Source organism: Malus sylvestris, chromosome 6 (assembly GCF_916048215.2).
Source record: "Malus sylvestris chromosome 6, drMalSylv7.2, whole genome shotgun sequence".
NCBI classification, from domain to species: domain Eukaryota; kingdom Viridiplantae; phylum Streptophyta; class Magnoliopsida; order Rosales; family Rosaceae; genus Malus; species Malus sylvestris.
Window position 1 is genome coordinate 17,291,302 of NC_062265.1, and position 72,089 is coordinate 17,363,390.

Here is a 72,089-nt window from a genome sequence, read left to right on the forward strand (position 1 = left end):
TAAGAATGAATAGTGCCAGACCATTTTCGTTAAAACTCCCTAAAATTAATGGAAAACACGAATACACCACACCATTAGTTGGTTGTATGAAAATCTTAGTCCTATTACATTTATAGTACAAGTGAAATGAAATTACATTCTTAGCATTATTACTTTCCCACAGAACCTTTGAAATCTCAAGGCCGGTCCTAGAGACACACGAATTTCCTGATCAAAAACCTCTCATTTAGACTCATCCATGCGTATCGGGCCTTGATTACCTTATGCAAAGTCTGTAAACACCTAAACTAGGAGAAAAACTTGTGTGGGGCTTGGCTTGCCACTGGACAATGTTGAGTGGCACTACCATCCACTCAAAACATGCCCCTTAATAAGCATTATCTACAATATTTGTTATAATTTTATATTTAATTTTTTTCTTTATAGAATTTTCTACTAAATTATTACACCTCTCATTTTTTTTCCTCAATTCCTCCTCTCATTTTTCTTGTCAGATTTTCTTCTCAGCCATATATTGTCTTTTCTCTTCCCCTTGCTTCTCTTTGCAAAAATCTGAAAAAATAAGAATCCACCTTCTCTAACATTTCATATCATGAAATTAGAAAGCAACTGATTTTGTCCTTTTTTTTTCAATTCAGTAACTGATTTTATCCTATGAGCTTGACTTGATTAACACACAAATCTCTAATCTGTCATAGCCCATCCCGAATTATTACTATCAACGATGTAAAATGACGGTTTTATCCTTGGACGTTGAAATTCTTGCATGTGTGTGTTATGCTTTGGGACTTAGATGTTATTTTCTTTGGTTGGTTGGTGACCCATATGGATCACACACACACACACAAACTTTCTCTCTCTCTCTCTCTCTCTCTCTCATGCCTTCTCTCTCTCTTCTTCCTCACGGATTTTTCAGAAAATCCGTACAAACGTACGAACGAACGCCAAACTCACATTTCAAACACATATCAACGTCAAGAAGGTAAGATTCGAACTCCTTGCAAGTCCCTGAGTTCATATATGCCATTTTTAGGACCTGAAAACCTCAAAAACCTCGAAAAACCATAACCTCTGATTTGATGTATTATTCATGCAAACGTAAAATCGTGTGTTTTTGGGGATTTCAAGCTTATAGGTAGCTTAAGGAGGTCCTCACGAGGCTAGGACTGGTTCGTTGTAAGATTTTGGATGAAAATTGAGTGTGATATGAAGGTTTTCGTATTTTCCCAGTTTTTGGTGAACGGCAACGGTGAACGGAGACAGCGAGGCTAGCCGAAGAAGAAGATAGAATATTCCGTCAAAGTTGACGGAATATTTTGACGCCGTCAGGTAAAACTAACGGATTCAGTTACTATTTAACGAAATATTCCACAAAATATTCCTAACAGCAGTTAGGGTTCCCTGCGAGTGGCCGCGCGTGTTGCCGTGCCTTGGCTGGCACGTGGGTGGTCAGAAAATTATTCTAAAAATATGGGGACGTTCATGGAGTTGTGTAGATCACATTGGTATATTCAAACACCCCATTTGAGCATTGTATGAGAAGTTATTAGCTAGTTTTGATTTTGTGCTTTAAATTAACGTTTATTCAGTTAATTCGAATATAGGTGAGACTTATCCCGAGGACGAGTGCAGTCAAGGGCGACTCGGGGGTTACGACCCTTCGACATACCACTGAGTGGGCTTTTGACTTTCAATATATATGTATATACTTGATATTTTCCCAGAAATATGCTTTTAAATGAAAGTAGCCATGCATATAAATTTATATTTTATATACGAGTTGAATTGTTTGCATATATACATATTTGTGGTGCTGTGGACGCTCAGGTAAGTGCCAGGTGAGTTATGTTTTGTTATGAGAATTAATGATTAATGGCATATGATTGAATAACGATGAGCTCATAAAACTGCACTTAGGGTGATTGTGATTTAGCAAAAAATATGGCACAGGCCTGTTTATAATGTCACCTCCCGCACCATCTGCTCACATTGGATCCAATTTAGGTGCACAGTCTTGTCGTACAGACCATCATAGGTGGTTCCGACTCGTAGGTGATTAGCGATTTATCGCCCAACTATTATGAGAGCGTAATATTAAGCATAATTATATTACACCCAGTCTTGTCATACAAACCTTTTTAGTGGTTCCAACTTATGTGCAGTATAGTGCCGTATAGGTCATGGTAGTGACTCCGGCTAGATTGACTAATGAACTATGAATTCAGCCGTACAGACTTATGCAGAGGTTCAGGCTAATACGTTATCTCGCATGAATTTATTCTCACCTGAATTACTTATTCTGTTTATATCTTGGCATGGCATACTTATGAATATGATTATGTGAAGCATGATTCGAGTTAAGATAATTATATATATATATATATATATATATATACATTTATGCATATGTTTATATTCTATTTCTGGGAAAAATTATACATGTTTTATGGCGAGGGGTTAGAATTGTTGAGAAATGAAATGGTTTTATAAAACATTTGTTTTTGCCCACTCACGTTTTCTGTTTTGTGCCCCTCCAGGTTTTAGGTAGACTGCTGTTGGTGGCGTACGAGGATTCCGGCGGTTCTGACATATATATAATAAGTGTAGGACATCTTATGGTATTTATAATTAGTACTTGTCCTACTGGACTGTACCTAGACTTTCTACACTCTAATTAGGTGTATTTACACTTGTATTTCACTTTTAGCATTTCTGGCTTATTAGTGCACTTTAAGTAGCTTTCAATTTTATTTATTAGTATAACTCTTATCTTTATCGTTTCCGCACTGTGCACATGGCTACGTCACCCTCACGTGACGACCAGCATGCCCCGATCCTGGTCGGGGTGTTTCAGTTTTGTATCAGAGCCAAAGTTTAGCAGTCATGTGTGGTTCATGAATATTCTAAACTCTGTGATGTCTTCTGTCAGAACTATGCCGCCTCGTAGAGAGCCCCGTCACTCAGCTAAGCCTAGTTTTCCCGATATTGCTCAATTAGGGGAAGCTATAGTTAATGCCATTTAGTCTTCGTTCCGTCCTCCTCAAAGGACACCTCTTGAGACTGTGTATAACCTGAAGCTGACTCATTTCATGGGAAATGAAGTACATGAGGGAGCAGAGAAGTGGCTTAATCACGTGGATAAGATTTTCCTTGTGATGCAGAGTCAGGGATCTTCCTCCTGATAGGTGGGTCGAGATGACTACCTGGTTTTTGGGTCCGAAGCCTGCATCCTGGTGGAGACAGGAGTCATATCAGATGACACCAGAGGTTGTAGCGGATTGGGAAGTGTTTAAACAGTTGTTTCAGAAAAGGTTCATCCTTCCTGAATACATTGACCGCAAGAAACAAGAGTTTACCCATTTGAAGCAAGGAAAGATGTCAGCAAATGAGTATTACAGGAAGTTCATTGATTTATCTCGATATGATCCGGAGGTTACTGCTAATCCAGTTAAGATGCTCCGTCGCTTCAGGTTGGGTACTAAGAAGAAATGGCGTTCTATAGCGACATTGACTCTCTGTGTCACTTACGAGGAGTTTTATGAGGTTTTACTGAGGTTTTACTGAGGATTGATGACTCAGAGAACATGCCAAGTGAAAGTGAAGATGAAGAAGAAGAGAATAGGAACCAGAGGCGAGATGATAAAGTTAAAGGTCAATCATCTCAGGGACCTCGTAAGACCTAGAATTTTAAGAGAAGCGGTGGTAGTTCCAACTCTTCTAGTGGAGGTTTGTGCTCTAATCTGCAGAGGAGAGGTGGTAGATTTTCTAGAGGCCAGAGATTTCAGAGGCAAAGGGATTTTGGTGGTTCAGGTGGATCAAGTGCTCATTTATGCCGCATGTGTAATAATAGGCATTATGGGGAGTGTAGGAGAGGCAGTAGTGCATGCTATACTTGTGGACAGATGGGGCATAGGGCTACTCATTGCCCTCAGAATCAGCAGAGGCCCCAACAACCTTCCTTACCACCATATGCGCTAACCCAGCAAGCTTCAGGATCTAGTGGTTATGCCCAGACTGGACAAGGATGTGCTTATCATTATCAGGGAGACGTCGCTCCTTATACTTCAGGACAGTATCAGTACTCTCAGGATCCTCATCATCAGGGTGGTTACCCTCAGTATCAGGGAGGTTCTATGCCTTATCAGCCACATTCAGCCGGTAGATCTCAATGGTATCAAGGGGGACAGCCCCAACAGGTAGAGATTGCTGCTAGCAGTGTAAGATCTTCGAGGCAGTCTGGTCAACCAAGGCAAGGACGTGGTTTCATGCTAACATAGGTCGTGGTGGACGATAGCAGAATCAGGGACATATCCATAAGATGACACTGCAAGATGCTCAGAACAATCCTGATTTAATCATGGGTACGTTAAATATTCTTGGTCATTTTGCTAGAGTATTGATTGATTGTAGTGCTACACATTCCGTTATCTCTCATACATTTGCTCAAATGACGCAACCTCATCCTACACCTCTAGGATTTGATTTAGAGTTTTCTATGCCTAGAGGGGATAGATGTTTTGTGGTTCGAGTATATCCAGGATGTCCAGTGATGGTGGAAGATGTTGTTATGCAGGCTAATCTTATGTCGTTGGATATTATGGATTTTGATGTGATTTTGGGCATTGATTGGTTGCACTATAATCGTGCCAAGATAGATTATTATGGAAAGACAGTCACTTTTCATCGTCCTGGATTACCTGAAGTTACATTTGTAAGAGAACCTAGTGGAGTGAGGCATGGTGTTATTTCTGCCATGAAAGCCAAAAGATTGTTGTCGAAAGGTTGTCAAGGATATTGGCTCATGTGGTGTTGAATGATGATGCTCCCAGTAGTGTGGAGGATGTACGTTAGGTATTTTCCGGATGTATTCCCTGAGGATTTGCCTGGATTGCCACCAGATAGAGATGTGGAGTTCGTTATTGATTTGCTTTCAGGTACGAATCCTATATCTTTGCCTCCTTATAGAATGGCTCCTGCTGAATTAAGGGAATTGAAAGTTCAATTGCAAGAATTAGTGGATAAAGGTTTTATTCAGCCTAGTACTTCACCTTGGGGAGCTCCAGTTTTATTTGTGAGGAAGAAAGACGGAACCTTGAGGTTGTGCATTGATTACAGGCAATTGAATCGGGTAACCATTAAGAACCGTTATCCGTTACCCCGTATAGATGATTTGTTTGATCAACTCCAATGTGCCTGTGTATTCTCTAAGATTGACTTAAGGTCTGGTTACTACCAGATGAAGATTAGAAACGAAGATGTCCCTAAAACCGCATTCAGGATTCGATATGGTCATTATGAGTTTCTTGTGATGCCATACTGGTTAACTAATGCACCAGCAACTTTTATGGATTTGATGAATCGAGTTTTCCAGCCATATTTGGACAGGTTTGTTATTGTCTTTATTGACGATATTCTGGTATACTCTAAGTCTAAGGTTGAACATGTTAGACATCTTAAATTGGTGTTGAAAAGTTTAAGGGAACACTGGTTGTATGCTAAGTTTAGCAAATGTCAATTTTGGTTAGATCAAGTGGCATTTTTGGGACATGTCATTTCTGCTCAAGGCATTCAAGTGGATTCTCAAAAAATGGCAGCTGTGGAGAATTGGGAGCAACCTCAAACTGTCACCGAGGTGCGGAGTTTTCTTGGCCTAGCAGGTTATTATAGACCGTTCGTTAAGGATTTTTCAGTGATTGTTTTGCCATTGACGAGGTTGACCCGGAAGGATGTTAAGTTTGAGTGGGATGATAATTGTGAGCAAAGTTTTCAGCAATTGAAATATTATCTCACTCATGCACCTGTTTTAGCACTTCCAGATGATAACAGTAATTTTGAGATCCACAGTGATGCTTCTTTGAATGGTCTGGGTTGTGTATTGATGCAACATGGTAGGGTGATTGCTTATGCTTCGAGACAGTTGAAACCTCATGAGAAGAATTACCCTACCCATGATTTGGAGTTAGCATCTATCATCTTTACTTTGAAGATTTGGAGACATTATCTTTACGGTGAGAAATGTAAGATCTTCATGGATCATAAAAGTCTTTTTACTCAGAGAGATCTTAATCTTCGGCAGCGAAGGTGGATTGAGTAACTTAGTGATTATGATTGCACGATTGAATATCACCCTGGTCGTGCAAATGCAGTGGTAGGTGCACTTAGTAGGAAGACTCGAGCTAGACTTAATGCCATCTATGATTGTCATGTTCCTCTTCTTGTAGATTTGAGGTCCACTAGAGTGGAGTTAAGAGTGGAAGATCGAGAGAAAGCCTTGCTTGCTAATTTTCAAGTTAGGCCAATTTTAATTGATCGTGTGCTCGAGGCCCAGATGAATGATGAAGAGACCCAAAAAATAATTCAAGCAAGGAATCAAGGGAAGAAGAAAGATTTCAAGATTTGAGAAACTGATGGTATGCTTATGCAGGAAAGCAGAATGTATGTACCGAATAATGCAGAGTTAAAAAAAGAAATCTTTGATGAAGCACATATTTCGGCATATGAGATGCATCCAGGAGGTACCAAGATGTATCATACCATTCGATCATTTTATTATTGGCCGGTTATGAAAAGGGAAATTGTCGAATATGTGAGTAGATGTGCCATTTGCCAACAGGTTAAAGCTGAAAAGAAAAAGTCGTTTGGTTTGATGTAGCCGCTTCCCATTCCATAGTGGAAATGGGAAAATATTACCATGGATTTTGTGTACAAGCTTCCTCGTACACATAGTGGATATGACGGAATTTGGGTGGTAGTTGATCGGCTTACTAAGTAAGCACACTTTATTCTAGTGAGGGAGAAGTATTCATTAAGCCGATTAGCTAAATTATTATTATCACATATTGTGAAGTACCATGGCGTTCTGATTAATATTATCTCGGATCGGGATCCTAGATTTACTTCCAAGTTCTGGGTAGCATTTCAGAAAGCTCTTAGTACAAGATTACTTTATAGTACGGCATATCACCCTCAGACAGACAGACAATCTAATAGGACTATTCAGACATTAGAAGATATGCTAAGATCTTCAGTGCTTCAGTTTGGCGATAGTTAGCATGATTGTTTGGATTTGATGGAGTTCGCCTACAACAACAGTTACCATTCAAGTATTGGTATGGCACCCTTTGAGGCACTTTACGGGAAATCTTGTTGTACGCCTCTATGTTGGTCAAAGGTTGGTGAAAGAGTTTTAGTGGGCCCTGAGATTGTGGACGAGACTACTCAAAATGTCTAGGTAATTAAGTCTAACCTGAAAGCGGCCCAGGATCGACAAAAGAGCTTAACAAACAAGCATGCCATTGACTGGAAGTATAATGTAGGTGATTGGGTATTTCTGAAGCTATCACCTTGGAAAGGTGTTGTACGATTTGGAAAGAAAGGCAAGTTGAGTCCTAGGTACATTGGACCATATATGATCACCGAACGAGTCGGTGAGGTTGCTTACAGGCTTGAGTTGCCTTCTGAGTTGTCCAAGGTACATGATGTGTTTCATGTTTCAATGCTTCGTCATTATGTCTTAGATCCTTCACATGTGATTCCTCCTTAACCTTTGGAAATTAATCCGGATTTGACTTATGATGAGGAATCAGTGACTCTTTTGAATTGGAAAGATAAGGAACTAAGGAATAAGACCGTGCGTTTGATGAAAGTATTATGCAGAAATCATTCAGTGGAAGAAGCTACTTGGGAGATAGAGGATCGGATGAGAGAGATGTATCCACGCTTGTTTTACGATTATTAATGGATGTATTTGTTGTATGTAATTTCGAGGATGAAATTTTATAAGGTGGGTAAATTGTCACAACCCGTCCCGAATTATTACTATCGACGATGTAAAATGATGGTTTTATCCTTGGACGTTGAAATTGTAGTGTGTGTGTGTGTGTTATGCTTTGGGACTTAGATGTTATTTTCTTTGGTTGGTTGGTGACCCATGTGGATCACACACACACACACAAACTCTATTTCTCTCTCTCCTGTGCCTTCTCTCTTTCTTCTTCCTCAAGGATTTTTCAGAAAATCCGTACAAACGTACGGACGAACGCCAAACTCACATTTCAAGCATGGATCGACATCAAGAAGGTAAGATTCGAACTCCTTGCAAGTCCCTGAGTTCATATATGCCATTTTTAGGACATGAAAACCTCAAAAACCCGAGAAACCATAACCTCCGATTTGAGGTACTATTCATGCAAATGTAAAATCGTGTGTATTTTGGGATTTCAAGCTCATAGGTAGCTTAAGGAGGTCCTCACGAGGCTAGGAGTGGTTCGTTGGAAGATTTTTTACGTCGAGATTGTGAGTTTCAAGTTTGGCCGGTTTTCTCGAATTTCTCTGGCGAGATCCCATGATCTTTGCGGCTTTAAACAGGTAAAGAAATGTTCTAGAAGTTGAGAGCTTCAATATGGTACGGGTTTCTTGAAATTTGGATGAAAAATGAGTGAGATATGAAGGTTTTCATATTTTTCCAGTTTTCAGTGAACGGCGACAGCGAACGGAGACGGCGAGGCTAGCCGAAGAAAAAGATAGAATATTTCGTCAAAGTTGACAGAATATTCTGACGCCGTCAGGTAAAACTAACGGATTCTGTTACTATTTAATGGAATATTCCACAGAATATTCCTAACGGCAGTTAGGGTTTCTGTTAGGGTTTCCTGTCCGTGGCCGCACGGTTGACGTGCCTTGGCCGGCGCATGGATGGTCAGAAAATTATTCTAAAAATATGGAGATGTTCGTGGAGTTATGTAGATCACATTGGTATATTCAAACACTCCATTTGAGCATTGTATGAGAAGTTATTAGCTAGTTTTGATTTTGTGCTTTAAATTAACATTTATTCAGTTAATTTGCATATAGGTGAGACTTATTCCGAGGACGAGCACAGTCAAGGGCGACTCGGGGGTTACGACCCTTCGACATACCAGTTAGTGGGCTTTTGACTTTCAGTATATATGTATATACTTGATATTTTCCCAGAAATATGCGTTTAAATGAAAGTATGCCTTGAATGCCATGCATATAAATTTATATTTTATATACGAGTTGAATTGTTTGCATATATACATATTTGTGGTGCTATGGACACTCAGGTAAGTGCCAGGTGAGTTATGTTTTGTTATGAGAATTAATGATTAATGGCATATGATTGAATAACGTTAAGCTCATAAAACTGCACCTAGGGTGATTGTGATTTAGCCAAAGATATGGCATAACCCTGTTTATAATGTCACATCCCGCACCATATGCTCACATTGGATCCAATTTAGGTGCCCAGTCTTGTCGTACAGACTATCATAGGTGGTTCCAACTCGTAGGTGATTAGCGATTTATCGCCCAACTATTATGAGAGCGTAATATTGCGTATAATTATATTACACCCAGTCTTGTCGTACAAACCTTTTTAGTGGTTCCAACTTATGTGCAGTATAATGCCGTATAGGTCATGGTAGTGACTCCGGCTAGATTAACTAATGAACTATGAATTCAGCCGTACAGACTTATGCAGAGGTTTCGACTAATACGTTAACTTCCATGAATTTATTCTCACCTGAATTACTTATTATGTTTATATCTTGGCATGGCATACTTATGAATATGATTAATGGAAGCATGATTCGAGTTAAGATAATTATATATATACATTTATGCATATGTTTATATTTTATTTCTGGGAAAAATTATACATGTTTTACGGCGAGGGGTTAGAACTGTTGAGAAATGAAATGGTTTTGTATAACATTTGTTTTTGCCCACTCACGTTTTTTGTTTTGCGCCCCTCCAGGTTTTAGGTAGACTGCTGTTGTTGGCATACGAGGATTCCGACGGTTCTGACATATATATAATAAGTGTAGGACATCTTATGATACTGTATAATTAGTACTTGTCCTACTGAACTACACCTAGACTTTCTACGCTCTGATTAGGTGTATTTACACTTGTATTTCACTTTTAGCACTTCTGGCTTATTAGTGCATTTTAAGTAGCTTTCGGTTTTTATTTATTCGTATAACTCTTATCTTTATCGCTTTCGCATTGTGCACATGGCTACGTCACCTTTACGTGACGGCCAGCATGCCTCGATCTCGGTCGGGGTGTGTCATAATCTCTACTAATTAATAAAACAATCATTGTCAACCAAAATCCTATTAAATTACCAGTTTAACCCTCTAATTAAAACATAACATGAATAAGAAATAGGGGGCAAAAATGTAATTTCACACAATCAAATTTTGTTTTTTTTAAGCCTCACCTACATATTATCCTAACATATGTGTAAATTAAAAAAAATAAAAAATAAAAAATAAAAAAAAATCCCACTCCCACATTCTCTATCACTCTCTTCCTCTCTCCTTCTATTTCAAAAAATAAAAAATAAAAAAATTTCTCACACACTTTGTGTGTGCCTATATGCTAGTATCCAAGAAAGATGATACAAGTTGAATCTACCATTTTCCAATGAAAATTTTCTCATGGTTTGTTGTACAAAAATTCAAACCCCATAAGAAGAGATAAAGATGCTTCCATGATTTATTGATTCATTCAAAATGTATGTAGGCGATGATTTTATAGGGTGGTTTATTTTCTCAATCATAACAGGGTTGATGTTTTCTTTGGTTCTAAAGTGAATTCTTTTTCCTTTTTTTTCCTTCCTATTGTTGCATATATTTCTAAAGAAATGCAAGAAAAGGAGTGGGACAACCTGAGAACGAAAGGAGACATATAAAGAAAGGAACATTATAGAAGATTAGATGAATTAGAATATTAATCTTGAAGACTTTAAATACAAAAATATGGTAAATATTATATTTAAAACTTACCACGTGGAAAATTTTGAGTGGATGGTAGTGCCACACTGCGTCGTCCAGTGACAAGATAAGCCTCACACAAAATTTTCTCCTAAACTAGACTTGAACTATATTAAAAAAGCATAGCCACCCAATACAAACACTACATATTGCTTCTTCTTTAATTTTAGGGTTAATTACATTCTACCTCCTCAGGTTTAGGTGTACTTGCAATCTCATACAACATGTTTAAAACATTTCAGTCACATGCATTTACTTATTATTTTATTACAAATTTATATATCTATTAATCAAACCGTCAATTTGACTGTTAAGTGGTGACGTGACAAATATCAAGTCCACATTTTTTTATGACGTGGCAGATAAAAATATTAAAAATCGATAAAAAAAACACTAATTTTAAACAAAACCACCCAACTCAATTTCTCTCTCCCTCATTTCTCTCTCTGCAAATCTCCATTGAGCCCTAAACTCAGTGGCTGCTGCCACTGTTCATCGTCGTCTCCGACGATTTTCCCAACCCACCCTGACGACTCAGACGATGGCTTCACCGCCGTTCCCCGTCGATGTCAAACTACCACCATAACCCAGTGTTTCTCGTGGAACAAACCCAAGTCTCTGCTTGGTATTTTCGAACCCCAAGCCCCTCGAATCGAAGAGCCCCATCGAGGAGGAGGAAATCAAAACTCAAGTTTCTGCAGAAACACTCACCCTTATTCCAAATCTTCGCCGCCCCCCCCCCTCCCCCAATTTCATAACTCCATTTTTCAAAATCTTGGTGGGTTTTGTATCTCATGTCAAGTTTCAGTAAAATTTTTTGGAAATCAAATTTTTGCGTCGAATTCAAAATCTGATTTGGATCATTAATTAAGCTAGACAAGAATATAATTAAGAAATAAAAATTGGCATGGGTTGTTGTTTAAGTACAAGAAAAAAGGCATAGCTGCAGTTGTCATGAGCTTTGCTGGAGAAGAAGGGCATCAGAGGTGGAGAACGTCAGGGATGGGTCTCGTGGGGAGAGGAGTTAGGAACCCATCGCGCCTCGAGGTAGTTTTTGAAGTTGATGTAAGCGGCCTGCTGGATTTGGTCTTCAACAGTGGGCTCAGCGACAAGGTGGAAGACGGAATGGAAAATGGATGAAGGGTGGCGATGGTGAGGAAGAAATCGGGAAGAGGAAAGAGATGAACTTCCCATTTTTTTTCCTTTTCTATTTTTTTTTTTAAGTTTTTAATAATAAAAACATAATTTTTTTATACACATTATGCAAAGTTACCAGCCACATCAACATAAAGGCGAATTTCATACTTGTCACGTCATCACTTAACGGTTAACTTAACAAATTTTTTAACGAATGTATAATATTAAAATAAAATGATAATAAATATGTGAAATTGAAATGTTTTAAAAATATTGTATGAGGTTGTAATTGTATCAAAACCTGAGAATTGTGAAATGTAATTTATCCTTAATTTAATCACAGTATTCTTTCACCTGCTTCATTTCAAATTCAACGGTGCCCAATTCGTCATGCAATATACGTATTCTTTTTCGAAATCATTCATGAAATCAACGACGGGAGAAGCTTATATTTCTTAATATGGCACGTCTTGTCTTGGTCAGCTTATTCTTTTTTAAAAAGAAAACTGATAAAAATGGTTTGAAAACTTTGAGTTTTAATAAGAAGAACAAAATAAAGAGTTAAATGAATAGTACCAGGATTGATTTTTTAATTTAAAAATATGATTTTTCGTAAAAGTGAATAGTACCGAGAACTTTTCGTTAAAGTTTCCTTTTTTAAAAGCTAGTACGGAACAAGTAACAATTTGTCTTGGTCAGCTTCTTCTTAATATGGCACGTCGTGTCTTGGTCACCGACTTGCTCGTTATGGTTTGTCGCTTTCCTATGACTCTAAGGCCTTGTTTGGCAGCCCGTATAAGAAATCAGATAGGATAAGTTGTACAGAGACGAGTGTTTGGTGAAACTATGTACTAAATAGTACCCATATTACTTAAACTGGGCCCACATCTTTTATCCGGTGTTTGGGTTGATTCCCCACCGGTACTCATTTATGACTCACTAGTTGAGGAGACTCCCTAGCCATTATTGGCTCTCTTGTAACTTGCAATTTCTTGAAATACAACACTACTATCGTTTAAAACAAAAAAAAAAAAAAAAGTGTGTGATGTAAGAGTAGTATGAAAAAGAAATAAAGCGTATTAAGATAAATTTTAATTAAGAAAATAGATGTTAGGTGTATTCAATAATATGTGACATGTACTCATGTTAATAGAACAACACATAATGTATTTACCAAATTTGTAATGGGATTAAATACCATATACAAAACATAAGTTAGCAAACTTTGGACATATATTTGATGATAAGATGCACCGTGAATTCACAGTTGTCGAACAAGATTGGTCTGTGACCAAACTGACAAGCACCAACTAATAGGTATATATCTATTTACATTAATTAAACAAACTAAAGGAGAAAAATGTTTAGTTTGTATCTTGGGTTAGCCCGTGAAAGCTCTGGTGGGTCCCAACCCTAGTTTGATTTGCACCATGCAATCGAAGTCGCTGGTGGGAAGCAACAGTCGCAGTCCTCTTGGCACGGCTCTGGTAAGTCCAAGTTGCTTGGAGAAGTTGCCTCCTCCCCCTTGCCCTTGATTTCCTGGTGGTGGGCCCCGCCTGATGATTCACTAGAAGGTGCGGCGGCGGCGGCGGCGTCTATGAGTGTGCCCCAGCACTCCACCTTGTTGAATTCTGGAACGCTCGAGTGGAAGTGGACCCATACCAAAGCCTCCTGCAGTTCTGGGTAGCTGTTGAACAAGTTGCAGTCCCCATGAACAAAGGCCTTCAAAACCTACCAAGGGAAGGGAATATTGGTTTTAATGAGTATCATCAAGACAAATAAGTCAATCCGAGAAGTCAATTATCACTCGTAGCCACAATTATTAATTAATTACTGATTTACCACAGGTAATTCTTTGCAGAAGATGAAGTATCTGAGCCTTGCAAACAAATCCAAGAGAAAATGAGATCCACTTATGTGACAGTGAACATGGAGAGACATCTTGTTCTTGACTTTCTTCCACCGAGCCACAACTTCATCTCTTTGCAACTTGTTGTACCACCCTTGCAACTGCAGCATCAAATTTACCATTTTCCATTAAATTCTTTGTTACAATAATTAATCGAAAAATCTAAACTTGAATTCAAAATTCTTAAAACCTGAGCGTCGTCGATTGTTTGTGAAATTGCCAGAGTGAGTTTTGAGGTGACATCACTATGAGTGAGTGTGTAAGTTCTTGGAAGCTTTCCTGGGTGCTTCTTTTCGTCCACTCCTAAAAACAAAACCTTCAGCTTTGATGCTTCAAATATTGCTGGCCCAAATAGCCTTGCATTAACCTAATCAAATCATATCAAAATCAAACCCACAATTCTATTTCAATTCTCAGAAACAAAAAACTGAAAACCCAAAAGCAGAGTTGAGCGTAGTCAAGTTGGCGCTCCCGCTCTGCACCCAAGTTTGAATCCCTTGCCAACACAACATATGGGAGATTCGATTACAATATAGCTTGAATAAAAAAGTTCTGCGAATAAAATGATTAAAAGTAAAAGGAAACTTACAGGAAATATGGCCCTGTTTCTTTTCTTGGGTGTTCTTGTATAGTGAAACAAAGATCCTCTGTGATGAGAGAGAGAGAGCGAAGGCTTGAAATTTGAAGGAAGCACAGAAGCAGCAGCCAAAACGCCCATCTTTCTTTTACTCTCTCTCAGTAGGCAGCCAATTGAAGAAAACAATATGAAGCTTCTAATTCTGCTGCTTTTAGTCAATAATCAAGTAAAGAAAAAGGACAAGTTACTTCTGCTTTTGCTTTTGTTTTAAGAATAACTTGTGAGCTAAGCGTTTGATAAGCTGAAGATTTGAGCGTGGAGACGCGTCGGTCTGGCAATATTTGCCTGACATGATGAGATCACGGTTGCTTCAAGAAATCGACTTCTTTTTGGTGTTTATTGTTGGACCCACCTAATACTTCTTATCAAATAATCTGAATTCTTGAAATTTGAACTAACGGTTAAAGTTATTATAACTTTTAGAATGAATTCTTGTTTGTCACCTTTGAATCAAATTTCAAGAATCCAAATTATTTGATGAGTGACATTAGGTAGAAGTGATCCGGAGAGGATCCATTTTCGGACCGTGGACTATTATTGTGTAGTGATGGGTTGCCCTCCAAATTTCTCACGTGGATTTCCATCCAAAGTTTTGGTTTAGGTAGAAACTCTAACTATCTCATATCTCTACTAATTAATGAAACTTTTTTGTCAACTAAAAGAGACTGAAAAGACAATTTAGTCTTCTATCACACAAAAAAAATGATGAGCAATAATGTAATTTCACAAGTCTAAATTTTACTGTTTTTTATTAAAGCCTACCTACATGTGATATTAAAATATCTTTAATACTTAAAATTTAAAAATAAAATAAAATAACAAAAACTTCTCACTCTCCCCACGTTCTCTCTCTCTCTCTCTCTCTCTCTCTCTCTCTCTCTCTCTCTCTCTCTCTCATTTTCTAAAAAAAATGTGTTCATACACACAAACTATGTAGGTAAATGTTGGTTTTATTAATTTTTTTACAGAGATATTATAAACGGCCTAGATCACTGACCGAAAGTTTCGTAAACCAATCACCAACCGTTTTTAATAGGAATTCCTCATAACTTTGTACAGCCAAACATCTTTGTTAAAATATACTAAGGAATTGAAGTTTTCACAAATTATCAAGAGAGATCGAATTTAACCCAAAGTTAAACTGTCACAACCCATCCCGAATTATTACTATCGACGATGTAAAATGACGATTTTATCCTTGGACGTTGAAATTGTAGCATGTGTGTGTTATGCTTTGGGACTTAGATGTTATTTTCTTTGGTTGGTTGGTGACCCAAGTGGATCACACACACACAAACTCTCTCTCTCTCTCTCTCCCGTGCCTTCTCTCTCTCTTCTTCCCCACGGATTTTTCAGAAAATCCGTACAAACGCACGGACAAACGCCAAACTCACATTTCAAGCACGGATCGACATCAAGAAGGTAAGATTCAAACTCCTTACAAGTCCCTGAGTTCATATATGCCATTTTTAAGACCTGAAAACCTCAAAAACCCCGAGAAACCATAACCTCCGATTTGAGGAACTATTCATGCAAACGTAAAATCATGTGTTTTTTGGGATTTCAAGCTCATAGGTAGCTTAAGGAGGTCCTCACGAGGCTAGGAGTGGTTCGTTGGAAGATTTTGGACGTCGAGATCGTGAGTTTCAAGTTTGGCCAGTTTTTTCGAATTTCTCCGGCGAGATCCCGTGATCTTTGGGGCTTTAAACAGGTAAGGAAATGTTCTACAAGTTGAGAGCTTCAATTTGGTACAGGTTTCATGAAATTTGGATGAAAAATGAGTGAGATATGAAGGTTTTCATATTTTTCCAGCTTCCGGCGAACGGAGACGACGAGGCTAACTGAAGAAGAAGATAGAATATTTCGTCAAAGTTGACGGAATATTCTAACGCCGTTAGGTAAAACTAACGGATTTCGTTATTATTTAACGAAATATTCCACAGAATATTCCTAACGGTAGTTAGGGTTTCTATTAGGGTTCCCTGCGCGTGGTCGCACGTGTTGTCGTGCCTTGGCAGGCGCGTGGGTGGTCAGAAAATTATTCTAAAAATATAGGGATGTTCGTGGAGTTGTGTAGATCACATTGGTATATTCAAACACCCCATTTGAGCATTGTATGAGAAGTTATTAGCTAGTTTTGATTTTGTGCTTTAAATTAACATTTATTCAGTTAATCCGCATATAAGTGAGACTTATCCCGAGGACGAGCGCAATCAAGGGCGACTCGGGGGTTACGGGCCTTCAACATATCAGTGAGTGGGCTTTTGACTTTCAGTATATATGTATATACTTGATATTTTCCCAGAAATATGCGTTTAAATGAAAGTATGCCTTGAATGCCATGCATATAAATTTATATTTTATATATGAGTTGAATTGTTTGCATAGATACATATTTGTGGTGCTGTGGACGCTCAGGTAAGTGCTAGGTGAGTTATGTTTTGTTATGAGAATTAATGATTAATGGCATATGATTGAATAACGTTGAGCTCATAAAACTGCACCTAGGGTGATTGTGATTTAGCCAAAGATATGGCACATGCCTATTTATAATGTCACCTCCTGCACCATATGCTCACATTGGATCCAATTTAGGTGCACAGTCTTGTCGTATAGACCATCATAGGTGGTTCCGACTCGTAGGTGATTAGCGATTTATCGCCTAACTATTATGAGAGCGTAATTTTGAGCATAATTATATTACACCTAGTCTTGTCATACATACCTTTTTAGTGGTTCCGACTTATGTGCAGTATAGTGCCGTATAGGTCATGGTAGTGACTCTGGCTAGATTGACTAATGAACTATGAATTCAGCCGTACAGACTTATGCAGAGGTTTCGGCTAATACATTATCTTCCATATCTCACCTGAATTACTTATTCTGTTTATATCTTGGCATGACATACTTATGAATATGATTATATGAAGCATGATTCGAGTTAAGATAATTATATATATACATTTATGCATATGTTTATATTCTATTTCTGGGAAAAATTATACATGTTTTACGGCGAGGGGTTAGAGTTGTTGAGAAATGAAATGGTTTTGTAAAACATTTATTTTTTGCCCACTCACGTTTTCTGTTTTGTGCCCCTCTAGGTTTTAGGTAGACTTCTGTTGGTGGCGTACGAGGATTCCGGCGGTTCTGACATATATATAATAAGTGTAGGACATCTTATGGTACTGTATAATTAGTATTTGTCCTCCTGGACTACACCTAGACTTTCTACGCTCTGATTAGGTGTATTTACACTTGTATTTCACTTTTAGCACTTCTGGCTTGTTAGTGCACTTTAAGTAGCTTTCGGTTTTTATTTATTCGTATAACTCTTATCTTTATCGCTTCCGCACTGTGCACATGGTTACGTCACCCTCATGTGACGGCCAACATGCCTAGATCCCGGTCGGAGTGTGTCATAAACAGTAAATAAAATTATTACAATTGTTGATGCACAAAATCAGTGAGGACTTTGGTACAACATAAAGTGTTAAGTTTGTGACCTTCACCAGATGTACGTGGTTCACCCAGATTGGCAACGTCCACGGAGTAGAAGAGTTCTCATTAATTGTGAAGGGTTTACACAAGTACATAGGTTCAAGCTCTCTTTTAGTGAGTACTAGTGAATGATTTAGTACAAATGACATTAGGAAATATTGTGAGAGAATAATCTCTATTTATAGAAGAGAGTTTCTAGTTTCATTCTAACATTGACACGTGTCGTGTTGTGATTGGCTTTTGATGTTGACACGTGTTGCGTTATGATTGGCTTATGATGTTGACACGTATCGCGCTGTGATTGGCCTCCTGGTTGTAGGGAAACTCTTATGGGTCTTTGACGGTATAACGTTGACCGGTGCTCAGTAGTTTCGGGATTGGTCAAGTATAGTACAAACAACAATAAAACTACAAGAAATAATATTTAAATAACTGACTACCTAAAACAGTTTCTCAAGTGTCAAACACTGGCTAGCAAAGGCTATTTCCAAGTGAATGGCTATGTTTAGCCTTCGTCTATATTATAGTCCTGCAAGAAATTATTTTTTAATACCAAGTTATATTTATATACCATTTCCAACTGAATGGGGCGATTTTTTAGCCCCCTCAATAATTTATTATTTTAAGTTTGTTCTTTAATTTTATTAGTTAATTGAATTAAACTATCATATTAAAACAAGGTTTCCAAACATATTCTAAGTGTCATTTGTCGCAAAATCAATAAGCCTCCAGATATTAAAAAAGGGTTTGAGGTGAATAGAATATGAAGAATTGAAAAGAAAAAAAATGAGGTACAATAGTGTAGAAATGGTGTAGAAATAGTGTAGAAATGACTTAGGTATTTTATGGATTTTATGTTAAGAAGGGCCATGTTTTAACCTATAACTCTTTGACCGGCCCGGTTAAAGATGGCCTAAAGAAACAAAAGTATAGTTGGTGTTCTTGGAGATACTTCAACAAATCCAAGTAAGGACCAAGCATTTAGAAAGAGCACAAGGAGAGGAAGTGTAATATTTGAACAACATGAAATAGTACATTTCAAGCATTACACTTTTTTTAGGGGTGTGCTATCCACACACCCCATTTTACTTCTCACATAGCCCTTGATAATTTATGTCCGTTGATCTTCTTTAATTCATCCGATCCAACGGCCAAAAATTAAAAAAGGTGTGTGAAAAGTAAAATGGGGTGTGTGGATATCACACCCTTTTTTTTTTATACAATAATATCCTATTTTATAAGAGATTCAGGTTAAGCTACATGTTTGGCCAACTTAACAATTAAGTATCGAATTCGGTATATATGCGAGTGGAACCTAAAACTTTCTACTTATAATTGAAGAAGTCTACTATACTACATTATTCCACGTTAAAATTTCGTAGTTCTCTAAGTGAGTTTAACTTCATTTAATTTAATTTAGATTAATACAATAATTGGGTTGTAGGTGTTATGAATTGTATGGCTGTTTTTTTTGTTGCTAGTTTCCAAGCTTTTTGTTTTTTTTTTTTGGGTCAAGGAAACTATTATTAACTACAAAGAAACAGATCTACAAATGAAATGCCCAGAAACAGAAAAGCATAAACAACCAAAAAAAAAAGGGGCCAAACCAAACAAACCAACAAGAGCCCAACCAAACAATTGAGGCCCAAAAACAGAAAATCAAGAAATCGACTACTACCGCCTTAGCCAAAATAGTGCATCTTGACATGCACAAATCCATGCCCACCACATAACATTGCCTCACCAATCTCATCATCCAACCCCGATCTACTTTCCAAGCACAACCACAAAGTAAAGATAACTAGCAAGTGAAAGAAACAAGTTGGCTATCAAGAAAAAGAAGTCCATGCAAAACCATGAGCATCACTGCCAGGAACAGCAGACAATAGAGAGGAGGAGGACAAATGGAGATGAAGAGCAAGGGAAAAAAACAGCAAAATAGGACAAAATAGGAGACAAAAAAAAGAAAGGGGAAATTGGCAACCGATGCAATCGAAGCTAGAGTAGTCGACACCACCGCTTTTGAGCAGGTTTGAAGCCCTCACACAAAAAGAGGGGAAAACGCTCAAGCATAGAGAAGGTCTCTCACGAAATGAAATAAAGTAGTTTCCTGGCTTTTTGTGATGGAGGCAGATTGTCTGCCCTCATGTTTAGTGTCTTTCTCATCCCCTCCTATTTTGTGCGGTTACGGTTAAGCCACGTCAACATTTTATATATAATTTTTTGGGAGTTTTAACAAAAAACCCGCAGTACTGTTCATTTTAACGAAAAACCACATTTTTACACTAAAAAGTCAAACTTTGTACTATTCACTTTACCTTTTATTTTGTCCTTATCGTTAAAACTCGAAGTTTTCAAGCATTTTTCATTAGTTTTTCTTAATTTTTTTTATAGAGATAATAAGACAAAAAGCAATAAGAATATAAAATGTTGACGTGGCTTAACTGTGACCGCACAAATAGGAGGGGATGGGATGGGCACCCAAACAGGAGGGCAGACAATCTGCCTCTTTTGTGATAGGCTATTTGTAAGAAAACAAGTTTTGTCAATGTCTTTTTCAAAAAGTCAATCGTATTTTTAATTAACAAAATTTGCTCTTATTTTATTTCTAAAAGTTTTAATTGACACCAATGTATGTAAAATGTTGTAGGCCTATTTAATTGGAGAGTTATAGAGGACTGGTGAGGTGTGGTAAGCATAGAGAAAGAGGGTGTTGATGCACAAAACCGGAGGTCTTGGAACAACGTAAATCTGACCGTGAATCTGCAAGTAATGTAAATAACACAAGATGTATCGTGGTTCACCCCAAGGTTTGGGCTACGTCCACACTGATATTGTATTTCTGAGGGGGAGAGAGAGAGCCTTTGTAATGAATCCGAGAGGCTCTGAGAGTGAGAGCTTGAGGGGGGTGAGAGGGCCTGGGAATTGGCCTCCCCTAATTGTGAGGGTGAGGGGTCCTTTTATAAAATAAGGACTCCTCACTTATTATATATTTGCCCCTTCCTTTATCACATAATTACATTTAAGTCCCCCGAATATTTGTACGAGATCTAAATACGAGGCCCTAAATATGGTATAAACAGTAGTCCCCCAAGTCTTCAGTCAAGAGTCTTTTGGCGGGAGACTTTGAAATTCAGTCCATGTGTGGGCCGAAGTAACTAGATGTTGTTTTGAACTGATGTTCGATATGAGGCGGTGCTCAATCTAAAATGATGCTTAACTAGAAGTAGCACATGCTACTCGACTCGTGGCTTATGTTGCCTTGGTTATCTCGGCTTGTGGCGTTGAAGGTGAAGGAGTCCCTTTTATAGAATAATGGCTCGCTCCTTAATACATGAATGATGGGCTAGAGTTGATGCTCTCTAATGATGGTGAGGGAGTCCTTTTTATAAAATAAGGGTTCGCTCCTCAATACATAAATACGGGCTAGAATTGATGTTCTCTAATGGTGGTGAGGGAGTCCCTTTTATAGAATAAGGGCTCGCTCCTCAATACATGAATGATGGGCTAGAGTCCTCCAAATATTTTTTATGAGGCCCAGTTAAGGCCTAATATATGGTACATAATGTAGTCCCCTAAGTCTTCGGTCAATAGAGTCTGTTGGCTGGAGACTTCAAATTAAATCCATGTATGGGCCGAAGTGGCGGTTATTCGAAGGCGGTATTTGTATACCCTACACTGAAGCTTTGTAAGTGGAGCTTTGTAAGTGAAGCTTTGAAGCTGGAGCTTTGTAAATGAAGCTTTTGAAGCTAGAGTTTTTGTAAATAAAGCTTTTGAAGTTGTAGCTCTGTAAATGAAGTTTTTGAAGCTAGAGCTTTTATAAATGAAGCTTTTGAAGCTAGAGCTCTGTAAATGAAGTTTTTGAAGCTAGAGCTCTGTAAATGAAGCTTTTAAAGCTAATTAACATGAGTGATGCTCATGAATGTTTATGTTGATTGACATGAGTGATGCTCATGGATGTTGTCATGAGTGATGCTCATGAATGTTAACATGAGTGATGCTCATGAATGTTAACATGAGTGATGCTCATGAATGTTGTCATGAATGATGGTCATGAATGTTTATGTATGATTGTCATGAGTGATGCTCATGAATGTTTATGTATGAATGACATGAGTAATGCTCATGTATAATTTGGAGTATTGGACGTACTTTTGATCACCTGGTTAGTGGCATGAAGGAGAGTACGGGTTGTACATTTCATCACCTGGTTGGTGGCATGAATGGCTAGTTGCCAAATGATATTAGAGTACGGGTTGTACATTTCATCACCTGGTTAGTGGTAATAGAGGCGGGTTGCCAAATAATTTTGGAGTACTGGGCGTACTTTTGATGCACAAAACCGGAGGTCTTGGAACAACATAAATCCGACCGTGAATCTGCAAGTAATGTAAATAACACAAGATGTATCGTGGTTCACCCCAAGATTTGGGCTACGTCCACATTGATATTGTATTTCTAAGGGGGAGAGAGAGCCTCTGTAATGAATCTGAGAGGCTCTGAGAGTGAGAGCTTGAGGGGGGTGAGAAGGCCTAGGAATTGGCCTCCCCTAATTGTGAGAGTGAGGGGTCCTTTTATAGAATAAGGACTCCTCACTTATTACATATTTGCCCCTTCCTTTATCACATAATTACATTTAAGTTCCCCGAGTATTAGTACGAGATCTAAATATGAGGCCCTAAATATGGTATAAACAGAGGGAATTGAGTGAATTCTGAGATGTGATTTCTCACTGCATTGTGCCTTTATTTATAGTAGTAAGAAAGGTAAATTCCTTACCTTTTAGGTATTACAATACAATCAGGAAACTATCTAAAAACATGTAGATTCTCATACTAGGATTTACACAATTATATTCCTAAACTAATTAAGACCGGAACACTCCCTTTTAAGTGTGTAAATACTCAACTAAACGGTGCATCAGGTCTTAAGTGGCACAATAAGCATGCGAGTCTCAAATCAATGGAAGAATAACACAAAAAGGTAAAACTCACGAAACCTCACAAGGGTATATTATTATAATATTTTGAATGTATAAAAAATAATTTTTTTGCCACGTGGCACAAATTTGGCAGCCACGTCAACTCTTAACGGAGTAAAGGATGAAAAATGTAACGGATGTATTATATTGAAATAAAATAGTAAGTGAGGTATAAAAATGAAATTTTTTGAAAATGTTGTATGAGGTTGTAATAGACCTTAAACATGAGGCCTTTTTTTTTTTTTTTTTTTTTTTTTCAAAGATGCGGCTTTTGACCCCTTCCCATCGTGAGCTCAATAGTTGCATATGTCGTATATGACTAGGATTTCCATGTTTCTTTTTTTCTTTTTGCTACCAAATCCAAACATTTGCTCTTTTTTTTTTTTTTTTTTGTTGTTGATGCACATAAGCAATAAATCAAACAATTAATCCCCTTCTAGTTATCAACGAGCAAGTAAGTTTATAATCTAAGAACATTGGTATTTCTCCTTGGAATTTTTCCAATTATGAGACTTGCAGAAGTGTCTCTTTACTCATGATTTTTCCAGAGGAACTGGTTGTTTACTACTATTTGGCAAATTGATAAAATCCAAATTTCTCCAATGTGGATGAAGAGCCTCAAGTGGTATCGGCTTACCAACCCTTCTATATTTCTGCAATCTCATGTACACATGGCAATTGATGAGTTTGGCGAATGGGGCAAGTGTTAGTCGAGCTATTAGGGTTTTAGTCGGAATGAACATATGATAAACAAAGGGTAATGCTAGGGTTTAATTATAGTGCTTGAGTTTATTGATATATTTGAATTTTATTATTAATTTCATTTCGTACTTAATATTAATTACACAATAGTGTAAAATAGACAATTAACATTTAAAATTTAAATGGGATGTAGTAAAAGGTTACATGTGTTTAAATAAAATTTTCTTTTTATAATTCAAAGATTGATTTTTCTGAAAAAAAAATAATTTAGAAACTTAATTTTCATTCATATGATAATTAAATTGGGAGTTCATCCTAAAAAGAAATTTTTCATTGTGATTGGAATATGAAAGGTACATTATGTGTTTTTATATAAGTGGTGAAAAATTTTATTTTTTAAATTATTAACTTTTTAATACACATATCTCACAATTTGTATAAAATCATATGATATACCACCTGTACACAGGTTACATTGAAAAATTTCTCTATCCTAAATTTCCATAACATCAACACTCCACAACCCGACCTAAAAACCCGAAATCGTTCTCAAGCTAGGACTTCAACAATGGAGAAGAGAAACAGAGACGAAAAGATGGGCGGGCCGGGGCCCTAGACCCAAGGTCCACCCTGAAGACAACTCCCTCCTCCTCCCCCGCCTCATTCCAGGGGTCCGCCGCCCCCACCACCTCGCCCCCACTCCGAACCCATCGACAGCAAAAAGGCATTCTCTTTAACTTTCAGCTCTGCTAGTTACTTCTTTATGGTTTCTATATTTTTCAATTTTTTAATTTATTATTAATTTTTTCTTGCTGGTTTATATGATATGATATATTTATGAAAAGCTTTGTTTGTTTTTGTATGCAATGCAGACTTGCCCTCTGCTGCTTCGGGTTTTCACTAAGGTATGTGCAACTCCAGTTTTTTGTTTTCTACAGGTTATTTTTTTGCAGTTTTGGTATTAATTGTTTAGTAATTTTGGTAATCTTTTATGCTTGTGAAATTTGGCCTCTAAGTAATTGGAGTTAATGATTTTAGTTGGAAATTCAGATTTTTTAAAAACCCATATCTTATTTCCTTCAGAGGTATTCGATTCGAAGCGGGTTTTGCTGATTTTGTTGCAGAGGATAGACTTAGGAAGCTTTTGGGGTGGTATAATTTTTGCCCAGTTGACAGAGTGAAGGGGGATGGAATATTTAGGTTGTTATGATTATATCGTTTCTCAGCCTATCTTGGCCTTGAAGATTATTGCTCTAATTAGACTCTGAAATCGGTTGAATAGAAGACTTTGGTGATGATTCTGAGACAGTGTTAAGTAGGGAAACAAAGTGCATTGGGTTACTAACCGTTAAGACTTTGTTTCGGATTATGGGGAAACGTTTGTATAATTTGGAACGCGTGTTACTATTGAGAAGGTAGGAGAAATTGGCGGTATTGGAAGTTTGGGATCGTGATGTTAATATAAGGATATATTGGTTGCGTGCTGACGTTCCGTTTCAGCCTTTTACATTTACTTTTAACTATTTTCTTTGGCAGATTGGGGCTCATCACAGTGAGGTAGAATTTGCGGTGAGAGGCAATGAACCAAAAGATGAGGTTCAAATTTATACATGGAAAGATGCAAAACTTCGTGAGCTAACTGATCTTGTATGTTATCTGTATTTCATAATGTCATGCCATCCTATCATCTTTCCTATATTTGGTTGGATAACATTATATTACTTACTCCGGGATAATTCTAGGTTTTTTCAGGTCAAAGAGATTGCTCCAGAGGCTAGTAGAAGAAATGCTAGACTGTCTTTTGCGTTTGTATACCCTGACAAGCACGGTCGCGTTGTGGTGAAACAGGTACTTGCTACCTTCAATTGTAGATCTTCAAATCCACGTATCAAGATGAGATAGATTACCCAAGAACCAATTTCTTTATGATCCACTCTACGGATAAATGAGTCCTCTTTTGTGCTTCAACTCAAAATGATAAATCCTCTCAACGGGAAAAGCGATATTCCTTTGTGTGTTTTCACCTCTTTGCGGTAAAAGAAAATTGTGCCTTTACCAACATGTGAAATTGTATTTCAACTGTTGTATGCAATTATTAGTTTAAAACTTGCTGTTTTAGAAAATTCCTTACTATTTTTCATACTAATCAGATCCCGAGAAATTCTTTCCAGTTGGTTTTGTTGTCCCCTTGTTTTTCTTTTTATTTTGAAATTTATCTTCCATTACATTTGGAGGTAGTCTACGGGTGCGTATGCAGTATTATATATACGCGTTTTCCAGCATTTAGCTAGGTGGGAAACAAAACAATTAAGCTTAGGTACATATACAATCGAGAAGTACTCATGCACATACAATTGAGAACTACTTTTGCCCCTCTCTTTTTATTTTTATGTTTTTTAAATCGTGTATTTCCTGGGTTTTTAAGGTTGGGATGACGAATTCTCATCGAAACGGGAGACAAGTGGATGAAAGCAAGTCACTGAATGATCTTAACTTTCAGGTAAACTGAAATTTTATGTCAAAGTCTATTGGGTTTGACCCAGAAAGGGGGTGTTCTCACATCTTATCATTTGATGTAGATAGGAGATTATTTGGACGTGGCTATCCTATAGAGAAGATGGCTGTAGCATTAGCACTGATGTTTCTTCGGAGGCGGCATTTCGGATGGATCGAGTGGGAAGGAGCGCGTCACATGTTTTGTCGCGATTAGGGTTTGATTCGATTCTCATTTTTCTGAAGGCCGTTAGAATTTGAGTTATTTTTCTAATTTTCGCGCACCGGCAACTGTGTTTCCGACCTACAGGCTTATGTAAGGCACAACAGTAAAACTGAACCGTCTGATCATATGATATCATCTTCCTCTTTCCTTGTATTCATATTCACAATCAACTGTTGAGATGTTCCAGAGAGACCTCACGATACAAAAAAAAAAAAAGAGTACATATTCTTCTTCTTCTTCAGCACAAGAAAACACTTGGCACAAATTCTAGTCAAGCATTGCTTCCTTCCGGCAACGTGATCAGGCGCGACTTTGAATCATATACCAATGGAGTTCCGCAGCTGCAGTAAAATGTTACTCATCACAGTTAAAATTAAATGGAAGCAAAACTTTTGTAAATCATGTCCAAAGAAGCACAGAATCCAAATCAAGAGAAGTATAATGCTTCACTCCTGCCATTCCTCTTTCAACGACGATGTTACATCATTTCACCGTACAAACATTATAATCAACTTCATTTCACCGGGCAAACATTATAATCAAACCATTTCATTGTCTTTATCATCGTCTAAAGATTCTCTCTAAAAAAATTCAATCAATTTGGAAATAATTTACTTATTCATATGTGTTGAACAAATCAACGGTAACAAATAACATCTTCACGGTGAATTGTCAACTTTTTTTACTCATGCTAATAACTAACTAGTTTCTAAATTAAATGAGTCATTGTATAATGATAAAGAGAATGAATGGTTTGGATTTTTATGATTTTGTAATGAAATGATGCCACATTATCAATGAAGGAGGAATGACTCCTTATATGAAGGAGCCAAGTAAAGTCCAAAAGATGAAACCACACAAGTGGAAAACAAAGAAAGTCGATATAAAAATAAAAAAAATTGCTACTGTCAGTTGCTCTTGCACATGCATGGATGATTTCTGACTATTCGTGCATGTGAGCTCCGTTGTGGAGTCGACATGTATCTAAACACGGTCAGAAATCATTCACGTGTGCGTGACCGACTGCAACACTTTGTCTAGAATCAGTGATTAGTTTTATACTCACTTTGAGCATTTGATGTTGTTAGTAGAACCACCATTTGAAATTGAAAGTATGGTCCCAAAGAATGACAAGTTCTCAGTACCACAGTTTGGACAAGGGCCCTAGAAAAATAAATGTGAAATGTTAAAAGCAATATGGTATCCACAAATTAAGGTAGCATTTGACAAGACACCTACCTTTAGGATCAAAACATCCTTGATAATTAGTTTTGTGAGTGCCTGAGCTAAATAAACTATGACAGGCACAGCAGCAAACCATGTGAAAATGAAGCTGAATGGCTCCGGCAGCTGCAATCCAAGAATTTACCAAAGGTTTTTTTTGAAAGAGCATAAAATGGATACGTACAGAAACCAAAAGTTCATGTGGTTAAACCAATATACCTCCAAAAGATATGTGATTTCGAAACCGGTCAGATCATCCAAAAAGAAGAACCTAGCAGATGGTGAAATAAAAAAGTTAGTTAATTAGTAGATTCAATATCATCTACGAAAACTTGACGAGAACTTCAGTGACAAGAGAAGTGGTTAAGCAGTTGGTTTTGGAGCCATCAGATTTAATGATCTACATTTCGGTTACGTGTAAGGAGCAAGCAGGCAATAACAGCACCTAGAATCTATTGCATGTCATCAGCTTGTGAGTTTCAAGCGTATGCTTGATGATATAAGCAGTTGACTTACGCTGCAAGCGCGACAACAGTTGCAGGGACATTTAGCAGGAGCATCTTCAAATAGTCAACAGACAGGTCACTGTAAACCTGTTGGGAGAAAGTTAATCAATACAAGCACAACTCAGTTTTAGCAAGGAATCTCACCAAAAGGTTATATTAGAGGTTGAAAAAAGGACGGCTAAAATATCCAAATACACATAAGAATTTACTGAAAACAAATAGTAAATAACAACTTTAAACAACTTTTTACATGGTAAATCAATCTGCAGAAGTGCGAGAGGTTTGGGGGACAAGCAAGTGAAATTACCTGTTTAGAATCTTTAGATCCAGTATTGAAGTAATGGATTTTCATCCATACATGTATAACCAAACACACGAATACAAAAAACAGAAGAAATGTTTTCTCTTAAGAGATAATCCTTGTGATATTTAGTAATTACATTCGCATTTTGCGGCACATAATGCATAGGAACCATTTAAACCAATGCAGTACTTATAAAACCACGAAATTAAAGGTACACACGGTAATTCATATGATGGATATATAGAGAAAGAGTAAAACTCAGCATTATGCACCTTTCTAGTACGAAGACTGCATCTTGGACCCTCGACTACAATATCACTCCCTTCTGTCTGGAAAAGAAAAAAATCATGTTCACCAACTGAAGCAAATGGAAACGATAGACCGATGACAAGAAGAAAGTATACCATTAATCATATTTTACATGCCTAAACATGAAACCAGCACAAACTAACCTTTAGTCTCAGCTTCAGCTCATCGTACTCTTGATCTGTCAAAATTGGTTTGCCAGACACATAGGCCATTGAGGCTTCCAGAAACTTCTGTTCATCCGAACCTGCGTGGTAAAATTAAACAACAGAAACCGAAAATAAATCTTAGAAATATTACCATTATGAAATCCCAAGACATTGAGGTGCCAAGTCCCATTCTTTGAACAAATGAAACGGTACATACTTAGCATGACAACGCTGCTGCCTTCCCACATGAGTTCTTCCTTGAGGTTATCAAATTCCTCATTTGACATAATAGCTTTTCCGTCATAGTAGAATGACTTTACGAGCAAAAAAGAAGAAGAAACCAGTTAGTATCTCAAATGCAAACATCCATTAACACGTTGCATCCAAATTAATAAAAAAACTAGCTGACTTCTTGAAGAAGGTAACCAAATTGCCATGACACTTCATGCCGGGATAAGTTGTGAAAGCGGTCGAGGAACTAAGTCGGAACCTTGGTTGAGATCCAGACCTAGTACTTTCTTGTATCGCCTCATCCATAGAATCATAGTGTGTTCAATAGCAAAACACTATAGTACTGTAAAACATTAAAATGTAGTGTAAAATTACTTGTAAAGCTTGAAGAAAATCTTGTTCAAGTTCACCCATAGACTTTTTCGCTTTCTTGTCTATGCTACAATACGGCAGAATTTTACTGTCAACAACGTCATCGTTTTCGACCTTGCCTGAAAAAAGGACATTGGAATTGACTCAGCAAATATTCCAAAAACAAACCATGCAAAGAGTATAAATTAAAAAAAAAAAAATTTATTTATCACCAAGTAAAAATGAATACTATATGGTAGTGGTTAGGGGTGAGTTCAAAAAACCGAAAACCGAAAAAAATCAAATTGACCATCAAACCAAAACCGAACCAAACTTTATTGGTTTGGTTGCGGTTTTGGAGGTTCGGAAACCGAACCGACTCCCTTTACACTTAATTACTCACGACATTATTTGAACCTTAAAAACACAACAGCTTCATTTGTTTCTTTTTTTATATTTTTATTTTCTTTTTTATTATGAACATTCATTTGTTTTTTTAGTCTGACTTTGTCATTGTTTTTGTTTTTTATGTGAAACTTCTGTTGCAGGCCAGAGACTTGTAGTTGATAACTCCATTTGGAAAAAAGCCATGAATGGTTTAAGACTTGTACTTGTAGTTGCACGGTCAGTTTATTGAGATTAATTATTAGATTATTAGTCTACTAATACAAGCCTATTTTCTAAATATATGATCTTGTATATGTACTGTTACCTTCCTACTTTTTTTATTTTTTTATTATTAATCCACCAATGCAAGTTTTTATTTTATTTTATTTTCCTAAAAATTCATATTAAAAAAAACAGGTTTTATAAATAAAAAATAACAGGAACCGAACTGAATAAAATCAAACTGAAAAAAAAAAAGCGAACCGAAGAAAACTGAAAGAAAATTGAACCGAATAGAAATTTCAGTTTGGTTTCGATTTTAGCAAAAAACCGAACCAAATGAAATTGAACCCACCCTGCTACCGAACCAAATGAAACCGAACCCACCTCTAGTAGCAACATGAAATTGTTTGGCGTTGAATCAAGGTATTCAAGAAGAACAAGTTGTTCCAGCTCGATATCCTTAAGAATTCCTGACTACTTTTACTAGAATTGACTGCATTGCTGATTAAAATTTTCGTAGAGACAAGACTCACATGATATGAAATTATGCAATTGGATCCCTCATACGCAAGTGGCCCTCTACCATAGTGGTGAAGAAAAGTGTTGCCTTTGCACCACGACGTATGTTCGAACCCCGTCAGCTCTCTAATCTAACATCTAATCTAACAAACCTATCATTTGACAAAAAAAAGATCCCTCATACCAATAAAAAACGAGATTAATAAATGTGATCACCCTTTGCATTCCGTTCCCGTAGTTTAGAATATTGCTTTACATGCTAGATCATTTTCTTTTACTATTAATCAGAACTACAATTAAAGCAGCTACCACCAAAAAATCAAACTCAAAGCTTAGATGGACATATGATCCTAACCTTGTTGGTCAGCAGTAGCCTTGGCCGGAAGTACGAAAAGGCGGCGGCGGAGGCATAGCTGTCTGCCACTGATCTGAAAAGACTCAACCCTAGTGGAGGAGGGAGAAGAAACAGACACAAAGGGTCTCTGAATAGAGGGATTAAAAGGGGTTGGAGATGTTAAATTGAAGCCTAATTTGATGGCCATTGGAACTGAGCAAGGCCACTAATTCTCTGGTTACTGAGTGAGCTGAGTAGTAAATGAAGACCAGATGTTTTTTGGTATCTGATTTTGGATTCATTTTTTTTTTTTCTGGTGGATTGTTTGGAGGGAAAGCAAAGAGAAACAACTAATGAAGAGATAAGGTGAGTGGGGAATGTGTGGAGGGAAATGCAACGGCTATATTGTCCTCTAATTTCAAAGACAATGTCAAAGAAGTATCAAACAAGATATACTTATAGTTTCACAAATGTTTTCATTATCATATATATAAAATCTGCCACGTCCTTATCCTGAAAAACTTGTTATTGTGCTTTATAGTTTCTATAAAATATCTTGGTACTACAAAACCATATAGAAAAAAATAAATCAAACACATATCATGTATGTTAAATTTTGTCAAACACCCTCTTGTGAAGATTGTGTGAACAAGATTTCGATTGCCTTGTGAAAGGAGAATTTAAGATAGGAGGATGTTGAGTGTTGTTCCATTTCGAAAAGTTAAGAGACATTATATGTGCTTTTAAGAATATTTTTAATATGATCAAATTAGTTTGATAAAAAATTTCATAGTAACAAAGCATATTAGTGCTCAACTTTCTTTAAAAATGTTGAGTGGTTTTTGTGCCGAAGGGCTATGATGCGTTTGTGTTATTAAGAGGCAAGCCAAAACCTTCACCTACCTCATGTATGAGCTAGCGAGGACTTAAGCCTAAAGTATCCCGAAGAAAAAGCAAGTCCTAGGGAATGCCTTGTTGTTCTTCCAGTAGCTCTTGGGTGCTTGGTCTGGTGTTATGTTGAGTGCTTCCAACGATGATGAGTTTCTTCCCGTGGTAGTTCAAGTTCTTCCCATGGTTGTGGAAGCTCTTCCTGCAGCTGTGAAAGCTCTTCCCGTAGCCATGGAAGCTTTTCCGATGAGTGTGAATGCTTCCCACGCTAGTCGAATGTTTCCCTTGCTGGTGAAGTTCTTCCCTCGGTAGTCGAATGTTTCCCTTTTGATTTCGGTGGCTTTGAGGAGTATTTGTTAAACTAACAAACACTGGGAATTAATGAATAATCATAATAAATTATGACTTGCTCGAATGATGCATGGTGTCGAAGCCAAAATCCCACTTGTTTAGCATGAGAGAGAGAGAGAAGTTGTTATTGGTTGTATGATTTTGAAGTGGCTAATCTAGGATTTCTTATAGTTTTGTAGTTTTTTTTTAGGAGGTAAGGAAGCTTATTGGAAGGTTCAGAATGAAAGGAAAGCTTATCTTTGAAGAATTAGGGTTTCTTGCACTTAGAGGAAGCTTGCTCTGCTTGGTGCGTTATTGCCCTTGTCGTTCTCCTTTCCCCTGCGTGATTGTCTCTCCTTTTGTAGTGTACTGATGCCTTTTATTTATAGAAGCATGGATCCTTCCAAGCTCTAGCTAGGAGAATCCCTTGGCTTTTTCTCATTCTCCAAATTTGCTAAGTCTTCCTTTCCTCTTTCCATGGATGCAGCTACAGGTTTCCCTTTTGGTATAACAATGTAGAGGCTAGGAGCCCCATGAAGCTTATTTGAGCATACTGCCCAGAGTTTCTCCTTTCCTGCACCAAGTCGCTCAATACGACTTCATCTTTGGTAACATTCCCCTCGACTTTCTCTCCTTGTTTTCTGTGTAAGATGGGAAAGGAAAGGTTCCTTCTTTCTCTATTAATGTTGTGTGCGGCTTTAGGTAAACTTGTGATTTGGTTCTAATTTGGCTAGCTCGACTTTGGGTATTGGTTGTTTTCTAAGTTCCTAGTTGGTTTGCAAGAGAAGGGGGAAACTTGATTTGTTCCCTCTCAAACCTTCCCACATGAATCCAAAATCATGAGCTTGGACTTTTGGTGCTCCCAAGCAACCTAAAGTCTTCCACAATTCTAATTCTATGAACCACTCAGCAAGCCCCGTTACGTGGCTTAGGCTCATTTAAGCGTGTTACATGCTTGGCATGAGTCGAGTTATAATATTAATATATTAATACCACAATACGGCTTGGCACTATAAATATGCATGATTTGCATAAGATTGGTGTCCATTAAACTATTATTTTATTAGTGTGGCATGATCATAAATCTCTTCGTTTTGCATTGTATGCATGGATTTAAGATCAGCTTGTGACGCTTCTGTAAAGATTGGGCTTTGAGACCTGATTGGGCTTGTAGGTGAGATTGTTGGGCCCCCAACATTAGCCTCCGTGATTGTTTAGGTTGTGAGAGAATTGGATTGGGCCAAAAAAATCAAATCCTGGGCCAAAACTTCAAAACACATTCTACCTTATGGGACTCTTTCGCTTCTCGCATGTGCAAACTCACGACAGCATGATGATCTTTTTCATAGTTACCCATGCGTTGTTCATTTTCCTGAAAAGGACTTTGGGTGTTCTTGTTGGTTGAAGGCTAGTAGTTTAATGTTCTTCTTTCCTAATGACAAATCCTTATTCTTTCCTACTTCTCCTTGTTGATTTCCATGAGAGATGGCTATGTCTTATCTTTGGAATTTTTCGCCTATTGCTTCATTGAAGAAGAATTTTTGCAGAATTTTCTTTTGACTTTTCATATGCTTGCATGCTTACTAGGATTTTAGGGTCTTGATGCTTGTCATGTTTAGGCGAGTACCAAGGCTTGAAGGTATGGGCACAAATTTCTCTAGTGAAATTAGGCTTGTGCTTCTTGCAGTTGAAGTGTCTTTCTTCATAATTTAGTATGTCGTTGTTGTCTTTTGTTGTTCCCATGCATGCTCTACAATTGCGGATCTCTAGGCCTAGCTTGATTGTTTGACAGTGCTTTTCGAGTAAGGTTTGTCAAGGAATAATGTCTAGCTCGGCATGGTCACTTGATTGTAGTTAACTTGGCATGATTAGTTCTTCATGTACTTTTTAGCTTGTTCTTGACATGGACATCCACATGGCATTGCTTCATGTTCCCACTAAATGGTTATTCAAGTGCTTATTGGCATGGTAAGAAAGGGGAATAATAAGCATGGGATAAGTGCATGGATGCAAGGAAGCTTCTTGCACCAAAACTGAGTGTCTGATACATGTAAAACTTATCTCTCTTGGAAATAATTTTTTAATCACGTGAATGTTATTCAAATGGTTTAGGCATATATTTTGACTTGCATAGCTCATAGCTTGGTATCGTCTATTAACCTTGGTATTATCTTGTAGGCATGACACTCTAGCATAAGTCAGTTGAACTTTCACGTTATAACAATTTCATTCATCATGTGCTTGGTCATCATAAAATCTTTGGCATGTCAAGATTGGGTTATAGTTCTTTAGGTTTGGCCACAGAAGAAGTTTGGGTCTCAACAATGGTTTTGGTGACGGAGGAAGCTTGCGTCGATATTGTAAAAATTTGCTCAAACTATCCTAGATAAAGCATAATTTTGATTTTGAATGTGATGGAAATGGTGTTTGCATAGATTTGCTAGTGGAAATGGTGTTCCCATAAAGTTGCTGGTGGAAATGGTGTTCCTATAAACTTGCTGGTGGAAAAGGTGTTCACATAAAGTTGCTGGTGGAAAAGGTGTTTGCATAAAGTTTCTAGTGAAAAAAGGTATTTTTTCGGATATGAAGGCATGAGGGCGCTTAGCATGCAAAAATGTAGTGGAAACAGTTGGGCAAAAAAAACAACTAAATCTAGGCGGAGAAGCTATGGTTATAGTAAACAATCGACATGTGTTTGGTAGCTAACTCAAACCTAAAAGGTAAAGGGTGTGGGTGCTATTGACTTTGATTGAGGTTTCTTGAGTCATCTGTAATGCTTGAATTTCTTGAATTGCTTGGGGCTGACAATGCTTGAGACTTGCTAGGTATGTTGAAATATCGACTATGCTAGGAATTCTTGAATCAGCATGTTTACATGGCTTGAAGTACTCAATCTCTTGCTCGAACCATTTGGTGTAGGAAAAACCATTTTCTTTTTCGTATTTCGAAAGCATTTCAGTCACATAGTTAATAGCTTGGTATGCATTCTTACTTCGCGTGATTAGCATGATCTTGTTGCTGGCACTACATGTTTGTTTTAACTTGTTTAGCCTTGTTAAACATGGGTTTCTACACATATTGCATTGAGAAGCTTGCTTGTTTTCTTATTGCCGGCAGTAAATGTGTGTTTATATTGTGGACTTAGTGCTCGAGCTATTCAAGGTTTAGCTCCAAACATAACTTAACAAGATATATTCGAGCACTAACAAATATATTTGGTCTCGTGAGCAAACTTCTAGCATGTAAGTTACTCATGTACTGACCAGTTCATAAGAGTGCACTACATTACGTACTAAGTGCGCATGGTAAGCACCGAGTGAAACCATGAAATAAAAACATGTGTGATCATCTATAGAGTGAGTAATACAAGTCTTAAGTCTTAACTAGTCAATTATACTTAGACATGATAAGTATGCGTAGAGAACCAATTTATGCAGGCTTATGCGCTTTCTTGGCAAAAGAAATTAATACACTCTAAATTGGAACTAATATGAATTGATGGCATGGCATATATAAACCTGATCACACATTATTTTATAAGCCTGCTTTATGTGGATAACGAGCAATTTATGCATTAAAGATAGACATGTGATTTATTATGTAAACATATGGTAGTAAAATGAAATCAGTGGAAGATAAGGTCTAAAGATTTCTCATCTCTTGGGGTAGACATAGGTCACATGATTGAGGTCTAGCAGCGACAGCGGCCCGCAGGAATGACTTTTAACTTTCTGGCAGCGAGTTATGCACACTCTTTGTCGTTTAAATAGCAACTTGGGCTTTGTTGCGATCATAGATTATTTCCTTTTTTCCCTTAGCATTAGCAGGCTTACCCCACTTTTTCTTGGCGTGGAATTGCTTGTTGGGCTTTGCTTGGCAAGTTGGCAATTTCATGTTGTTTTTACTTTGATTAAAACTGCCCGTTTGTCTCACCATGCATGCCGCATGTAAGAGATTTTGTTATATGGGTGGATTTTTCTTGACTTGCTTGGCATTGATTGGCTCGATTGCTTTAGAAGCTTTCCTTACTTGGCTTGATTTTACTTTGATATGCTTGGCTTGATTCGTTTGGAAGCCTTTATTTGCTTGGCTTGACTGGGTTGCATGGCATGTATTGTTAGAAAGTTGAGTTGAGAGTTGGTGCATTTTAGATTTTTCAATAGACGAAGGTCGGGTTACAGAGACTAAACTCGAGCAATGGAGGAAGACATAGGCACAGAAAATGAAACATGGACTAAGATATACATTGAGTGGGAACAAAAGTGTGTTTAGAAAAGCTTAGAATTTTGAATGTGGTTTCCGCTAAAAGTGATATCTTTTGGAAACGGAAGCATGGGTTACGTAGCTTGTGAAATATGATGACAACTATAGGATTTTGCGACGCCTCAAGTTTAAGCTATATGGGAAGTTTTTCCAAAGGTTGCTCACTGACTCTTTATAGGAGTTGCCATGGTAAATGGGGAGTGTTCTTGGCAATTTACTTGAATAGATGCCATGAGGTGTAGAAACGATCTACTTGGTTGGGTTGATTTGTTTGGGTTGATCGGTTTTCATGACATGTTGTAATTCATCATGTCTCATTCTTAGCCTAGCATGTTGCATGGGGATTGCTTGAACCATTAAGGAGCTTGCTTGACACTTTGTAATTTTATCTTTGGCTTGGCATGATGCATATATTATGCTTGAACCATTAAGCAACTTGCTTAGCATGTTCCATAGGCATGGCTTGAAAGTTGATTTAGCATGCTTTAAGTTTTTGCTTGAGATTTCCTAATTTATTTTCTTGGCTTTGGCTAGCTCAAATGGTTTGCATGACATGTAAAAGAAGATATTTTTTTTTTGTTTTGCTTGGCATGTTGTAATTTGTGCACTGGTTTGACGTTAAGGTTATGGCTTCTTGTAGGATACACGATGAAATATTAGTTCCATGCAGGGGATTATACTGAAGCTAGTACTGTAAATTAATATTTCAGCGGCTAGAAAATGAGTTGTTATGTGCTTGTCAATGCCTGAAACATTTTGGGATGTGCAATGGAATTTCCTTTATGAGAATTGGATAGATGATGGTGATGGCAAGCAACTCGGATACATATACAGCGGTTGGAAAGGCAAAGTATGAGGAGCTTTAGTTAGATGATAGTTTTTAATGTAATCACCAAGGCAATGAAGGTAACCATGATGCCTTGGCATAGTTGCTCAGGGAAATGTTTTATGGCAATGAGGTGAGTGTGGATTTGGAATAGAATGTTGGATTGTAGGCTTGGTGGTCAGTGGAAAGTACCAATGTGAGTACTAATTTTGATGCAAGAGATAATGGTATTTTCAGGCCATTTCCGAGGGTTAGGCTGCTGGTGGAACTAGCAGTCCAGGCCTTTGTTGGGAATGACAATCCAGGCCCTTTCCAAGGCTGAGGCCGCTGGTGGAAAAGTAGATGACATGTCTGTTGATGACGTGTGTCATGTTGGTGTTCCCAGGTAGGTTTTGTACACCCCTCGGTTGCGGCAGGAAATGAGGGTGTTGGTGTTTACTCCGATCTGCTGCAAGTTGCTGCTGTATACTTAGGCAGTAGTCCTACGGTGGTATTTGTCTTTTCCACAGACAGCGTTGCATGAGAGTTTGTGATTGCTTCTTTTCTTTTACTTTTCCTTATGCTCATACATGTGTATATGTGTTGGGCTGCTTTAATGAAGACCTTCCAGCATAGACCTATGACTTTTGACATCATCAGATCCTTTCCATTTGTAATTTTCTTCTTTTGTACTTTCCTTCACTTTGCATGATTAACGATTTTCCTTTGCAGGTGGCTGTCGACTTTTTCCTTGCACCGAGTTCAGACAAGTCTTTGGTTATGCATGAGAATTTTAAATTGGCAATGATTGTAAGGCATTAGATATCCAGCCCTCAAGTCCATGTTATCAGGAATAGTTCAAATTGTGTTAGCTTCCAAACTTTATTTTGAATGAGAATTTGCTTGCTGTACTTGATGTATTTACTTTGAAACTTCTTTGTTTTTTATAGCATTGAATACTTGAGCATGTGAATGAAATTGAATTTGGCTTTGATGGACGAGACTTGTAGTTGTTTGGGAAAGCTTCCGGCACTCCTGAATGAAGTTTTAGTTGACTAAACGGCTGTCGTTGATGGTCGATTCAATTTGTTTGCGATTAATCTACCACTAAAGTGGTTTAGCTTGTCATAAAAGTATGTTATTCTTGTTTTGCCTTGATAGCCGTGAGCATAAGATTAGCTTGGCGTGCACTCCATCTCTTTCAGCACTAATATATATATAAGGAACTGTGATTTGCACTCCACGATTCATCCATTTCCTTTATTTACTATTTTATTGTATTTTATTAATTGCCTTGTATGACTCTACTTTTCCTTCCTCTGCCATTCTCTATTGTATACTATACACTGTCGTTCCTCCGTCGGCCCCGCTTTCCCTTTCTCCTTCATCCTCTCTCCTCCGTCGAAGTAGGTATTTCATAGCTCCAATGTGCTTTGGTCTGAGAGAATTCATGAAAGGGAGGGAATCTTGTTCTTCGTGTGTAGTGTGATGATGATGCACTGATATAGATCTGCCATGGCGTAGGAAGAGCCAAGGACATTGGGGGATAAACCCTGGAGCAAAGAGGAAGTCAAATGTGATTATGGGATGTTTGGCTGCGTAGTTTAAACATTCAAAGAGGTACAAGTGTTCCCTTTTAATTGAGCCATATCAACGGTCAGTGAAAATTGAGTACTCCTCAGTGAGTACTCAAGTATGATCCATAATGTGTGGCTTGCCAAATAGGTTTCATGCTGACAAATAGGCTTGTATTAAGAAGTGGAGTAAGAGAGAGATATATTATTAAAAACATCATATAAGCCAAGTAGTGTCACAGGTTATTTGAACTCTTATTAAACACATCATATAAGAGAGAGATATATTATTAAACACATCATATAAGGTTATTTGAACTCTTATTTGAACTCTTATTTGGATGATCAGATACTTGACCATGAAAATTTTCATACAAGGGTTGGCGTGGAAGAGACTCTTTTTCATGAATCATTACTGTTGCCTACCCAGTTCGCTAGTAATGCCAATGACGACGACGACACGACAGATGATGACATGGAATAAATATGTTAACTATTTTATGTGTTTTAAGTATTAATTAGACAATATTTTTGTTTTCTATTACCTATATGTATATGGTTTAAGTTCAATTTTATTTATTAAAATTCTAAAATGTTATATGAGATAACCAAAAAAAAAAAAAAAACTCAATATTTATTTTTTATGGGTTAAACAATTTTTTTTAAAAAACTATTTTTTTGTCGCTTTTAGGCGACGGCATGGGTGAGGTAGTGTCGGCTAAAACCGATGTGAAGTGGACTTGGAAAGACCACTTTCAATTAGTCACTTCGTAAGTAAAATGGGTCAGAAAGTGGTTGTATAATTTAATGCGGCAGTAAAGTGTGTGAGTGGTAGTGTCGTTTAAACCGACACTAAATATACCTAAACCACCGCAACGGCCACATCATTAAAGCTTTGTCAAACAATAGTGTCGGTTTTAAGCGACATGCAAATTAACTAAAGCGACGCCATTTAAATTTCAAATAACTACGTTAGAAAGTTGTTGTCTGATTAGATGCAGCATTAAATGTGTCTATGATAGTGTTGGTTTAAATCGACACGAAGTTTAGTTAAAGCGACGCTGGTTTAATAACTTTTGTCAGAAGCGTGCGGAGGTAGTAAATGTGTCAGTAATGGTGTCAGATTAAACCAACACCAAGTTCAGCTAAAGCGATGATGTCGCTGGTTTATTAAATTTTGTCAGAAGTCTGTGGATTTAATTGCAGCAGTAAATGTGTCACTGATGGTGTCGGTTTGAACCATGGTATAAAATATCGATGATATCGGAAATATCGGTAGTCCAAAATCATGGAAATTTCGATGGAAATATCGGGATATTATCGATCTCGATAAAAATTAAATAAAAACCACGGAAATTGTAAGAAAAACTTGGAAATTTTTATTGAAACTTTGGAGAATGTTTATTTAGTCAATTATCTATTAGTTTATAAAAAAAAATAGAAGGAAATGCATTACATGATGGATTTAACTGATTTAAGTTGATTATACAGCGAGTTGGCAAACACTGTGAGTGTAGAAAATATGTAGTAATTAATGAAAAAAAGATTAAACACACCATAATCATTTATATATAATGATTTACTACAATATTTTACACTTTATACATTGCATGGTAAGATACATGAGTGATTTAGTACCACATAAAGTTTCTATGAGGTTCAAAATTTTCACTATCTTCATCATCTCTATGTGTAGGGTAAGTTTATTGTGAAGAGTATTCATCAAATGATAAATCCCCAAAATAGTTTTGCATGTAATTGTTAACATGCCACTCATATAAATATAAATATTTTAGCATATTATCATTAAAACATAAGTGATATATGGGGGTTATGGTGTTGGAGGAGTAAAATGGGAGGGGTTCAAATCCCTTTTCTCCCTTTTTTTTTTATTCTTTTTCTTTTTTTTTTCCTTCCTTTACATCGATATTTTCGATATTTTCGATATTTTAGCGATATTACACCGATATTTTGACAAAATATTGCTGAAGTGTGAGCGAAATTATCGACATCGATATTTTCCGATATTATCATCGATTTTGTTGATATTTGTACGATATGTACATGGATATGTTCCGAAATATCCATGATTAGAAAAAATCGAAATATCCTCGATATTATCGATATTTCAGACTATGGTTTAAACTGACACCAAGTGTAGCTAAACCGACGCAACGTTTGGTTCATTAAATTTTGTCAGAAAGTAGGTGGTTTAATTTCATCACCAGATGTATCCGTGGTATTGTCGGTTTAAACCGACACTATGACTCAGTTATTTCGACGCCAGTAGGTTTTAAAGCGACGTCAGTGGTTAGCATCCACATTTAATCCCCTTCTTCCCCCCCCCCCCCCCCCAATTTTGCCCGTGCTTTCTTTTCTTCCCAAAATTCAGTCTGTCCATCTCCTTCCCAATTTCGTCCGTTTTTCCACTTATTCTCTCATTTCACTTTTTAGTTTTTTACTTCTTGCAAATTGTTTTGTTATGGATCATTTTGAAGATGAACATGCTGACGAACCCCATTTCGAAGAGGAAGAAGTCGAAGGAAATTGAAATAAAAAACTAAAAAGTGAAATGAGATACACATGTTCACAGCAATTGAAAAGCAAATTGAAATAAACATTGAAACTAAAATGAGGGAAGAAAGAACTCTTAGAACTCCCAAGGATGCAGGTGGCTTGTGCATAAGGTCCTCCTGTTGGAAGTATGCCCACAAAGCCACTCATTTGATGTAATAGCTTTTTGGAATACTTAATGTATTAAACTTTTATATGTTTAATGAAGGGCAAATCTTATTGTTAATCACTATTTATTGTATCACGTGTTTAAGCAATAAGAGAATCCAAGGAATGTATTTGTTCTAAGAGATAAGTGATCTAAGTAAGTTAGATTATCGAGACCTTTCTCTTATGTTCATTCCTAAAACGTTCCTAGCCATAGGATTGCCAATTGGGCATTGACAATCTGCTAAGGTTAGTATGTGTTGTGTTGACTCAAGCGTGAGTATGACTAGTCTCAAGTCATTTGGTGTTGGACACTAAGACAAACACATAGGTGCTCGAAAGAGTAATCGAGTACACTGAACTATGATCAAAAGAGAGTTCGAACATACATGTCATGTATGAACTCTAAAGTTGCAATATGCAAAGTAGTCCTTTGACCTGAGGCATCATCGATGTCTAATGGTTAGGTCCTTGATCTTTGATCCTGTCAACGGCATTCCTTTGGAGTGTCCACGGCATTGTTGGGGTCAAGCTATCTAATCATGTAGGCATATGAATGCACAACAAGGGATCTCTAACCTTCCAAGGTGGAGGGAGAATACTCTAAGATATGATTCTAAAGTCTTTGGCCAAAGCAAATGAATATGACTTAGGAAGTTTGTTCCAAATCATATTCAAATGAATCATATAGGAAAGTATCACATTGGATAGTAGACATGAAACAAACTATCACTTAAACAATGTGATTAAGAGTATTGTATTAGAGAAGGACCGTATTGCATTGTAGTTGTAACTGGATAGGTTCTCCAACCAATTCTACTTAGCTTGGGTAACCATGATATGCTGCTAGGTGTCACTCATGGTTTGTGGAAGCCCTGAAGATTAGCAAACACTAATCTTAAGGGAGAATTGAAATGTGGTTTCAATTCACAATCGATCGTTAAGAGTAACATCGCCCACTGCCTCGCTAATTGGAACCTAATGGATCGCACACCACATAAGGATGTTAGTGAAGAAATTATATGAAATGGATAAGCAATTAAATGGTTTAATTGAAGAATGGTCAAAGTTAATTAATTAGTTAATTAATTATACGAAAGGTTCGTATTGGGCTTTTAAGTTAGTTTGGGCTTCGGGGTCCAAAATTGTTTTGGTCCACTAGGCCCATTATGTTTAAGTTGTATGACAACTAAAACAAATATGGGCATTTAGCCCAATAACAAAAGGAGGCCGGCCATAGCAAGGGTAGTGGGAAATTTTGCTTAATTGCAAGTTTGCCACTAACCTAAGAGATGAAGTATAAAGTCATCTTTATAGCTTTGTTTCTCATTAGGGTTTTTCTAATAGAAATTGGGTGAAACATTTTCTCTCATTTTCTACATAGAGGCCGGCCACTTAGAGGATTTTTACTAGCATCTAAAATCTCTCTAAGTCATCCATATCATCTTCACAATATACATCTTTGGTGAAGAGACTTAGAGACATCAAGCTTTTGATGTTTTTGGAGAACAAATCCTTATTTCCTCAAATCATCAAAGGAGCACTAAAGGGAGGAAAACACAAGGAGGATTCAAAGAGCTTGGAGGTGACTTGAAGGCCCTCCACTTGGGTGAATCCCTTGTGTAATCAAGGATGAGCTTCAAGGGTAAAGAATCACTAAATCTTTACTTCTCTTTAATGTTGTTAAAGAGTTTATTTTGGTTCACCATATACTAGGCTTTGAAAGTCATGGGTTTTATGAATTGTTTTTGGATGCATGCCTACTTTAAAGTGTTAATAGCTTGCATGTGTATTCAAATGTTCATACTTGTTCTTAGCTAGGACAAAATTTTTCCTTCAAGTGGTATCAGAGCCTAGGCCTAGTGTATGGTGAATCCTTTTGGGTTTTGTGATTTTCATAATATGTGATTTAAATGTTGTAAATGTTACAAGCTTTGTTCTTGCTTTTGAATATATAAATTTTGCTAGAAAATTTAGCATCTCAAATGTTGTAGATGTATTTCATTTAAGCATGAATATTGGAACTAAAATTTGGTGCCATGAGTTTTGGGAAATTCGGCCAAATCCTTAGGGTGATTTTTTGGGTTCATGTTTGTCTTGTTAAAATGGTTTTAAGGTGACTTTTGGAACCCCTAAGTACCCTAGGATATTAGCCCTCTTTTGAGTGGTGAAAAATTGAGTTTTGGTGAATGAAAACATCCATGGAGCTATTATGAGTTTTCATGGTGTTCTTCAAATGTTCTTGAAGTTCTTGCCAAGAACAAAAAGGTTTGAAGTTTTGATTCAAAAGTTTTATGTTTTTCATAAAGTTTTGGTTTAATTTTGATGGGTGATAGATATTGGTGAAGCATTAAAATTGGCTTTAATGTTTGTCTAAACTAATTAATGTTTTACAAAACATTTTCTTACAAACAATCAACTTCACCTTTACCTCACCCACCAAAATCAACTTGCATATTGCACATGCATGCACTAAAACCTTTTCACACTTGTTCACACCCTCCATGGCCGGCCACCCCAACAAGTGGGGTACTTTTGGGGCCTTTTGTGCAATTACATAAAGTTGTGAAAATTTTGTGTTTTTGCATTTTGGCCCAAAAGTTTACGTTTTTACGTTAAGGCCCTAAAATGATAAAGGACAAATTGTTTTGATCCTTTAATGATGTTTTTACATTAATGAAATTTTGGGATCTAGTTGTAATTACATGAAGTTGTGGACTATTGTGTTTTTACAAAGTGACCCCAAAAGTTTTTGTATTTGCATTATGGCCCAATTGTTGTGGTCATAGTTTCCTTTTGGCCCAAATAAAATGAGAACAAAATTGTTTTGTCTCTTTAATGAGAATTGGATTTTCATTTCATTTAGTTCCATTTAAATCAATTCTATGGATCCAAAAACCAATTGTTTAAGTTGCTTTCTTAGTTAATGTGATTAATTGAGAAAAGGGTGATTATGAACCAAAGGCCTCGATAATTGAGCTATGTGATTGGCCGCTTTACATTATGAATGTTTGGGTTTTGGTAGTGTAGATTTGAATGTAATTTGATTAATTCAAGTTGTTGTAAATGGACATAAGTCCATCATTTGATTTGTGTTGTAAAAGGGCATAAGCCCTTATTATTATTTCATGTATTCCTTTTTGTTTATATGTATGCAAAATGGAATAGTTGGGTCCAACGCCCAATAGGAAATAACGGTTTAATTAGATTAAACGCTTAACTAAAATCAACAACTATCTACCTTAAACCCAAGGTCCAACACAAGGCTCGTGTTGGATCAAATTAATCGGTTCATAATCATCCTAAAACCTAATATGACTATATAGTCCATATGAGGATGCAATGCATTCGTTAGTAGTTCCATATAGTCTCACTTATTTCTTCGAAATAGTGGGAGTATTATAAACTACTAATTCATATTAACTTGGACCAATGGTTGTGATAGGCCCAAGTTCTTTTAATATGATTAAAATGTTTTGATGTAGCCCAAAAACTACTCCCTCGACAAACGAATATTAAGTTGATAAGCGAGAGATGTTTTGAACATCTCTTCGTAGGCCTTCCACTGTGGTGGGCTCCAATCGTTTGTGACTCATGCACCAGCTTCACCCTATCATGGGGCAGTACAAAGTATGTGCTTACATCCAGGAGGAGTCCATAAACATATGATGAGGTGAGTGTAGGCAACGAGGATAGCCGATATCATATCATTGTGAGGCTATTCTTGAACCCCTTCATGAACTAAGCATGGTGGGAATGACTTAACTAAGTGCAATGGTGCCGATATCGTATCATCGTGAGGCAACATTCTCTAGAGGCCAAACGGATGGGTAATTACAAAAGTTGTAAATGAATAATGCGTTATTCTCTCATCATTATTTTTGCTAACCAATATCGTATCATCGTGAGGTGAGCTTGGTAATGGTGAGTCTCCCATAACCCGCTAAGAGTTCAATATAACTCTCGAATTCTATTGAGGGATGTGGAATTTGCCAAAAATAGTGGGTGGTACTATTTGATTCAAAGACCCAATCAAATAGTTTTAAACAAACAATCTAATACGATTTCTATTATGTTATGTAGTGAACGACATGCCTAAAATTATACCCACCATTATACTTGACAAAAGGGGCCTTAAGGGCCAACGTTTCCTTGCTTGGTATCGCCATATTGAGAATGTCTCAAAGGTGAAAGACATATTGTATGTGCTTAAGCAATCCCCTCCTCATGTACCTCCTACGAAACTAGCTTCAAAGGAGGAGTGTCAAAATTATGTTAGACACTATGAGGATGACTTACAAGCCAAATGCTTAATCCTCACTTCACTTAGTGAGGAGCTTATGAAGCTACATAAGCACATGGACACTTCTTGTGCCATGGTTGAAAGTTTGCATAAGATGCATGACATTGAGACTAGTAATGTACGATTCTCAAATGTTTGTAGTCTAATGAATGCCAAGATGGCAAAGGGGACATCGGTCCATGAACATGGACAAAAGATGGAAAGGATATTTAAAGATCTTAAAAGTTTAGGAACTTCCATCGATGGGAATATGGCCCAAGACTTTTTCCTTGCATCTCTCTCGGATGATTTCACTAAGTTTATTGTAAACTATAAAGTGAATAGATTCGATCATTCTTTGAAAGAGATGATTGACATGTGCTGTAGATTTGAAAAAGGTTTCAAAATGGACAGTGGGATTGAGAATGCAAACATAAGGAAAAGGTTGCATAAGAAGAAGGCAAAGAAATCCAAAGGAACATGCTTTCATTGTGGAAAGGATGAACGTTGGAAGAAGAAATACAGGGTGCGCATTGCGAGCCTTATGACACGAACTTTTGAAGAGACTATTTCTGTCATAGAGAGTTCTTTTACAGTGAGCTCCAATTCCTGGATATTTGATTCAGGCGCTAGTCAACATATCTGTAATACGATGCAGGGACTAGTAGGGAGCAAGTCACTGAGCAATGGGGAGATGATTGTGCGAGTTGGGAACGGCACTAAAATCTCAGCAAAAGCAATAGGCACCTACATGCTTAACCTACCCTCTGGGGAAGTCCTGGAACTTAAAAATTGTTTATATTTTCCTTCATGTATAAAGAATTTGATTTCCATCTCTAAGCTTTTATGAGATGGGCACTCAGTATTGTTTGACAAAATGAGTTGCACTTTATACTTGAACGGTCGTATTATCTCTCATGGTAATATGATAGAGGGACTTTTTCACCTAGAGACGAATAGTGGGTTGCACTGTATTGAAAGCAGGAATACCTCAAAACCCAAAAGGGCTAGAGAAGAAGTTAACCAAGAAAAGATGTGGCATCTTAAACTTGGACATGTGAACCTTGATAAGATTCGCAAGATGTCGAAAGACGGATATTTCCGCCCATTAGGTGATGACTGGATGGGTACTTGTGAATGTTGCTTGAAAGGGAAAATGACCAAATCTCCATTTACTGGAAAAGGAGAGCGTGCCACTGAAATTCTAGGGTTAATCCACACTGACGTATGTGGACCTATGTCTACTACGTCGAGAGGAGGCTTCTCCTACTATATCACATTCACCGACGATCACTCTCGGTTTGGCTATGTGTATCTTATGAAGTACAAGTCAGAATCCTTTGAAAAGTTCAAAGAATTCAAGAATGAAGTTGAGAAGCAAACTGGGAAACAGATAAAGACCCTAAGATCAGATCGAGGGGGTGAATATCTGAGTAATGAGTTCCTAGATTATCTCAAAGAGTGTGGAATAATATCAAAGTGGACTCCTCCAGGAACTCCACAACTTAATGGAGTTTCTGAAAGGAGAAATCGAACCTTGATGAACATGGTTCGTTCTATGATGAGTTCTGCTGATCTACCAGTAACATTCTGGGGATATGCTCTATATACAGCAGCTTACTTGCTTAATAGAGTACCTTCCAAGTCAGTTCCACAAATGCCCTATGAGATATGGCATGGAAGAAAGCCAAGTCTTAAACATGTTAAGATTTGGGGTTGTGAAGCATATGTCAAGAAGCTTGAAGCTACTAAGCTTGAAGCGAGATCAGTAAGATGTTATTTTGTGGGATATCCTAAAGAAACTATGGGATATGAGTTCTACCATCCTGACGACCAGAAAGTCTTTGTCGCCAGAAATGCTATGTTTCTTGAAGAACAATTTGTTCTCAAAGGAACTATAAGCAAACAGATGGAAATTAATGAGATTAATAATGAACCACAAACAATCACTCGACATATTGACAACCCTGTTCCTGAACCCCTAGCTCCACGTAGATCTGAACGGGTTAGTAAGCCACCTAAGAGGTATGGCTTAGACAATGACTTTGATGAATTGTACCTTCTAGGTGACAATGAAACAAAGGAGGACCCTAGAGACTACAATGAAGCAATGTCCGACATTGATTCAAAGAGATGGCAAGAGGCCATGAAATCCGAGATGGATTCCATGTATCAAAATCAGGTCTGGACTCTTGTAGACCCTCCAGAAGGTATTGTACTTGTTGGAAACAAATGGGTCTTCAAGAGGAAGATAGGCGTTGATGGGAACGTGGAGACTTATAAGGCTAGACTCGTAGCCAAGGGTTACAGGCAAAGAGAAGGGATTGACTATGAAGAAACTTTCTCTCCTGTAGCCATGATTAAGTCCATTCGGATTTTGCTTGCTATAGCTGCGTACCATGATTATGAGATCTGGCAAATGGACGTGAAGACGGCCTTTCTGAACGGCTACCTAGAGGAAGAGCTCTATATGACTCAACCCGAAGGTTTCGTGTCCAAGTCTGAAAAGACTAAGGTATGCAAGCTTCAAAGATCCATTTATGGACTTAAGCAAGCCTCCAGGAGCTGGAACATTCGTTTCGACACTGAAATCAAAACGTTTGGTTTTACTCAAAACGAAGACGACAATTGTGTTTATCAAAAGGTCGTTGGGGATGCAGTTGTATTCCTAGTGTTATATGTAGATGACATATTACTATTCGGGAATGACACTGCAATACTTTCTTCTGTAAAAGTGTGGTTGTCCAAAACCTTCCACATGAAAGATTTAGGAGATGCATCTTATGTACTTGGGATAAAGCTCTATTGTGATAGATCCATAAAATTAATTGGATTATCCCAATCTATGTACATTGATAAGGTGCTAAGTAGGTTCGAGATGGAACAATCTAAGAAAGGCTTTCTTCCTGTAAGACATGGAATTCACCTTTCTAAGTCCATGGAACCTAAGACTCCTGAAGAGATAGGGCATATGAGTAGGATTCCTTATGCTTCCGCCATAGGAAGTCTCATGTATACCATGATATGCACAAGGCCTGATATCGCATATGCTGTGAGCATTACTAGTCGATATCAATCTAACCCAGGATTAGAACACTGGGCAACTGTCAAGACGGTCCTTAAGTACTTAAGAAGAACTAAGGACATGTTCCTCGTATATGGAGGAGCGGCAGAGTTGCGAGTGGAAGGCTATACAGACGCAGATTTCCAATCTGACGTCGATGATAGAAGTTCCAACTCCGGATATGTATTCACTCTGAATGGTGGGGCTCTCAGTTGGAAAAGCAAGAAGCAAAGTGTAATTGCTGATTCCACGACAGAGGCTGAATATGTCGCTACAGCTGAAGCCGGCAAAGAAGCGTTCTGGATGAAGAAGTTCATTACTGAACTTGGAGTGGTTCCAACCATTACATCACCAGTAACTTTGTACTGTGATAATAGTGGGGCGATAGCTCAAGCCAAGGAACCCAGGGCACATCAAAAGAACAAGCATTTTGACAGGCGCTTTAATATCATTAGAAGATATGCTGCCGAGGGGAAAGTCAACATCCTCAAAGTTGCCTCAGCCGATAACGTAGCAGATCCACTGACAAAGCCAATGTCTCAAATCCAGCTTGATCGTCATATGGATAAGATGGGTATTAGATACATGGGAAGATGGCTTTGAGTGCAAGTGGGAGATTGTTGGAAGTATGCCCACAAAGCCACTCATTTGATGTAATAGCTTTTTGGAATACTTAATGTATTAAACTTTTATATGTTTAATGAAGGGCAAATCTTATTGTTAATCACTATTTATTGTATCACGTGTTTAAGCAATAAGAGAATCCAAGGAATGTATTTGTTCTAAGAGATAAGTGATCTAAGTAAGTTAGATTATCGAGACCTTTCTCTTATGTTCATTCCTAAAACGTTCCTAGCCATAGGATTGCCAATTGGGCATTGACAATCCGCTAAGGTTAGTATGTGTTGTGTTGACTCAAGCGTGAGTATGACTAGTCTCAAGTCATTTGGTGTTGGACACTAAGACAAACACATAGGTGCTCGAAAGAGTAATCGAGTACACTGAACTACGATCAAAAGAGAGTTCGAACATACATGTCATGTATGAACTCTAAAGTTGCAATATGCAAAGTAGTCCTTTGACCTGAGGCATCATCGATGTCTAATGGTTAGGTCCTTGATCTTTGATCCTGTCAACGGCATTCCTTTGGAGTGTCCACGGCATTGTTGGGGTCAAGCTATCTAATCATGTAGGCATATGAATGCACAACAAGGGATCTCTAACCTTCCAAGGTGGAGGGAGAATACTCTAAGATATGATTCTAAAGTCTTTGGCCAAAGCAAATGAATATGACTTAGGAAGTTTGTTCCAAATCATATTCAAATGAATCATATAGGAAAGTATCACATTGGATAGTAGACATGAAACAAACTATCACTTAAACAATGTGATTAAGAGTATTGTATTAGAGAAGGACCGTATTGCATTGTAGTTGTAACTGGATAGGTTCTCCAACCAATTCTACTTAGCTTGGGTAACCATGATATGCTGCTAGGTGTCACTCATGGTTTGTGGAAGCCCTGAAGATTAGCAAACACTAATCTTAAGGGAGAATTAAAATGTGGTTTCAATTCACAATCGATCGTTAAGAGTAACATCGCCCACTGCCTCGCTAATTGGAACCTAATGGATCGCACACCACATAAGGATGTTAGTGAAGAAATTATATGAAATGGATAAGCAATTAAATGGTTTAATTGAAGAATGGTCAAAGTTAATTAATTAGTTAATTAATTATACGAAAGGTTCGTATTGGGCTTTTAAGTTAGTTTGGGCTTCGGGGTCCAAAATTGTTTTGGTCCACTAGGCCCATTATGTTTAAGTTGTATGACAACTAAAACAAATATGGGCATTTAGCCCAATAACAAAAGGAGGCCGGCCATAGCAAGGGTAGTGGGAAATTTTGCTTAATTGCAAGTTTGCCACTAACCTAAGAGATGAAGTATAAAGTCATCTTTATAGCTTTGTTTCTCATTAGGGTTTTTCTAATAGAAATTGGGTGAAACATTTTCTCTCATTTTCTACATAGAGGCCGGCCACTTAGAGGATTTTTACTAGCATCTAAAATCTCTCTAAGTCATCCATATCATCTTCACAATATACATCTTTGGTGAAGAGACTTAGAGACATCAAGCTTTTGATGTTTTTGGAGAACAAATCCTTATTTCCTCAAATCATCAAAGGAGCACTAAAGGGAGGAAAACACAAGGAGGATTCAAAAAGCTTGGAGGTGACTTGAAGGCCCTCCACTTGGGTGAATCCCTTGTGTAATCAAGGATGAGCTTCAAGGGTAAAGAATCACTAAATCTTTACTTCTCTTTAATGTTGTTAAAGAGTTTATTTTGGTTCACCATATACTAGGCTTTGAAAGTCATGGGTTTTATGAATTGTTTTTGGATGCATGCCTACTTTAAAGTGTTAATAGCTTGCATGTGTATTCAAATGTTCATACTTGTTCTTAGCTAGGACAAAATTTTTCCTTCACCTCCTTCATCAATGGAAGGCACAACAAGGATCTCTTTCTTCTCCAAAAGGTGCGGCAAAGATGTATGTTGGTGTAGAATGGTGTAGAAAGGTGTAGAAAGGTGTATGAGTTTCGGTAGATTGTATTTCTGAATGGTATTGGGGTGGTGACGAATTTTGGCTGAAAAACACATATATATAGGCACGGCAAGGGCTAGGGTTAATCAGATTAGGGTTAGAACTTAGCAGAAATTAAGGATTTGAAGGAGCATTTAGTGAAAACATGTTCATTTGAGCAACATCATATAGCATGCAATTAACAATTAAAGGCGGAATCATGCTTGCATGCACTAAAAAACAAAACATTAACCATGAAATTCAAAGCCTAGTAGATTGGTGAACCAAGACTCAACTCAAATCAAAGTGAGTTGAGAAATATATACCTTTGTAGATTCCTCTTTGCATAAGCAAAGGCTAATCACCCAAAGAGAGGGCCTTCATTCCTTGCATCTTAAATCTATGGATTTGGATGGATGAAATGGTTCCCCAAGTTCCCAAAATTGAGAACCTCTAAGTCTCCACACCAAGGTTAGATTGGAGAAGAAATGAGTGACCTTGGAGTAGTAGGATTGCTAGATGCACCCTCCAAGGAGGCCGGCCACTTTAGAGAGAAAGGAGAGCTTGTGTTCTCATCCTTTTCCGCAAAAGAAAACCCTAAATGAATTTTGGCTATAAAGTCATATTTATACCTTAATTCATTGGAGTGGCAAACTTGTAAATAAGTCCAAAACCCACTCCAAAACCAAATGGCCGGCCATGGGATATTATTGGCCTAATTGGGCCTTTGTGAATCATTATTCATTAAGTTGTCATACAACTTAAGTTAATGGACTTGACGTTCGAAGCCCATTGGGCCTTAAGGTCCAAAACTATCCCGAGGTCTTTAATGAACTTTATTCGTTTGATTAATTAACTTATTAATTAATCCTTGCCATAAATAATTAAACCATTTAATTATTCTTACTCATCTCCATTGTTTCTTCAATCTCCACCTTACACGGTGTACGATCCATTAGGTTCCTTTTAGCGAGGCAGTGGGCGATTAAAACCATTTTACATCGATTGTGAATTGAAACTTACTTTCAATTCTCCCTTTAGTGATTACACACGTTTAGGGCTTCCACAAACCATGAGTGACACCTAGCAGCATATCATGGTTACCCAAGCTAATCAGAAAAGGTGGAGAACCTATTCAATTTAGGATTACAAATGCAATATGGTCTTTCTCTAATACAATACTCTTGACCACATTGTTTGGTTTGATAGTTTATTTATTCATGTCTACTATCCAATGTGATTCGTGTGCTTATATGATTACCTTGAATGTGATTTGGAACACTTTCCTAAATCTCATTCATACTCTGGCCAGAGGTTCTAAATCATATCATAGAGTATTCTCCCTCAAACGGTTTGAAGGTTAGAGATCCCTTGTTGCGCATTCACTTGCCTCCATAGCTAAGTGGCTTAACCCCAACGATGCCGTGGACACCCTCCTGATGGAGTGACTTTGACATAATCAAAGATCAAGGACTTAACCACAAGACAACTATGATGCCTCAGGTCAAAGGACTACTTTGCATTATCCCAACCATGAGTTCTCATGTGACATGAATATGAGAACTCTTCATTGATCGTGTTCAGTGAACTCATTCTCTATTGAGCACCTACGTACTTGTCTTGATGTCACACACACCAATGACTCGAGACTAGTCACTCTCCCGGAGAGAAGACACAGCACGTACTGATCTTAACGTACTGTCAATGCCCAATTGGCAATCCTATGATCAGGAATGTTTAGGATGTGTCTACGAAAGAATGGTCTCATGAATCTAACTTCTTTAGATCGTATTCTCCCAATCACATATTCCTTGGACTTATCGTTTAAGCATATAACATTTATATGAGACAGCTCAAACAATAATCTTTGCCCTTTATATTTAAACTAGATTAGTTTAACATGTGAAATGTTCGTAAAGTATAATCATATGATTGGTTTTAGGGCACATTTCCAATAGGATTAGGGCCTAAAGGTGCGGTTTATATCCACCAAGAAAAGGGTTTGGCCCAATTAATTTATGAAAAGGATTTGCATAACCCAAATCCACAAGGAATAGGGCTAACAAAATCAGAATCCAAGGGGAATTAGGTGAGGAAAGGCATGGCAAGGGTTGGAGGGAATGAGAATTGCTTGCAAGGCAAGGCAAAAGCCTTCTAGAAGGGAATAGGCACCACTTTTGTAGGGTTTCTGGAAACAATGTGCTTTGTGGCAGAAATTAAGGCATCTAGAAGGGAATGCTTCTATAATTAGCTTCTAGAAATGGATATTTAGGTCCCTTTGCAGCTAGAACTAAGGCATGATAAGATTAGGATAAGATAAGCTAAGATAAGGTTAGTTTGGATAAGATAAGGTTGGATAAGGTTTTGGAAAATGTTTCTTCTTTTGAGCTGATTCCTTATCTTCTTTGTGTCGAATTTAATTTCTTCATCTCCTTATCAGATTCCTAGCCTTTTGAACTCCAAATTCGTCCATCCACCTTGGCTTATACATGTGCTATCCATTTATTGCCCAAAACTGCTCCAAAATGCACTTTCTTGCCAACTTTGTCATTTGGACCTACAAACACACGAAAATAGCTTAAATCACTATAATAAACACAAACTAACTACGAAAACGCAAGAAAACAAGCTAACTAAGTCGCATAAATATGCTCCTATCAAATTCTTCCACACTTAGCTTTTGCTAGTCCTCGAGCAAAACAAAGGAAACAAAACAAACAAAAACATAACCTAAACCTTCCAACGTTTGCCTCGGGGATTTCCAATGAAATATGACACATTAAAAATCACTGCTCGCATAGATTTTAGTTATCCTTACCCTCTAGCACACACTTAATCACAGTAACATGCCTTAGAGAATTCCCTCAATTCCTTACCAGACATACATTCTATTTTCACATAGATTTTCTAACTACACTTCCTATACTAGGTATATGTGAGAAGATTGATGTAAACATGAAAACTAACACTCACATATGTTATCATCAAAGAAAGCAATTTTTGGAGTTATTAATGCATGTACATATATATGATCTCATGAATGGAATGCCACTACTTAAACGCGAGAACCAAGGATACCATATGCTCATACCAATCCCAAACTCCACATATTGAAACACACAACAACCAAGATTGAAGTCTAAGGGTTGTAACGGGGCTAAGGGTATTGGCTAACAAAGAAAGGTAAGGATAAACAAACGTTCTTAAAGCAATAGTAAGCAAAGTAATGAAATCAACTTAGAATTCACTCTTGAATGCAGCAAATAACATGAAACACTAAGGGGATTTCGTACATCTTAGGGTCATATTCAAACTTTTTGGACCCTTTCTTCAACAACCAGTACTTTTGAGTTCATTCTCACTTATTTCACAACTTTTTTTTTCTTTTTCTTTTTCTTCTTCTTTCTTTTTTTTTTCTTTTTCTACCCGTGCCCTATTTCTTTGGCACACAAAACACACTTTTGAAATCCTTTCCCCACACTTGTTTTCTGCAATAATGTTGATCAGAATGAATTCCCTCTAAGTCTTGCTCCACTATACTTTAAGAACAAAGGTATGGATGGTCCTATTCTAGGCTAGGTGGGAATAATGTGGCTAACAAAGAAAATAGGCTAAATAAGGCTTAAAAGGGGTTAAACCTACAAAACAAATGCATGGGATGAAGGGTTTTTGGCTCTGGTGGTAACTACTAAACAACTTCATCTTGTTACATGTTATGCACTCAATTTTAAGCTTTGAATGAAACGGGCATGAGTTCTAGTATTTGGAACTAAAGTGATAAAACGCATTCTAAGTAGCAACCAAGCAAAGAATAATGAGATCATGCAATGACTTTAGAAAATAAGAAATCACAAATTAATAACTCTCCAAATAATGTTTAGGCTTAAGTCTCTCAGGGTTGTAGCGTTAGTTTGAGTTTCTTCCTTCAAGCATGTTACAAAAACTGATTTTTTTCCTTCGTGATTACATGTGAACTTGTAAACGAAAACTATAACCAAGCATATACCAAAGAGCATATGAAACTTCCACCCATGTTTGTTACTTTCTTTAACAGTCATGCAATTAAAAACCAAATTCTCATCATTGTGTTGGAAGGTATTCTAAGACACAAACACACAAAAACAACTAAAAAACGACTCATTTTGGGTTTTTCAAAACTTTTACTCTTTTTTTTCTTTCAAATTTTCGTATTTTCTGTCAAAGACACACTAAAACACTCTAAAACACTCTAAAAACACTTAAAAACAATGAAAAACAACTCTGGTTATGCTAGGTGATAAAAACCCACGAATTTGCAATAAAAACAATTGTTTACACCCCCCCCCCCCACACTTAGACCAAACATTGTCCTCAATGTTTCAAACAAAGACTCACACGCAAGCAAGAAAACAACACAACTAACAAACATGACAATCATGGCAAAGTAAAAGCAAGAAAGAGTAGAGTTTAAGAACGCAAATCTGGTTATGGAGTGAGAATTCCATCAAGCCCTTGTTTGAACACATGGGTTGCTTCCCAATAAGCGCTTGCTTTAACATCTTCCAGCCGGACGATACCTCCAGTTAAGCTTGAATAGGGCCCACGACATGGAGGGGTATGTCTTCCATGGCATGCTCCTGAAATGTCTCATATTAGGGCTTCAAACGGTGTCCATTGACCTTGAATTCATGTCCTGTCTTCAAACTTTGAATTTGGACTGCACCATGAGAAAAAACATTATTAACAACAAAAGGTCCAATCCATTTAGAACGCAACTTACCTGGAAATAACCGAATGCGGGAATTGAAGAGTAACACTTTCTGCCCTATAGAGAACGTCTTGCCACGAATCATCTTGTCATGGGCCGCCTTGGTTTTCTCCTTGTAAATGAGAGCGTTCTCATAAGCTTCATTCCTAATCTCCTCAACCTCATTCAATTGCAATTTCCTATGGATTCCAGCGGCATCAATGTCCATATTGAATGTTTTGACGGCCCAATGTGCACGGTGCTCTAACTCAACTGGAAGATGACATGGTTTCCCATAGATGAGCCGAAATGGGGACATCCTAATTGGTGTTTTGTAGGCAGTACGAAATGCCCATAATGCATCATTCAAACGCAAGCTCCAATCTTTCCTAGTTGGTCCAACCGTTTTCTCCAAAATTTGCTTGATTTCCCTATTTGAAACCTCGGCTTGCCCACTTGTTGGAGGATGATAAGGTGTTGAAACCTTATGCGTAACGTTGTACTTCTTGAGCAGCGCCTCAATGGTTCGATTACAAAAATGGGACCCTCCATCACTAATGAGTACTCTTGGCATTCCAAACCTTGCAAATATATTAGTTCTAATAAAATCTGTAACAACTTTAGAATCATTAGTACGGGTGGCTTTTGCTTCCAACCATTTCGACACATAATCCATAACAAGTAGTATATAAAGAAAACCATGTGAGGAAGGAAAATGACCCATGAAATCTATACCGCAAACATAAAAAATCTCAACAAAATATATAGGATGCTACGACATTTGGTCTTTTGAACTTATATTACCCATTCTTTGACAACGATCACATGTTATGCAAAAGGTTCTAGCATCTCTAAAGATAGTAGGCCAATAAAATCCACATTCTAAAACCTTATGTGTTGTGCGTTGTGTGCCAAAATGACCCCCACATGCATAAGTGTGACAAAAAGTTAAAATCGAATGAAACTCGGAATCATGCACACACCTACGTAGAATCTGATCGGGGCAATGTTTCCACAAATAAGGGTCATCCCAAACATACAACCGTGCATCTTTCTTGAGTTTGTCACATTGGTGCTTATTTAGGGTGCTTGGGGCATGCTTAGTGACCAAATAGTTAACTAGATCGGCATACCATGGCTCACTTACCTTAATGGACAACAGCTGCTCATCTGGGAATGTCTCTGGGATGGGCATGGCATTGACATCTTCTTCATGCACCATTCGACTCAAGTGGTCAGCCACCACATTTTCACTTCCTTTCTTGTCCCGAATTTCCACGTCAAACTCTTGGAGAAGTAACATTCAACGAATAAGCCTTGGCTTGGCTTCCTTCTTTATGAGCAAATACTTCAAAGCTACATGATCAATGTAAATAATAACTTTAGTTCCAAGTAAATAAGAACAAAACTTATCTAAAGCAAATACAACAGTAATAAGTTCTTTTTCAGTGGTGGAATAATTCAATTGGGCATCATTCAAGGTCCGGGATACATAATAGATGACATGTGGTTTCTTGTCCCTCATTTGTCCCAAAATAGCCCCTAATGCATAATCTGAGGCATTGTACATAAGCTTAAATGGGAGGCTCCAATCTGGTGGGACTATGATGGGGGCCGAAGTTAGCCTTTCTTTGAGGTGATTAAATGCCTTCTCACACTCATCATCGAACTTGAATGTCACATCCTTTTGAAGAAGTAGGCAAAGGGGTTGGGAAATCTTGGAAAAATCTTTGATGAATTGCCTATAGAACCCTACATGTCCAAGAAAAGAACGAACCTCTCTCACTGAAGTGGGAGAGGGTAAGTAGCGTACAAGATCTATTTTTGATTTATCAACCTCTATTCCCTTTGCAGAAACTATACTGAATGGCATTCGACGATATGCAAAAGTACCAAATGGACAAGTAAAAGTAGTATTTTCTTGATCATCTGGAGCTATAACAATTTGATTATATCCCGAATAACCATATAGAAAGCAATAAAAAGAATGACCAGCTAACCTTTCAAGCATTTGATCAATGAATGGCAAAGGGAAGTGATCTTTCCTTGTGGTGGCGTTGAGCTTCCTATAGTCAATGCAAACTTTCCAACCGGTTTGGATACGAGTGGGCACAAGTTCATTCTCTGCATTCTTCACCACTGTGATTCTGGATTTCTTTGGTACAACTTGAACCGATGAAACCCAATGACTATCTGAGATAGGTAAATGACTCCACAATCAAGAAGCTTGATAATTTTCTTCTTCACAACTTCCATCATTGGAGGGTTAAGTCGACGTTGAGCCTCTCGAGTTGGTTTAGCCCTCTCCCCTAGAAGTATGCAATGCATGCAAGTTGTAGGGCTAATTCCCTTAATGTCAGCCAATCTCCATCCAATTGTCGTTTTGTGCTATTTCAACGCCCGAATCAACTTCTCCTCCTCCATTGTCGTGAGTGATGAGGAAACAATGACGGGCAATGTCTTGTCATCTCCTAAAAATACATACTTTAAATGGTTCAGCAACGGTTTAAGCTCAAGGACGGGTGCCTGAATCACGGAAGGTACCAACTTGTTAATAGAAACGGGAATTGGAATTGGGGTGGGAGGCATACCAAGATGTTGTGGCAAGGACTCAAGGGTAGCAACCATCTCTCCTATTTCTGCACTAGGGGGCACGGCAAAGACATTCTCATTCTTGCCGTGAGTGAGCTAAGTTTCGGCCTTTGGTTTGTTGAGTCCCAATCCATGTACTATGGTGGTTTCAAGAGGATCCCTCTCCAATGAGTCAAGGTAATCCTGTGCTGAAGCATCAAATACATCAATAGAGAAACAAAAATGGTCATCCTTAGGATATTTAATAGATTTAGAAATATTGAAATCAATAACATCCCCGTCAAATTCCATTGTCAGTGTCCCATTAAACACATCTATCTTGGTGCATGTTGTTTTCATGAAGGGTCTTCCAAGAAGGATCGGCAAGAGTGTAGAATGGGCCGAATCTTCCATCTCTAGCACATAGAAGTCCGCTGGAAATAATAAGTCATTAACCTGCACCAAAACATCTTCCAAAACCCCTTTTGGATATGCATTAGAACGATCGGCTAATTGAATGATAACACCATCGTTTTTAAGCTCTTCTAGGTTCATAGATGCATAAATAGAGTATAGCATCACGTTAATAGATGCACCTAGATCTAACATAGCATGCTCAAACTTGGTATTTCCAATAACACAAGGAATTGTAAAACTACCTGGATCTTTGCATTTTGGTGGTAGTTTCTTTGCAAAACGGCTGAAACATTCTCACTTACCTTTACAACTTCTTTGTTTGAAATACACTTTCTTGTTGTGCAAAGTTCCTTAAAAAACTTAGCATACCTTGGAACTTGTTTGATTGCATCAAGGAGTGGAATATTCACTTGCACCTTCCTAAACGTCTCAAGAATGTCCTTCTCATTCTCTTCCTTCTTTGATTGTATGAATCTGCTTGAGAAAGGTGCATTAGGTGGAATAGGGTTAGAATGGGTCAAAATTACATCACCTTTACCTGAATTGGACGGTTTAGTTGCACTAGGTGGCTGCGGCAATGGTACTTCTTTCCTTGCCGTGGCTTTGTCCAATTCCTCCTCTTCAATCAGCAACTTTTCGTCATCTTTTTGACTTGGTTTGGACGTATTTGGATTGATTCCCACCTCTTTTCTGCTTCTCAACGTGATGGCTTTAGCGGATTCGAAGCCTCCCTTCGGATTCATAATGGTTGAACTAGGGAGTTTTCATTCTTCACAAAACTGCCCCATAAACTCATAAATCTGCCCTATTTGTTTCTTCACTTCACTCATCTCCTTAGCTTGATTTTGTTAGCCCTGCGTAAGTGAAGTTAGTAATTGAAGAAGTGTATCATTATCTAATTTCGAACCTGAATTTTGTTGGGCAGATTGTGATAGGACTTGTGGTGGTGCGTATGGCCTTTGAAACATTCCAGGTGGTGTTTGTCGAAATCCCCCTTGTTGGGCAAGTTGTTGTTGCTCTTTCCATTTGAAATTTGGATGATTTTTCCACCTCGGATTGTAAGTGTTGGAGTATGGATCGTTTTGTGGCTGATTTTGGCTCCCAAAACCCACGGCATTGGCAGATTCCCACCCTCCATTCTCAATCAATTGAGGGCATTGGTCATTAAGATGTCCTTGCATAGAACACACGCCACAAACACTTGATTCTTGTATCTTCATCCCTTCGGCCATCTGAGATATAACAGAAGTGAGGTTAGTTAATTGTGATTGAATGTCAGACATAGAACTTACCTCATTGACTTGATGCCGTGGGGGGTCTCTTTGTCCAAGTCCTTCGTATTATTGTGCATTTAACGCTCGGTTGGCAATTAGGGTCTTTGTAGCCATTGGTGTTTTGTCAACCAATGCACCTCATACTGAAACATCTAGCATTTGTTGCTCAATTGGAAGAAGTCATTCGTAAAAGTATTGAAGTAGAAGTGTTTCTTTCATTTGATGTTGAGGACATGAGGCGACAAGAGCCTTAAAACGCTCCTAGTATGCTGGAAAGGACTCTCCTTGGCTTTGTTGAATGCCACTAATCTTCTTCCTCAAGAGAATGATTCTCGAAGTGGGGAAAAACTTCTTTAAAAATGCCCTCTTCATGCTTTCTCAAGAAGTGACCGTTCAGGGTGCTAATTCATATAGCCAATCTTTAGCCTTTTCCAAAAGAGAGAATGGAAATGCCTTCATCATCAAAATGTTCCCACGACATTGATGGGTGTCGTGCTCGAACAAACCACTTCGAACTTCTTCAGATGCTTGTTTGGATCTTCCATGGACAACCCATGGTATTTGGGAATATGATGCAACAAGCTTGACTTCAATTCGAACTCATTGGTCTTGCCTTGAGCAACCAAGGGGTATTGAATGCAAAGGGGTGCAACATTGGCCAACTCCGAGGCTGAAAGTTCTTTTATTGTACGATTGTCCGCTGCCATGACTTCCTCATCTTCTTGTTCTTCAAACTCAGATTCGGTCTCTGAACTTGAACTAGGTGGATTAGGTTCTGGTTGCTTCCTCTTTCGTCTCAAAGTTCTTTCAAAATTGTCGTCGAACTCCAAGATGTTTGCATTAATGTGTTGAGAACTACGAGTCATAAACTAGTACCTGAAACGAAGAAACAAACACAATCAGCAACAAGTAGTAAGCACGGTAGAAACACACAAACACACGGACTCACTTTAAAGAAAACACGAAGACACAAAAATAAACAAGGGATTAGCAAGTTTGCTAATCCACGGCAACGGCGCCAAAATTTGATGTGAAATAATCCAACACCCAAATTAAACCCTATTGAATATGTAATTGTAGTATTAAGCAAGTAGGGATCGTTCTAAACTGGAGATTAACTAGGGCTGCTAATCTACTTAAATTAAACTCTAAAACGCTAAACTAGACTTACAAACACAAGACTAGACTCTATAGACTCTAAACTGACCTAAAACACTGAAAACAGCAAAACTAACTTAAAAAGACTGAAAACACTAATTTGGACAGATTGAAACACCTTTTTAACTAATCTAAGACACTTAATTGAAAGGGGCTCTAGACGAATTTGATTAAACTAAACAGGTTGTAAACTAAAGCAAACTAAATATGAAATTGGATGAATTGAATGGTGAAATAGGCAAGTTAGAGGATCCTTCTCCACACATAAACATATGCAACATAAATCAATTTCTAGTATTGTTACTTTAAACCATGAGCGACAATGCCCCAAATTAATCGTGAATGCACAAATTAACTCTCAGATTTCCCTAAATTCATTGATTTGAGGGACAATGCATCGTAACCAAATTATTCTTCTCAAGTTCCCTATATGAACAACATGATAGAGATACATTCAAAGATCATTAAGTTCCATGGAAATCATAAGCATTGACAAGGCAATTATAACTATGAACTGCATGATACTTTTGCCAAGAATCTACTTAACACGATTGTGACTAACAATCTCCACTACTTGTAATTATAAGTTCCTAACGATTATGTGAAAGTCCCTTATAATTTAGCATCAGATTCATGTATGCAAACTAAGTATGCATCCTTAATTAACACACAAGAATAAGTTATCAATCAAATAGATAAGTAAATCACATCCATGTTTTACGAAACAATAACTGAAAGGAATCAATTCATATTAAACATATGTCCATGGCTTCGAATTCACCACTAACTAATAAGAACTTAGTTACACATGTTCACAGCAATTGAAATAAACATTGAAACTAAAACGAGGGAATAAAGAACTCTTAGAACTCCCAAGGATGCAGGTGGCTTGTGCACAAGGTCCTCCTTCATCAATGGAAGGCACAACAAGGATCTCCTTCTTCTCCAAAAGGTGCGGCAAAGATGTATGTTGGTGTAGAATGATGTAGAATGGTGTATGAGTTGCGGCATATTGTATTTCTGAATGGTATGGGGGTGGTGATGAATTTTGGCTGAAAAACACATATATATATATATATATATATATAGGCATGGCAAGGGCTAGGGTTAATCATATTAGGGTTAGAACTTAGCAAAAATTAAGGATTAGGGCCTAAAGGTGTGGAACAAGGGTTTATATCCACCAAGAAAAGGGTTTGGCCAAATTAATTTCTAAAAAGGATTTGCGTAACCCAAATCCACAAGGAATAGGGCTAACAAAATTAGAGTCCAAGGGGAATTGGGTGAGGAACAGCAAGGGTTGGAGGGAATTAGAATTGCTTGCAAGGCGAGGCAAAAGCCTTCTAGAAGGGAATAGGCGCCACTTTTGTAGGGTTTCTAGAAACAATGTGCTTTGTGGCAGAAATTAAGGCTTCTAGAAGGGAAGGCTTCTAGAAGGGAATGCTTCTAGAATTAGCTTCTAGAAATAGATATTTAGGTCCCCTTGCAACTTGAACTAAGGCATGATAAGATTAGGATAGGATAAGATAAAATAAGGTTAGGTTGGATAAGGTTTTAGATAATGTTTCTTCTTTTGAGCTGATTCCTTATCTTCTTTGTCTCAAATTTAATTTCTTCATCTCCTTATCAAATTCCTAGCCTTTTGAACTTCAAATTCGTCCATCCACCTTGGTCCATACATGTGCTATCCATTTAGTGCCCAAAACTGCTCCAAAATGCACTTTCTTGCCAACTTTGTCATTTGGACCTATAAACACACAAAAATAGCTTCAATCACTATAATAAACACAAACTAACTACGAAAACGCAAGAAAACAAGCTAACTAAGTCACATAAATATGCTCCTATCAGTGCTTTGAGTTCCTCCTCAAAATACCCAATGCCTAGTTTACAGAACTTTGTGCTTCTAATTGGAACTGTAATACTATAAATCATTCTGTAAAAATCATAGCTAGGAAAAATAATAAAATATTAGGTCATTTGATCATTGAATTGAATAAAAACACATGCACTCATTCTGAAAAAAAACAATAAAAACTATTTATCTGCTGCAGTTGATTGACTAAATGATCTCAGTTTTAATTGATTTTTGTAAGAAATAATCTTTACAGAGTAATTTATAATATTGACTATTTCGATAGTAAATACAAAGTTTCATGAATTGGCTACAAAGCGTTTTGAGGAACTCCTTTTATTATTTTTTTGTAGAGTGGTAGCGGGCTAAATATTCTGTTGTTTGATGGAGGTAAATTGATAAAGATCGAACTTGCACTAGCACAAGTATATAAACATAATTCCATTTTGCCACTACATTAAAGCATTCTTATAAAATAAAGGGATTGAAGGAAATTTTGTGAAAAACATGTTCATTTGAGCAACATCTATGGCATGCAATTAACATTTAAAGGCGGAATCATGCTTGTATGCACTCAAAAACAAAACATTACCCATGAAATTCAAAGCCTAGTAGAAGGGTGAACCAAGACTCAACTCAAAACAAAGTGAGTTGAGAAACTTTATACCTTTGAAGCACCTCTTTGCTTAGCAAAGGTTAATCACCCATGTGAGGGCCTTCTTTCCCTTGTCACCTTACTCCTTGGCTCCATGGATGTGGATGGAGGAACTTGGTTCTTGGCTCCATGCCTTCTTAGATATGGATGGAAGAATTGGTTTCTCCAAAAGTCCCCAAAGTTGGAGACCTCTAAGTTCCGACACCAAGGATGGTTGAGGAAGAAGATGAGTGGCCATGGAAGTGTTAGATGCTAGTAAACTCTCCCATTGTGGCCAGCTATTCTAGAGAGAAAAGAGAGAGAGTTTTTTTTTTTTTTCACTTTTCATCCTTAGAAAACCCTAATGAGGATGGAGCAAAGATACCCCTTCTATGCTTTCAACTTTTGTATGCATTTTGGACCAAAAAGCCCTTCCTCTCTCTATGGCCGGTTTTCCCAAGCCTTTGGGCTGTTTTGGGCTTCTTGAATTTTGTTTGTTAAGTTGTCATACAACTTAAGCTAATGGGCTTGACGATTCGAAGCCCAATTTGGGCTTTAACGCCCAAAACTAACTCAAGATTTAAAACGAACTTATTCGTTTGATTAATTAACATATTAATTAATTCTTACCATAAACAATTAAACCATTTAATTTTCCTTACTCATCTCCGTCAAATCCTTCAAGCATTACCTTACATGATGTACGATCCATTAGGTTCCTTTTAGCGAGGCAGTGGGCGATTAGAACTCTTTCAAATTGATTGTGAATTGAAACTTACTTTCAATTCTCCCTTTAGTGATTATACACGTTTAGGGCTTCCATAAACCATGAGTGACACCTAGCAGTATGTCATGGTTACCTAAGCTAATCAGAAGAGGTGGAGAACCTATTCAGTTTAGGATTACAATGCAATACAGTCTTTCTCTAATACAATACTCTTGACCACATTGTTTGCTTTGATAGTTTATTCATGTCTACTATCCAATATGATTCATTTACTTATATGATTACCTTGAATGTGATTTGGAACGACTTCCTAAATCTTATTCATACTCTAGCCAGAGATTCTTAATCATATCATAAAGTATTCTCCCTCAAACAGTTTGAAGGTTAGAGATCCCTTGTTGCGCATTCACTTGCCTCCATGGCTAAGTGACTTAACCCCAACTATGTCGTGGACACCATCGGATGGAGTGACTTTAACATAGTCAAAGATCAAGGACCTAACCACAAGACAACTATGATGCCTCAGGTCAAGGGACTACTTTGCATTATCCCAACCATGAGTTCTCATGTGACATGAGTATGAGAACTCCTTATTGATCGCGTTTAGTGAACTCATTTTCTATTAAGCACCTACGTACTTGTCTTGGTGTCTGTCACACCAATGACTTGAGACTAGTCACTCTCCCTAAGAGAAGACATAGCATGTACTGATCTTAACGGACTGTCAATGCCCAATTGGCAATCATATGATCAGGAACGTTTAGGATATGTATACGAAAGAGAATGGTCTCATAAATCTAACTTCTTTAGATTGCATTCATTACATATTCCTTGGACTTATAGTTTAAGCATATAACATTTATATGAGACGGCTTCAAACAATAATCTTTGCCCTTTAAATTAAACTATATTAGTTTAACATGTGAAAGGTCCGTAAAGTATCATCATATGATTGGTTTTAGGGCACATTTCCAACAGGGATTCGAGTCAACACAATAACTATTCTGGTCATTATCGAGTCACCTTTTAAAGATCAACACAATAACTATTCTGGTCGTTTAACGGGTTTACAACGGGTAACCCATTAAGAAAAAAAAGTTAGTTTGATAATTGAAACTGCTAAAAAAACCATACTAGTTACTACAATAGCCATAGTACTTCTTTTTTTTGAGCAAAAATAGCCATAGTACTTAATATCCTTTATGTGAGATTAAAAATTCCCCAAGCACATTAAAAATACAAAGCAATTTAAAAATACCAAAGCACATAAAAAAAATTCATAATAATTCATTTACAAGTATGAAAATTATTAATGAGGAAAAAAAATATATAAATACTCGTGATCACAACCTCTATGCTTTGACGAAGGGTACATCGTCGTTTGAATTTTTAAAACACTACAAACCCTCATGAATATTGCTTTTAGGGGAGTTCGAAATAAACAAAAACTCTTAATAATTAATGTACAAGTTGAAAAATGTGAAAGAATATATAAACACTCATGATTGCATCTTCTATGCATAAACAATAGTTACATCCTTGTTTAAATTTTTAAAACCCTCCAAACCCTCATGAATATTTTTTTTTTTGTTTGAGTGCATATTAATAATAGTCATAATAATTAGTGTGGAAGTGTGCAAATGTAAAATATATGTACACACACACACACACACACACAACCACTTGTAAGGACAAGTTTTACAACTTTTATGAAGGGCTCAACTCCGAAATCTGGCACCATAATCCATTTACCCTAGATTTATATTTAACCGTTGTTTGTCATTTACGCTCTATTCTTCTCACTGGATTTTTTATTTTTTTTAAAACATGATCTTTTAGATAATGCATAAAAATGATATGTTCAGATCGTTGATATCACATTTTGATGTTTATGTTAACTGAAATATAAGTCGATGTTATGTAGTTTCTAGAAACTTTATAAACTCCGAGCAATATTTTTCATTGACCATAAAAATTTGAACATGATATCTATGATTTGAACCTTTCATCTTTATGCATCCGCTTAAATATCATGTTTTCAATAACGAAAATTTGAAAAAATGAAATTCAAAGAGAATAATGGAGCGTAAATGTAAACGACAATCAACGGTTAAATTTAAATCTATAGTTTATGAGATTATAGTGCGAATTTCGAAGTTGACATCTTCACAAAAGTTATAGGGCATGTCGTTATGAGTGTCTATATTTTCTTTTATATTTTTTCACTCTTCTACATTAAATAAAAGAACTACTAAAAAACGTTACTACAATAATAGCCATTTTTAAAGTTATTTATGTGACAACGTGGTATGTAAATACTAATTCAGTATTATGTTTTTCATTTGATTATTATTGATTTAAAATATATTTTCATTAACGAGTAATGAGTCGAGTCATATTAACCATTAATGTTAATGAGTCGATTTTGGACCGGATCATATTACCTATTTATTTCAACGGATATTACAAAATATGATCCTTTAAAATATTGGATATGTCACGAAAACAAAACGGACAAAGAAAGCACGACACAAATGCCAATTTTAATGTCAGGTAAGGGTCTCTGCGTTGGACTCATGCACGCGCAAGGTTACCACGTGGTCTGCATTGTATGCTTCTTGCTTTCGGTTGCTTAAAGCATGCATTGCCACGCTATTCGCGTGTTGGCTGTGATATCGCATATGATTGGGATGAAAATATTAAAAAAGAAATTGAGTGATTTTATTTTCTTATAATTTTCAGGGGGTTTAGTTAAAAATCAATGAAATCTTTAATAGTTAATTTTTTTGCAACTAATTAATGAGATATTTTCGTTTAGATTAGTGGTGTTTAAACCCAAAAGTTGACTCTAGACATTCTATTACTTTGGACACCGTTGAGCTAATTCCACCATGCTCTGGACACCTAACCTCATTTTTTAAATTTGCCCATTCATTTTTTTATTAATTTTTAAATTATAGGATTATCTTTAAAATTTAGTCGGATAGCTAAACAATGGGATACAATGATAAAAAAATATGGAAATGAAAAGTGGGTGTAAACAGGCATAAGTCAACGAGTCCTGTTAATAATCGAATGACAACTTGAAAGAGTATGGTAAGTCCTTTTGAAGGCCAAATGGTCACTATCTATTTCTAATATATAAATCACTTTTTTATATACCGTGTATCTTTTCCTTTTTGCTTGCAGAAAGCGATTGGATATAATAATCCAAAACTTTAGTATTGAAACAAGTCTCGCCCACAGATATCCCGAAGAGGCCTTTCATCGTTCAATTCCTCCGAGATTTAGGTCCACCCAATAAATGCTAATAAAATCGCTATCATTTTGCTTACAAAAAAAATATATATTATCAAGAAAATATTTAATTGAAAATAGTATGTATTAGGATTGATCTAGCGATATTTTTCTTCACTTGTAAGTGAGAAGTCTTGGAATTGATTTCACCAACGGGCAAAGCATTCAAAAGATTATATGTAACATGTTGCCAAATTATCAAATGGATTCAAAACATTATTAGGGCTACTCTATTGTGAGATTTAGCCAACTCTCCAATTTTTTATTGTAGATAATATCAAATGTATTCAGAAGATTAAAGTAGATAAATATAAGTGGAACAATCCTTATGGAGAGTTATTTTTATGCATTATTTTTAGGCTTATTAATTGGAATGCCCCCGAAAACTACCATTTAGTCTCAATTTACCCATTGAAACTGGTTTTGACTCAGTTTACGTGCTGAAACTGATATTTTCAACTCTTTTGATCTCACTTCACCCAATTCCGCCAAAACCTAACATACATATCCATCGTACTTCAGATAATGACTACAAATTCACCAACAATATGATCGAAGAATCACTTTGGCGATAAATAAATTGCAAATTCGACTTTAAATTACAATAAAATGGTTGCTTTGGGTTACAACGAGCTGTCATCGTCGCCAAGAGTAACCATCGAAGGCTTAAATTCCTTTCTTTTCTTCCATAAACTCTAATTTGTTTCACAAGATCAAATGACTGAACTCAGATTGGCGGAAAATATAAAGAGGTGTGTATGTATTAAGGGTGCAACTTAGGTTAGACCAATCTGAACCTGTCCAACCCAACCCGACTTTAAACTCGAACAAGTATGGTTTTTTTTTAGTTATAACCTGCCTGAACCCAACCTAATTTCAACCCGTCCATTGATTGAGTTGAGTTGGGTTGATCATTTGCCCGTCCATCCCCAACCTAGCCCGACTAACCAAACCCAATCTAACAAGATTATTGTAACTCATATCAATTAATGCTTATACTACACCCAAGTGAGCCAAATCCAAAAACCAATGCCCTTTCTAATATTTTTTTTTTTAATAAATTACCCTTTATAATTGTTTAAACTTTTAGGGAATAAGAGGCTTTGATTGGATTTGGATCTCATTTGGATCCAAATTGTGGGGATCCTAGGGATCCTCACATCTTAGTTATTCATCGTACATTTTGCGTTCAGAAATCATTTGACTTTTTTTAATTTAAAATTAAACACAAATAGTAGCTGACTAAAATTGGCCACATGATGTTTGATGAACGGCTAGGATGTGAGGATCCCTAGGATTTCTACAAAGAGGATCCGAAGAGGATCCTCATCCACTTTGATTAGTCAGCCTATATTCGTAATTTCTAAATCCTAAAGCTTTATAGTAGATTGATTTATGAAATTAAAGTTAACTAACTTTGATGCTACTTGCTTAATTTTTTTAGAAATTCTTGGAAACTAAGTTGTTACAAGATTAAACTTGAAAAAGTTGGGCAATCCGAACCCAACCCAAGTAAACCCTAACCCAATTAAACCTGAGCCCAAATGAACCCAAGTGAAATCCAACCCGAACCCGAACCCGAATTGTAAAAGTTGGGTTAGGATTGGGTTGACCTTCCAACTTGCCCAACCCGTCCAAGTTGCACCCTTAGTACATTTTAAGCCTTTATTTAACTAAACCATTAAAACTGAAATGTCCACAATGCCCTTGAATTTAAGAGTTCTTTAATAGAATGGGGTAAAGTGAAACCAAAAGAGTTGAAAATGTCAGTTTCAAGGGGTAAAGTGAGACAAAACCAGTTTCAGGGGGTAAATTGAGTCTAAATGACAGTTTCAAAGAGCATCTCGATTAATAAGTCTTATTTTTATTCTCTTGCACACTCTTCTTTAATTTTAAATATCGAATTGAATAAATAAAAATAAAAGAGTAAACTTGATATAAGTCTAATTTTGTGAGTCATTTTGTTGGGTCTATTCACTGACTATCCACGTCAATCTTTTTTGTTTTGTTTTATTAGATGTTGATAAATGTCATTCCTTATTTATAGGTTTATTACTAAGTTTTAGGAATGAATATAAGAATTAAATGTATGGAAGATGAAATTTCTTTACTATTTTCATGGATGATACGTAGATTAATTTTTATTTATTTTCATAGATACCTCTATTACAGGTTTAATGTATTTTAACAACCTATGGTATATGCATATATGATGAATATAAATTTTTTAAACTATTTTCCATGAAAGTGTTTAAGTTTTCCTATTTAAATATTCAAATTAAAATATGTGTAAAGATGCATAAATCAATAAATTTATTTAAAGTTTGACAAAAAAAAAATTATTTAAAGTTAAAAATGGAAAAAATTGGACTAAGTACTGGTTTGGTATTGAGGTGCTTTTATAAAAAGTGGGTATAAAAAAAAATTGAGCTAAAAAAAGTATTTAATAAACACTTAAAAACAACTTATTTTCATAGTTTTTAGTAAGAAAAGCTAAAAACGTGAAGCAGCAAAAATGAGCTTATTCTCACAGCACAGCAGAAAACAATTTTTTTTCAAAGTACAGCAATACGAAACTAGGCCTAAATCCATCAATAGCTTAAATTTTTGGATCCGATTCAGTATCCTAAATAAAACAAAAATAGTATCAACAATACGATCCACTGGTTTGTACAGCTGTTTACTTTCCGCAACTAGTTTTCTTATAAACAAGAATATTTCAGGGACAAGGAGAAACTTATAAGTTGCGAGAAAGAAAAATAAAAAGGGTTAAGTGAGTAGATACCGGAGAAAGTAAGCAAAGTAATTGGCAGGTATGCTGACTGAGAGTTGCATAGTGGACACACGAGGCACCAAACCAACCAAATGGTCTTGTTCAATCAAGAAACTTCCTTTCCAATCTTCACACCCCAACACGTACAACAATTGAAGACCATTTTTAAGAAAATCACAAACATATCGAAAAAGAAGAGGACACAATTAAAACAACGCCCTACAAATTCTAGAACCTGAAGAGGACAACGTAACAAACCCCAAGCATGTTAAGTCACCCATAGATCCACGTTGCTTTGTTGCTTTCTACTGTAAGTATTTTTCTTTTCGTTTTTTTCTTGATTATAAGAAAGGTTAAAGGTCCTTTGCCTGTACAAAAGATTCATTGTTCATTGTCAGTGAATCACAAGTTGGCACAAGTATAAAAATAAAACTTTTAGTGATTCACTTCTATATATGGATTGTTTTAGCTTTTACATTTTTACATGTTTTCTCACGTGTTGAGAATTTTCAAGTCAGACACATGAATAATATGAGGGTGACGTAGAGTACGTGTGACCGTTAGACTTTACATATGGGTCAACCTACTTTGATATCATGAGTAAAATTGAGGTTTCACCATAAAATTAATTGGCAATTTGGAAGTAGCCCAATCTCTTATAAAGTCATTTCAAAATTTTTCATTTCACCGATATGAGACTATTTTACCTTCACATCTTCACTATATATCGAGTCAGTATGTGGGTCATAAATAAATAAAATAATGACTTTTGATACCTAAAGATTTAAGCAATGTTACTAGACTTCCAACACGAAAGAGAGAAGCAATTTCTCAGTTACAGCTTACCATATTAAAAATGAAAATACTTAGGATTCACTAGTAAGTACTTTCTATACTCACTTTTTAATTTGGTTGAATTAAAAGTGTCACATGTTTCTTGTTTTTCAAAGCTCAATAAGAATTAAATAACATGTTTATTATTTTAAAATAATAAAATGGGTTAAAATATCATTGGCCAAATTAACAAGTGAGTACTTGTTAGTGAGTATCCAAGTTTTTTCATATTAAAATTAAAAATAGACTAGTAAGGAAGTTTTTTTTTTGTTTGCTCGTTAGGGTTAGGTAACACGTGCTCAACAGCCTGATATGAACTGAATAATTTATATTCACGCCCTTAATTTAGGTCTCCACTACCTGTTTATGTAATTCATAACATGGCCTACTGCATA

At 37.0% G+C, this 72,089-nt stretch overlaps 3 protein-coding genes and 1 long non-coding RNA gene across 5 annotated transcripts; 2 read left to right on the forward strand and 2 right to left on the reverse strand.

Moving 5' to 3' along the window:
- Positions 1–13,089: 13,089 nt before the first annotated feature.
- Positions 13,090–14,753, reverse strand: LOC126625108 (protein STAY-GREEN homolog, chloroplastic-like). Its single transcript, XM_050294181.1, has 4 exons — positions 14,438–14,753; positions 14,039–14,215; positions 13,782–13,949; positions 13,090–13,670 (listed from the first exon to the last, which is right to left on the reverse strand). The coding sequence occupies exons 1-4, from the start codon at positions 14,564–14,566 to the stop codon at positions 13,353–13,355; spliced, it is 792 nt and encodes a 263-aa protein (XP_050150138.1). The 5' UTR covers positions 14,567–14,753; the 3' UTR covers positions 13,090–13,352.
- A 9,434-nt stretch (positions 14,754–24,187) lies between these two features.
- Positions 24,188–26,541, forward strand: LOC126626871 (histone deacetylase complex subunit SAP18-like). The gene is given in 6 exon segments (XM_050296271.1): positions 24,188–24,393; positions 24,542–24,574; positions 25,206–25,316; positions 25,422–25,517; positions 26,095–26,169; positions 26,249–26,541. Coding segments are annotated over 6 exon segments (504 nt in total). The 5' UTR covers positions 24,188–24,237; the 3' UTR covers positions 26,282–26,541.
- On the reverse strand, positions 26,493–31,269 carry LOC126626870 (PGR5-like protein 1A, chloroplastic). 2 transcript variants are annotated; one of them, XM_050296270.1, is made up of 11 exons: positions 30,943–31,088; positions 30,602–30,739; positions 29,484–29,599; positions 29,095–29,191; positions 28,875–28,975; positions 28,695–28,751; positions 28,129–28,205; positions 27,832–27,883; positions 27,628–27,738; positions 27,455–27,552; positions 26,493–26,729 (listed from the first exon to the last, which is right to left on the reverse strand). In XM_050296270.1, the coding sequence occupies exons 3-11, from the start codon at positions 29,520–29,522 to the stop codon at positions 26,660–26,662; spliced, it is 702 nt and encodes a 233-aa protein (XP_050152227.1). In that variant the 5' UTR covers positions 29,523–29,599; positions 30,602–30,739; positions 30,943–31,088; the 3' UTR covers positions 26,493–26,659. The 2 variants fall into 2 exon arrangements, with proteins under 2 accessions (XP_050152227.1, XP_050152226.1); XM_050296269.1 differs by lacking the exon at positions 30,602–30,739 and having other exon boundaries at positions 30,943–31,269.
- Positions 31,270–31,453: 184 nt separating this feature from the next.
- LOC126626872 (uncharacterized) lies at positions 31,454–38,201 on the forward strand. Its single transcript, XR_007624796.1, has 4 exons — positions 31,454–32,100; positions 32,351–32,446; positions 32,627–32,747; positions 37,940–38,201. It is a non-coding gene; the product is annotated as an uncharacterized LOC126626872 (long non-coding RNA).
- Positions 38,202–72,089: the final 33,888 nt, after the last annotated feature.

Bases quoted from the DNA above. Each gene is read 5' to 3' on its own strand.
- LOC126625108 (XM_050294181.1), bottom strand. From the start codon at position 14,566: ATGGGCGTTTTGGCTGCTGCTTCTGTGCTTCCTTCAAATTTCAAGCCT. The intron at 13,950-14,038 runs GTTTTAAGAATT...TTGATGCTGCAG, and splicing joins AAACAATCGACGACGCTCAG to TTGCAAGGGTGGTACAACAA. The intron at 13,671-13,781 runs GTAAATCAGTAA...TTCCCTTGGTAG, and splicing joins TCTGCAAAGAATTACCTGTG to GTTTTGAAGGCCTTTGTTCA.
- LOC126626870 (XM_050296269.1), bottom strand. From the start codon at position 31,129: ATGGCCATCAAATTAGGCTTCAATTTAACATCTCCAACCCCTTTTAAT. The intron at 29,600-30,942 runs GTTAGGATCATA...TCCTTTTTTCAG, and splicing joins GGCTACTGCTGACCAACAAG to GCAAGGTCGAAAACGATGAC. The intron at 28,976-29,094 runs GTATGTACCGTT...TTTACCACGCAG, and splicing joins CAGCAGCGTTGTCATGCTAA to GTTCGGATGAACAGAAGTTT.